This window comes from Phaseolus vulgaris, chromosome 7 (genome assembly GCF_051622355.1).
Source record: "Phaseolus vulgaris cultivar YP4 chromosome 7, ASM5162235v1, whole genome shotgun sequence".
Taxonomy (NCBI): domain Eukaryota; kingdom Viridiplantae; phylum Streptophyta; class Magnoliopsida; order Fabales; family Fabaceae; genus Phaseolus; species Phaseolus vulgaris.
In genome coordinates, this window is record NC_143504.1 from 5,945,141 (window position 1) to 6,017,229 (window position 72,089).

Genomic DNA, 72,089 nt, shown 5'->3' on the forward strand with positions numbered 1-72,089 from the left:
ACATATGGGAATTGAGATTATTCTTTTCCTTAGGTTTTACAAAATGTCAAAGACCAATTAGGTTCACCATCCTCCTTTGAATCCCTCCACAATATTTTTCCTTCTTCTCTTCTCTTTTTGGAGATTTTCCACCAATTAAAAATAAAATCGATTTTATAAGATTGAATTAGATTTAAAGTCTACTTTTTAAAAAATTTCATCCTCCATCAAAGATGTTATCAACTATCACAAATGACACCTCACTAAGAATGATAAGAATAAGGAGAAGATTGAAGATAAAAGAATGACTCGTGTTTCAATTGAACACAATCAAAGAAGAAAACAAATGAATGAGTATCTTGTTTTTAAATTTTTGATGTCACCATTTTGTTTCCAATTTGGTGTAAAAAAAAGAGTTAAATGTCAAAGTATCATGACCCTTTATCGTGACAAATTACACAAAGACAAACTAAAGAACGAAAAATGACATAGAGAATAACAAAGAATAACAAATCATATCTCAAAGTGAGTTAAAGTTATTGTATTGTCATTAAGATTTAAACACGTTAACATTAATTTAGTAAAAGAGAATACATTTATTTATTTTTTAATAAAATTGAGATCAAATTAAAACTTTTCAAGATAATAAGACTAAATTTGAAAAAAAAATTGAAAAATAAAGGAACTTAAAGAATATTAAACACTTTTGTTTTCTTCAAACTCAAATTAAGATTGGTTAAATATCATGAACTTAGATACACTTGTGATGTCAAATAGTCATTGTCATTTTGCCTAAAATTAAGAAAAAATATAAGAGACGAAGATGAATATAATGACAAAAATCAAGAAATGCAAAAAAAAAAATAAATAAAAAAAAATATATATATATATATATATATATATATATATATATCCATCACGTAAGGATCGAAAAAAATAGTCTTAAATTAAAAGTGATACAATTAAAATGATATCTGAATATTTTATTATTAAAGTTAGAAGAGTATATAATTAAACATTCAGTTATTTAGGTTTCATTTTAAAAAGAACCATCATCTCTCTAAAAACTCATTTTTCCTTTCCTCTACCTTCTCTCTAACATTCAAATCTCGTCGCTCATGAGTTTGACAATCGGAGTCTGCCATCAAACTCCTGACAGTGAATACTAAAAGACTGCCCGATTAGAATCTTTAATAGAGTAAGTTCATTTTTGTTTTTCTCTTTGAGTCAAATTTTAAACTTGTTAGGTTTGTCTTTGTATAGGCTTTGCATGTGACTCTTTCAGCTTCAAAGTTAATCATCTCTGTTACCTTAGGATCCTAGTGATATAATTAAATTTTTTATCAAAATTTTGTTGTGCAGGTTAAGTTACCCTTGAGCTTTTTGTAGGTTTGGAGTTTTTCGTGAACATCTACTCAAGTTCAGGTAAGGGAAACTAGTTTTAAAATTTCAATAGAACTTTAGGCTAGAAAATTTAAATGTGAGGTGACATGATCAACAATCTAAAATCTAAAATTTTCTTGCATGATTGCCTCCTTTAAAAATAAAATAATATATTGAATAAAAGGGTTGATTTTGAATGTTATATTATATATTTATTTTGATATTTTATATAAATTATGGTTATTAAATATGAAAAAAATATAAGAGGTTACCCATCAAATATCAAATATGCATTTATGATGACGAAGACTTCAAAAAAATTAAGCATAAAAATGGTTTTGTAAAAACTATAAGATAATAAATAAAGAAGACATTAAATTTAAAAAAGTTACAGAAAAGTAGAAGAACAAGTTAAAAGAAGATAGGAAAATTTGTTTCCAATTGATGATATAATTTGCTTTCTATGTAAAATACGTCAAGTGTAAATTTTTTTACCCAAGTTTAGAATAGTTTTAAGTAAATTAAGCTTCAATACGGGAACAATAAGCCCATATAAGAGGCTAACATCACTATTTTCCTAAGAACAGGGCTATATTGTAGATAAGCAGAACCTTAAAAAGCATGTTTTGGGCACATCAAACAACAACAAAAGTGTGTTGTTTTAGTTCAAAAGTATTTAAATTAGGATGAGTTGTCAGAAATAAAATTGACTATATTTATAGTGACACTTGAAACATTCAAACTCAATAGTTGTATATATGGTCTCCATGTGACAAATACGATAAAAGTGGAAAACATTTTTAAAAAATATTAAAGATTAGTTATTAATACCTTTTAACTTTAATTCAAATTTGACTTTTCTTAATTTGAGACCGATTATTTCTTGGGACAAATCTGAATTTTTTCTATAAATTTTGAATTGCAATTCAAGTAGTCTTTATAATATTCATCCTTTATTTGAGGTGTGTTTTTATTCTCGTTTCCCTCTTTGTATCAAGTTTTCAGTTTGAATCATGTTTTAGTTTTGGTTTGGGAGCATATTCCATTGACCACATTCGAAGTTAAAAAACGTGGACACTTTTCCCATGATTTTCTACTAAATGTTCTACTTCTAACATTCGAAAGAATATTTGGACTTTTATTATCTAGAATTTTATATAAGTATTTTTCTTCCAATTCAATTCAAGTCTATTTGATTTTGTATATGCCTTTTAAAACATGGTTTAAAGTTTATTCATTATATTTTTCTAGCTTTGTGTATGTTTCGTTTATAATTATATCAGGAATACCATCAAGCTGCCACTGTGTTTGTACGGACTAATTAATAATATATTATTCATACCATCACTCCAGTTTTATATTTTGATTTTATGGAATAGAAATATGTTTTCCGGTGGAAGAAAAATAATATATATTTATTTGAAAAAAATGAATTAAATAAAACTTTGAATTGAGTCGTGATGGATCGTTACTTTAACTCATTCAAACAAATAAGACACAGTACAAAAGAAATTTTTTAGAAAAGTGTGAAAAAAAATACTGAAACGGAAAAAGAAAAAAAAATAAACATAAAAAAAATAAGGTAAACTATCAAAATTTAGTTTGTTTTTTCATTCTCATAGTATTTATATCATCGTTTATTTTGCTATTATGATCCATTAATACAAGTTTTATAAATTCTGATTTTTTAATTGTTAATGCTCCTCATTTATATATTTTTTTACTCTATTTTTCATTTTTTGTGTATCGCAAGTGGAGCGTGCAAGAAGTTAGAGTAATAGAATATCTAAAACCGTTACTTGAATAGAGAACATTCAGATTTTTGCATAGGTAGACATTTATCTTGATGTTATGGTTGATGTGGTGTATGATAGATGCGACATTGTTGTGCAGAAAAGGAAAAAGATTAGAAAATAGTAAATATTTTCTTAAAATTTGTTATTAGAGTTTCTCATCTAATTATTTTTTTCTTTATTATATTTCTATTTTTTAGTTTTATATAATAACAAATCAAAACAACATTCTTGCATTAAGTTTGTTAATAGAGTTTGTCATTTTTTTTTTTCATTATTATATTTTTCTTTTTTAGTTTTATATTAATAATAAATCAAAATTAACGATTTACTTGAGAATAAAACAAATAAAATAATTGTGTTCATTATCTTATAAATAATTTGAATTTGTTTAATATATTTGTTTGTTATAACAATAATAATTTACATATAATAATAATAAAAAAAATGCAGACACAGGTTTAAGAGCATCTGGATTTTCACTAGTATAACATAATACTAATATATAAAGAAAGTTTTTTTTATTTGTTTCACACATTTTATATTTTTATTCTATTTTAATTGTACTTACAAAATAAATAAAAAATACAAATAATTTATTTGAATACCAGAAATAACTACACTATATTTCACTTACATATTATTAGGGATGGCAAAGTGGGGCGGGCCGTGCGGGGCGGCCCGCTAGTAAAAAATACGGGGCTAACTGACTTTTCAACTCGCTAACCCGCATTAGCCCGCAACCCGTACGGGTTAGAAGCGGGGCGGGATGGGCCGACCCGCTAACCCGCAAGAAAAAAAAATTGGCACTTAGTAGCAAGGGAACGCAATTAGGTTTTCACAAAATTTCAAAGAAAGAAACACAACATAATCGCGTCAATAATGTTTATGTTTAATGTTTTTGAATTAATGTTTATGTTTAATGTTTTGGAATTAGGTATTTTTAATGTTTTGGAAGTGGAATAATAGTGATATTTGATATTTATCTTAATGTTTAATGTTTTGATGTTTGATTATGTTTGAAAAGGAAGAAAAAGAATTTAGGTTTAATAATACAAATATATAAGTTTAATTTGACAATTTTTTAAAAACAAAATGTAAAAAAAAATAAAAATATTTAATTTAAAAAGAAAAAAGAACGCGGGTTGGCCCACAAACCCACGGGCAGCTCTTAACCCGCATTTTTGCGAACCAAGCACGGGTGGACCAATGCGGGGCGGGCTGACCCGCTTTGCCACCCCTACATATTATAAATAACGCACTGTTTTTATCACTACTATTAACCTTATTTTCTTGATATATAAATACAAAATAGTTTTTTTCCGTGATATATAACACGAAAATTAGATATAAACTTTTGAATAATTCAATAACAACTCCAGACATATATTAAATATTCTTATTAATATGGTTGTAATCCACCATTAATAAATATTTGTTCTGTCTTTGATATGTTATTTTCGAATTTTAAAATAACATTTTTTTCTCAATCGTATCTTTAATTTACTCAATATAAATAAAAGGAGAAAATGCAATAATACAGAAATATACATTAAAATAAAAAATCAAAGAAGTATAATAAATAACACAATTAAAATTGCATTAAAAATAAATAAATTAAATGTTTTATTAAATTGGAAGAAGAAATTTTAAACAAGTGTTATAAAAGAACAATTTTTTTATATATATTATAGATTTAAAATACAACTTATCTATATTAAAAACATTCATTAATTATGAATATAATTATAATATTTTTATATATTTAAACACATTTACTTTATAAATTAATAAAATTTATTCCATTTTGTGTCTTTTCCAAAAATATAATATTTGAATCACATATAGGACCTTTGCTTCTAACGACGAATTTATGCAACAAATTACGCAAGTGAAAAACACGAAGAAAACAAAAAATAAAGAATAAATAATTAATTAAAAAAAGATAACAAAATGATTTGCAGAGAAATCACTCTTTAAAACATATATAATAAATTGTTAAATATATATATATATAACAAAATATATATTCGTAATTAATTCACATAATCAATTATGTTATGGATAGATATTTATTTATATATATATATAATTATCATATTAAATATATATATATATATTATATCTTTATATTATTAATTTATTAGTATTTATAATTATATTATAATAAAATAAATATAATTAATTATATAATATAATAATTATTATTATTATTAAAATAATAAAAATATTAATTGAAATAAAAATATATTAACAATAAATTTATAAAATAATAACTATAATAAAATAACTAAAATAATTATAAATAATAATTAGAAATCCTTTTTTTAGGAAAAAGACTATTTTAATTAGAATAATAAAAAAAAAAACCCTTATTAAATGAAAGAAAGAGACATATTTTATCCAGTATTGAAGGATTTGAAATAAAAAACTAAAATTAAGTATTACATATTATTTTTAAAAAAAAATATTTATTAAATCACTTACAAAGTTGTATAAATTTATACTCTATTGCAAGCTCCTTCAAATTCATTTTTTAGTCCAAACCAAACATTGTAAAGGAAGAGAGAATATGCATTAAGATAACATAATATCAATGACCTTACAAGAAAATCCTACTTATTTAATTCTAACTAATGCTTCTGACAGCATTGCACACTATTTAAAACAGCATGCAGTCAAATTTTAACAAAAAAAATTGGATATTCAAACTTTGAATTTGTGTTAGATTTGGAAGTGTTTGTTCCACACACGAACACTTGGAGTTTAGAACGGTGCAATGCATGAATGTGGACGTGAAGGAGGGAACGTTCATTCTGTGTTGTTCTTGGAATGAGCAAAGGAATGAGGTCACTTTTTTCCTTGTCTATGCATTGCATTACACCTGCCCCACCCCAATAACTTGTGTACTTTTTGAATCTCCAATTTCAAATCAAGAAGATTCATGGTAACTGCCATACCAACACTTCCACCACCAAAATTCACCCACACTTCTCATTCAATAATATAAAACGTTTAGGTAAAACCATTTACACTAAATACCATTCCTTCATTATTTCTAAAGTTTGGGCTGCTTTCACTTTTTTTAGTCAACTACTTTGATTTGGTTTGGTGCTTTTCGTTTGTACATCCATTAAGAAGTAAGAGAGAAACATGCATTATCATTGCAACTTTACTCTTTAATTATTATAAATATAGAATTAAGTTTTTTGGTTTTTAAATGTTAAAAAAGTCTAGGCTTATTGAAATGTAGATAGTCAAATATGGTTGATATGTTGAGAATTCTCTACTAAATTATATTAAAAAGTTTTTTTTATTAAAATTGAAAATTTTAAAATTACATTATACTACATCATAATTATAAATCCAGTAGTAGTAATTGATCTGCCACTGCCACTTAGTGGTGCATGCAGTATTGGCTAAATTATTTAAATTATCAAATCAATTTAAAAAACAAAAAAAAAGTCATTTTTATTTGATTTATTCTAATTTTCATTTTTATGTTTTAACTTGGGATATAAACAGTTTATATGTTTTCTAAAAAAATTCATCATCTATTGAACATTTTATCTATGAATGTTTTCCCTTTAAAAAAAGTCACTGTTTTTATTTGAGTTAATGACTTTTTACTTACTAATTAAAAGTAAATCACTATTAATAATTAATTAATAGATATTGATTATTGATAAAGTTATCAAGTTGGCTTTGGCTAACACTTGCCGCCTCGTTCCTACCAATGATTATTAACAATCTTTCAATTTGTGTACCAACCATTTATTATCATCCTTGATAAAGGACCCACGTGTTCACTGTTCAACTTCATTTTAACCTAATTCAAATTTCTAAAGGATGATAACGTATCATAATTTTTTTAAATTAAACTAAAATGAAATCATTTTTGCTATTATTTTTTTTCAAAAATAGTATCATTTTCAGTTCATTAAAAATTAAAAGATAACAAAAATGCAAAATAGTTGGAAAATTCAATGACAACATGAAAAAAGAATGATGAAATGTACTTTTTTTGCAGACCGTTAATAAAGGATAAATTCAAAAATTAACAAAAAGAATTGATTCAATTCCTTATTTTTAGCATATATGAATGTCAAAATTACTTAAAAGTTACTAATAACAACTCTTAAATATGGAAAGAATTTGAATTCATTATTAGATAGGATAGAAATGGGAAAAAAAAGAAAAGAAGACAGACAGAAGAGATTTTGAGGTAATGTAACAGATCAGCAATGCACAGAACACAAAGATGGAAATTAATTAATATATTAATTGGTAAAAGTGAAGAAAATGGAAATGCAGAGTGAAGACAAAACTATATAGCTCTTCCATGGGTAAAAAAGAAGTGTCTAGGTTCATCCTCCGGAACAAGTCTCTGTCAACAAAACCCCTTTATATATAAAATCCCAAACTCATCGTTTCTGAGCAACCCAGGTTGTCTGTTACGATCAGCGTCAATCAGAGTAGGAAAGCAAGTTCACAATTTGGGGCCTCCTTCAATTACCCTTTTGCCCCTCCATCTCCACTAACTCCTCCTTTATTATTTTATAAAGCACATTCTCATAAGGGTCCCCGACACAACACCACTCACTTCAATGGCGTCCATGGCCACTTTTTTCACCCAAACCTCCTTCCCCTCCCACTCTCTCTCCAAAACCTTCGACACCCATTTCGCCGCTGCCCCGAAAGTCAATGCCTGTGTGAGTTTCAGGGCGAGGAGGCAAGTGGGGTTGCGTGTTTCGAGCGGGTTGATCGAACCTGACGGAGGGAAGCTGGTTGAGCTTGTGGTGAGAGATTCGGAGAGAGATTTGAAGAAGGGTGAGGCGCTGTCCTTGCCAAGGATCAAGCTTTCGAGAATCGACTTGCAGTGGGTTCATGTCCTCAGTGAAGGATGGGCCACACCCCTCAAAGGCTTCATGAAGGAAGCCGAGTTCCTCCAAACGCTTCATTTCAACTCGCTCCGACTCGGCGATGGCTCTGTCGTCAACATGTCGGTGCCTATCGTCCTCGCCATCGATGATGCGCAGAAGCATCGGATCGGGGATAACAAAAGAGTTGCTCTTTTCGATTCCAAAGGAGACCCCGTTGCCATTCTTAATGAGTAAGACACTCACACATCTCCCTCTCGTATTGCTTTTTTTTTTTATGTGTTTGTTATATTATGCGTTGATTTCATGTTCAATTAGCTTGTTTTTGTGCCTTGAGCTGTGTGGTTTCAATTTTTCTTCTTTTGCGTAGTTCATCAATAATCAAGTAGGTTTTATTTTCTTTTATGAGATTGGAGAGGCGGGGAAGATGGTGGTTTTTTTTTATATATTTTTCATTTAATTAGAATATACTTACGTGATTTGATATATTTGATACACTGCTATTCGATCAGAAATTGTCATTGTCATGTATGGTCTGGTAAGTTTGTTGACTTCTATATCACTGTTTTATAAGTCCTATTGAGTCCTCCTCAGAGTTATTTCTGATGGATTATTTGAGTTTATGGGAATCATACCCTTATTATTATTATTATTATTACAATGATATTAGAAAAATATGAGATTAGGAGTATTAACTGTGAAGAGAGTAGGTACACTAGTGGTGCAAAAAATTTGCTTGTGATACAATGGTATGTTGTTGTGCGCTTCTGATATATGTAGGTCTGATTTGTTTCTTGAGTTATGTGCAGTTTAATTGTTCAACTATTGACAACTGAAGTTTTTATGTGCAATTGAATTTGATTAATACTGGGAAAGGGGGAGATGCGAAAATTGGGAACGACTATGCTGGGGATTAGGATTTCCGTATATGTTTTTTGTTTCTTTGGTCAATTCCTGTTCTTTTTGTTTTGTGATGCTATTGGTTGAATAATCAATCACTTGTACATTGCCGTAGTGGAATTTGAGACCATTTCCACTACTGTCGTTGTCTCCATTTTGTTGATATTTTCATCATTATTTTTATTCATGTCAATCCAATCTTATTGAGGTTATTCTGCTTTCAACTTGGTGACTTCTATTGGAAAAGTTAACGTAAGGCGATCTAGTCGAGGATATGAAAATTTCAATAGTTTGCCGTAACAAAAAAATATTCAATACATATAATGCTTGTACGGACATATGAATACGGCTTTGTGGATTTTTTTCCTTTCTGTGGTCCCAGAATACACGACAGCAGATTGTATTTTGACATTCTTGATCCAAAAATATCCCCGGATTAATAGATTTATTCACGCTTCTTAGGTTTGAAGGCATGTTGGTATAGGTTCCTGGACACTGAAGTTTGTGTGCCTTATCCATTTGACCCGTATTAAGACAATGTTGTCCAAAAACATGTACATAATTCAAATATTCAAGTTAACATTGATACGAAACCTGAGATAATATGGTTTGACACAGTGCTAGAGGCCTGTATTTTGAATATCATTACACGTAGAATTTGTCAAACGTCAATAACACAATCATTGCCTGCATAATTTGGTCTGCTATTACAGTTGAAGTTGATTTTTTGAACAGCTTTATATGTGCACATGTTAGTAATATCTGTTGTGTGCTTTTTTTATTTATTCTACATTCTTTCTTTTTAACTGTTTTATTATCATCCATTCTTATGACTTACATTTTTCTTTTGGTTATTTCAGTATTGAAATTTATAAGCACCCTAAAGAAGAAAGAATAGCCCGAACTTGGGGAACCACTGCCTCTGGCCTACCTTATGTTGAACAAACAATAACCAATGCTGGAAATTGGTTGATTGGGGGTGACCTAGAGGTCATTGAACCCATCAAGTACAATGACGGACTTGATCATTTTCGACTGTCCCCTGCAGAACTTCGTTCGGAGTTCACAAGGCGCAATGCTGATGCTGTATTTGCCTTCCAGCTCCGGAATCCTGTTCACAATGGCCATGCTTTGCTAATGACCGACACCCGAAGGCGGCTTCTTGAGATGGGCTATAAGAATCCTGTTCTCTTGCTTCATCCACTTGGTGGCTATACCAAAGCTGATGATGTCCCACTTGATTGGAGAATGAAACAACATGAAAAGGTGTGTTTACGTCTCCCTCCTAACTAGTGTGGCTTTATTGTCTTCCTAATTAGCATTGTTTTTTCAACAGAAAAACTCACTTGTATCAATTTGTTCTTTCTTTAGGTTCTCGAGGATGGTGTTCTTGATCCAGAGACAACTGTGGTATCCATATTCCCTTCTCCCATGCACTATGCTGGACCCACAGAGGTGCAGTGGCATGCAAAGGCTAGGATAAATGCAGGGGCTAACTTCTACATCGTTGGTCGTGACCCTGCAGGCATGAGCCATCCAGTTGAGAAAAGAGATCTGTATGACGCTGATCATGGGAAGAAAGTCTTGAGCATGGCACCAGGACTAGAAAGACTAAACATTCTTCCTTTCAGGGTAATTGAGATTGAGAATTTGCTTTCTTTAATATTGAGTGAAGTGAAGTTCACTTAGGCCTCTTCGATATATGTGGTGATGACCATTTTCATTCTTTTGCAGGTTGCTGCATATGACAAGACTCAGGGTAAAATGGCATTCTTTGACCCTTCAAGGCCTCAGGACTTCCTGTTCATCTCAGGCACAAAGGTATGTGTAGTCTCTGAACACAAAACCTTGGAGTACATGTTCTTGCATATTGGTAAGTATCTTAACAAGCGTTACTTGCATTTTTCAGATGCGGACACTTGCAAGGAATAAAGAAAGTCCTCCAGATGGATTTATGTGCCCTGGTGGATGGAAGGTGCTGGTTGATTATTATGATAGCTTGTTACCCTCAAGCAACGGCAAAGTGCCAGAAGCTGTTCCAGCTTAATGTTGTATCATAATTAAATGTATATTTCATGATTTGGAGAAACCTTAAGCTTACGTATTCTCCTGTTAAAAGACATATTCCTCAAGGATCCTCTGGCCCAATCTCTAATAATAATAATGAAAACTTTGGAGAGGCACAGGCACAGACAAATTGCCTCTCTCTGTATGTATGGCATTTACTGTTGCCCTTTGCACTTGCAGTGCAATTGAGCATGCCAACTTTGTAATATAATCTGGTTGTGCTTTGGATTTGGTTTGATAGTTTTCGTTTTCTACACTTTATTTAATCATTCCTTTCGTCGTGTAGTCCTATAAATCAATTTAAAACTCACTTCACTCATAAAATTGATAATATTACACTCATAACATTGTTCCATGATAGTTAGTCATTATCATTACCTCTACTGCTGGGGAACAGTTCTTAGGTGTCACTTGTATAATCACATTATTACAACTACGTTCTACATGCACGCCAGTGGCGGAGTTGGGTCGAAATCTACACCCATTATTTCTTCCAAAATTGCAAAACATATATTAAATATTTTAGTTTTGTATCCCTTAAATGTATATATTTACTCTCATAGGAATCTCATAAGAATTTGTAAAATCATATACTATACAATGGTAAGATTTAGGGTTAAATATTTATTTCGTCCCTATATTTTACCAATTTTCTTTTTCAATTTTTTTTTTCATGTGTTAAAAACAGATTTTAAGGATGTAACAAGATGTTAAAATATTTCTTACTCAACCCTGATTGTTGAGGTGAATGTTATAATACTGGTAATGAGATCTAAAATGTACACTATAAAAAAATCAAAATTTCAAATTATAATATAAGGATAAAAAACATATTTAACCTTAATATTTATTAAATAAATTGTTGCCATACTTCCGGTGATGCTTGTCACTGGATGCTACGATTACTTAAACATGCAGTTGACGACTGGGATATTTTTCGAAAACAAGATGGAAAAGTTACTACAAAAAACAAGAATGGAAAAGTAAAAGTGTATTAATTCACGTAACAAAATCTCTGCATATGTTCACATGCCACTTACTAGGAGAACAAATGTAAAGCACACCAGAGCGTTATTGTGCAAATATTGTTATCCTTTATTATTTGGCAACTATATACGAAGCTCATCAAGTCACAATCCTGAACATATTGGAATTGCTTTCAAGGAAAATTTTCTGAAAACCAAAAAGAAAATGCATAGGATAGAACTAAGTAAATAATAAGCATACAGAAATCTCATTTAAAGAACGTCAAAATTCTTTTAATATTAAGAGCGTTACTAATTATGAATATAGAAGTTTACTTCAGACTGTCACCAAAAGATGGAATACTGTGGCCAAAAATAGTTACTTCAGAATAAGTTTTAATTTTCTGTCTCTCCAAATTTACTCAGCTATCAATGACAGTATACCACGGACAAGGAAATCTCCCTAACACCCCCACGTCCCAAACTAAGGTGTTTGCAGCTACAAACAATGGCTTGTAAAATTTCCAACCACACCAATTGAACTCGATTTCCATATTGTACGAAATTCTAACCATTACTGCCCCTATTGCAGCTGTCTTGGTATATGCACATGAAGATAATAGGTAGCCATCAAATATGAGAAGCAATGACAAGGCTAGGAAACTCCTTTCCCGTTCTGATGACCCCAAAATTTCCAAATTAGCTATGGAATAGTCAATGAAAATCCTCAAGAAGGGTACAAGGTATTCAGAGACTGAAGGGGAGCAGAAAAGTGTTTCAAGAAGTAGGTGGGATCTACTTCATTGAACGCTATGAGCCAAAGATTTATTATCTGTAAACACTCACCATCTGTCTTTCTACTCCTTTTGTTCACAATAACAAAAGAAATTTAAGTAGATACCATCAAAGGTAGTATGCCAATTGAAAATCATTTTTATAAAAATAATGAGTTTTGACTAACTAACTGCATATGGATTTTCAATAAGAACTTGTCGACCCAACTGAACATTACTAATTTTTAATGACAACAACAAAAATAATTTGCATAAAAACTATGCTCTATCATTGTCCCCACTTCCATCTCTCAACTAAGCAGGAAGTAACAAACTGATTGCCTTATCCAACCACATTGAATTGTTTTTATAATCAATTTACATGAGGCATTAAACACTCACTTTCTCTTCCTTCTATTGTCAACTGTAGGATTCCTCATGTCATTTTTAGCTAGACCAGAGCCAGGGGGCATACCATATGGCATAGGAGAAGGAGCTTGAGCAGGTGTTGATGTCACAGCAACACTTGTAGCAGGTACTGGTGGCAGTGCAGATACAGGTGCCTGAGTTGTAGTTGAAACGGGAGCAGGAACTGCAGATGTGGCACTAGGTTCAGGAAGTGATCTTGGTAAAATGTGTTTTAGCCGATTGTTCCTATAGTTCTTCCAGAAGTAGAATTGTTGTCTATGTGCCAACTCCTAAAATACAGAGACAAGCAAAATTGTTATTCTCTTTGGCCTCAAATATAAGCAGAAAAAGGCAACGATTGGTGGACATAAATATAAACAAATTCCAACTAACTCAACCTTATTCGATGTTATTTTCTCAAAAATACCTCTAAGATTCATCTCCAATATATATGAATGGGGGCAATTTAGAAAATATACCTGTTTATTTTATGGAATCGTGAACTTATCTACCAATCTTATTCAATGTAAATTAAATTATTTTGCTTATGTTTGAGTCCAAAAAGCAGTACCAAAGGAGGAATGTATTCTTAAAGAATGAGAGAATGGCGTAACTTCAGACAGGAGCAATCTCACATGAAGTCCAGGAGAAAGCATGAGTTTATACGAGGGAAAACAGATACTGCCATGTACCTTATTGGTAGGATGTGCCATTGCATTGCGAAAATTTGCATTCTGAAGCAGCTCAAGAAAATAAAGACAGTGAGGATACCTAGCATTCATAGAACATGACTAAATCAGGATAGCAACCCAGCTAAGGTCAGAGCAAAACATTGCTGAAGTAAGGGTGGGCACAAAATAGTAAAAGGTGACACAATTCCATGTATTCCTCGTAGACTAAAATTTACAACTGAATGGCTTAAGTAGATTTGCATTACATAATCCCTTATTTGAAGATAATTCTTACATAATAAATTTAATATATTCAGGGCGCTGCCAATATTGAAGATACTTTAAGTATCCAATGAATGCTTCATCCTCAAAATATCGATTCTGAGCCAAATCTGTTCAAAAGAGCAACAGATATAAGAATAAGGTAAAATCACACACACAAAAGACCAAACATGCCGCTTTTTAAAAAATGTGAAAAAGAAATTTGATAAGGACAGTAGAAATTACAGAGTTAGGAGAATAAGGAATTCTCCTAAAATAAAGGCAAAACACAAAACAACAAAGATAAAAGAAAACATCAGTGAAGAAAGCTCTCAAATCCTCAAACATATTTCTGTCAGATTTTGAAAAGGGATGGCAACCACAATTGTGGCCACAACATCAAGGATTTTAGGTATCACAATGTGGCTCCGTCAGCTGCATCTGTATGCAAGTTTCCACAATATCAAGAATCACAATGAAACCCAACCATGACAACAATTCAAAATCTTATCCCCCAACAAACTATTTTATGCAGAATAGAAGCCAAATTGCCTAATCTTGTCATAAATAAGCTGTGTTGTATGTATCAAAGAATTCCCAACTACTTGCAACATCCATTTTTCACAACTTGTTTCTAACTTTCCAACTAAACAATTTTTTCATCCGTAGAAATTAAACACGTGTTGATTTACACAACTCACTAACTAAGCTAGACCCATGAACTATTGTTCAATGAAGTCCAAACAATCAAAGCATACAAATGAAGTGAAGAGTAAATCATACAGTGGATGTAGGTAGGATTAGCAAGGCACTGAACAAACTCCAATTCAAGCAAAAACCGTTGCCGCCCATCATCTGGATCTTTGTATATGTTCTTTGGCCTGACAAAAAAAAAACCACCAACAGCCATTATTAGCTGAACATATGTCACTGAACCCAAAATCACACCTTTTTTCATAAAAGAAAAAAATCACCAATACCAAGATAAAAAAACAGAATTTGGAGAATAAGAGAAGCCCTTAAAATAGGGACACTTCAAATAAAACAGAAGACAAAAGCCCTTTGATTATCACCAATCCAAGCATGTTGGGGTATGATAATGTGGTGTAAAGCAAGCAAAAAGATGGAAAATTTAGCTTACGATGATGGAGAAGTATCGGTTGAATTATCGCTTTCGTTTTTAGAGGCCATGGAATCGGTACTCTCTTAGCTGCAAAACCAACAGAGAGTATGAAACACGAAATCTGGTGGGGTTAGGACTGCAATACGACCTTGCTCTCGCCTTCGAATAAAAAACAGACCCAAATCTATGAATTCGATGTACCATCGTTAGTGAATTAGAACTCCATAACTTCTGGCCGCAACACATAGTTTGATGAAAAGACAATTTTATCCTTAAAAATATACATTTCAAACTGTAAAGGTGTTTTTTTTTTAATTCTACAATTTAGATTTTTTTTTTATTTACATATTTTAGATTGTAAAATTTAGAAAGTATTTTTAAATTTAAACATATATTTGATAATTTACAACCTATTTTTTTTATAAAAAATATATATATTATTAATGATAGAATTTAGAAAATATTTTCAGATTTAAAAATATCTTGTAAATTTTATAATTTAGAGTTTTTTCATATAACTTATTTCAAAATAAAAAATATTAATAAAATAAAATTTAATTTTACTATTTTAAGTATGGGAATGACAAAAAGAAGCTATAAAATCATAGGAAGAAACAATTTACAATCACCCTCCAATTTAAGTGTTCGTTTTCGGGCACCTCTTTTTTTTCCGCAATATATTTATCGGGGTTCTGAAAGATGAAACCCTTCATTTTTTAATAATGGGCTTCACAGTGGCCCATTTTAAATGCAACAAAATGGCCTAAACTTCCTGCACCAGATGATTTCTAAGCTCCACCCAATTAACTTTCGAATTTCTAAAATTATCATTCATTCTGAAATTGAAATTTTGGAATTAAAAAATACATGTTGAAAAATAAAATCCAAACTAAATTTATGGAATAAATTTGAAAAATTAAAATCTCGAAAAAAAAGTTCTAGAATAAAAAAAATACATTTCCCAAATTTTTTTCAGAAAATAAAATCTGGAAAATTCTAGAATCCAGAAAAGTGTTTTTGAAATCCAAATCCAAAAATTTATTTCATAATATTAAATTTGGAATGTATTTTGATTCATGCCTCTATCTTATTTAAAAACTAAAATAAAAATTGTCATTTCACATAAGGCATCTGATGCAGCAGGTTCAAAAAGATAGGGTGCAGGAAGCAATTGCACAACAAAATTGTCCCATGAAATTATGTTGGAGGTGCAGTAAGAAAAACTCAGGTGCAAAAAGCAATAATCCTTAAAAACTCCTAAAATTGGACCGTGCTCCGTCCAAGTAACATATTATGGGCCTCAACTATCAGCCCATATTATCTCTTCTTTTTGTTGAAAATTGATGGAGGAGAAATAACGGCTAAGTAAATACAAATGGCAAAGGAAATTACTTCCTGCACCCAATCAATTGGTTCCTGCACCCGACAAACTTTTTAAAACCCCATTTTGCCCTTGTCTTCGTTAACATTTGCAGTTGAAGCTTCCGGACGCCCATGTCCGTAGAAGGAAAATGGCTTACAGATATCATCATCCAGAATAGCGTTCTGCATTCTGGATGTACATATCCAGAAGAGTTAAATGTGTTTCGGATATGGGGATGCGGAAGTATACCCACAACCTTCTGGATAAAGCCATTCGCGCACATAAATCACTTCTGGATAAGAAAATTTGGAAGTCAAAAATCACTTTCGCATAAAAGTATCCAGAACGCACAGGACATGTTAAAACTCAACTTGTCTTCTCCGGTGGCTTCATTCTCTGTCGCTGTCAAACTTCCTCGATGCCTCAGTGACCACAACAATGGACGTCCTTTGCTCCTATGTTTGTGTTCGTTGAAGGGCTGTTCAAGTGAAGCTTTCACTGCGTCAGAGGAGAAATGTGAACGAAAGAATGGGAAAACGACGGTGATTGTTGGATTGAGTGCGAAAACGAAAGAGGCAGTAGCGGCTGCTATATTGCCTGCAAAAACGAAAGGGGTTGGGTGTTGTGATTAGGTACAAATTTCACTTAATCTAATTTTAATTTCATTAATTAAGGACATTTTAATATTTTCGCATACAGAGTTGGGTACCAATCTAGATTGATTGGGTGCAAAATGAATAAAATCAATTCAATAAAATGGAGGCAATTGCTTCCTGCACCCGATCAATTGTGACTGGCACCCGACGAATTTTTTAAAATCCCATCATGCCCTTTTCTTCTTCACTTTGAAAAATATTGTATGCTGAGGTAGAGGAAGTTCATTGTTGTGTGAAGCTTTAGTTCGCACCATCTTCTAGAACTACCTCCACCTCTAGTCTGAACCATCTTACAACATATATAACAAAATAACATTCAATCCAACATATATAAAAAATTATAACACATATAGTATAAAAAAACAAATGAAAAATTCCATAGAAGCCAAGTGCCCTAAACTACCTAACACTAATACGGATAACCATATCCGCAGAACAACAACAACACTATGGAACAAATTATCCACAAGTCAAATGCCTCTTGCGGATAAAAATATCCGGAGGCCATTCTTCCACAACTGCGGATAAAAATATCCGGAAGCCAAGTGCCCAACTGCGGATAAAAATATCCAGAATCCAGTCCTGAATTGCAGATAAAAATATTCAGAATGCAATAGTAAACTACGGATAAAAAAGTGCGAAACTCAATAATGAATTACGAATAAAAATATCCGGTAGGCATGACAGAGTATCTTTCTCCGACGATGGTTCCTTCTTCGACTTCAGAAGCTGACGGTGGCGGCTGCTGCTCTACCTGCGATGATGAAGCTCACTGCTGGTGAAGGAAACCAAGGGAGACGATGGTTGCGACTGCTGCTTCAAACACAAATGAACAAGAAGAAGAAGAAGAAGAAAAATAGGATTGGGTGCCTATCACATTTTAAGATATTTTCATATTCATTAAGGGTAGATTTTTAAGATATTTTCATATTCATTGATTGAACTTTTCCTATTGGGTGTGTGATTGGGTGTCCGTTAAAAATGATATGATATGGTGCAAGGAGAATTTGCCTAAAATGGATTAGATTCATCCCATTTCAATATTGGACAGAACTACTTGATTCCGTGGATTCGATTGACCTACTAAAATTTAAAAATAATAAAAATAAACAAGTTTAAAAAATGGATAATTCATGAATTAATCACCAAATAAATAAGTAGAGACGTACAACATGTTAAATGAGAGGCATGGTTTCCTTCAATTCAAGGCATACTAAGTATTTCAATCCTGTTCTGTTCTATCTAACTCCAAGAATTTAGTGTTGTATATTTCGTTATATTTAAAAAAAAGAACATGATACATATATATATATATATATATATATATTAGTGATTATCAACATAAATATTTAGTTTGATATCATGTAATTAAAAAAAAAGGTTTTCAATGAAAATCAAGACATAAGATAAATATTATTTTGAATTTATCTCGAAAAAATTATTCAGCATTGTCAATATTTTCGTATTCGTAGTGGTGTGAAAGAAGATTTGATTTCAAATCGCTTAACAATAATGTTCTTAAGATTAGTTCATTCTATCTGTTAGTAAAGGTAAGGGAAGGTTGTAACACCTGAGCAGTGTTATACCATGACAGAACATTAAAACAATTTAAGCCTAATCATTCCTTAAGTAATTTAGGCTTTGTTTGGATTAAGGAGTTCAAAGTTGAGGGTGTGGAAGAGTGAGAGTGTGAGAAGAAAGTGTGAAAAAAATTAGTGTATTTGGATTAAGATAGGTTAGAGTGGATGTGGGAAGAAAGTTTATTGAGATACGTGAGTGATGTGATGGTTGTAAGAGTATTTTAAATTATTTTGAATAGTGTAAATTGTAAGATTACAAATTTACCCTTATATATAAAAAAAAATTATTAATTTTGTACATATTTTAGTTAATTAAAATAATTTAAAGTTTCATTTATAAATAAATAAATAAAATGAAAAATTCAAAGAAATAATTAAATATAATTTTAAATGTAAGTATAATTTTATTATTTTTCATTTTATTAATTTAAATTAATTTTTTTACTTAAGTTATTTTATTTAAATAATTTTAATATTATTTATGATTTTTTAAATTATATTATATTATATATATACACAAAATTATTAATAATAATAATTTCCATTATTAATATTATTGTATGAAAGGCATTATGGTCTTTTCATTCCATTTCTCTCTCATAATCCTAAATACCCTCAACTTTTCACTCACTCTCACCCTCAACTTACCCCTCTCTCTCATAGAAACAAACAAGGGTGACACACATTCACCTTCACCCTCAACTTCCATCACCCCAAAAGCAAACACACACTTAATGTAAGTTTTTTTTCTATCATTATACCTTAAAATCATTTTATTTTTTTTTAGGGTTTAGGGTTTCATAGGTAATATAAAAATTGCCCCATGACCCTGTGGATCCTAAAGTTTGGCAAGCAATATTCCAAGTCAACTTGGTACATAGTAAGAAGGTTTTGAAGAGAGAGTAGGTATGCCTAATCTCTTAGAAAACAAAATGGTACAGTTAACAAAAGTTGGTATTAAACCACTCCTATATATTCAGAGATTACCACTATAAAATGGACTTTACTGCAAAAATGCACCAAAGCAATGAAAAATGAATGCAACAGCAAAGAAAAAACATGTTAGGGAACCACCTGCAGTTCCTTTCATATGGGAAGTGAAGCCAGGAATTCCTAAGAAAGATTGGAAGGCAGAGGCAGAAGTCTCTTCACTAGGCCACTTCCCTCAAACTCCTCTCAAGCTAATTGCCTCAGTTCCATTTGTTTGGGAAGAAAAACCAGGAAAACCCCTTCCCAATTTCTCAGATGTGTCAGTTGATCCTGTGCTTCCAAAACCCGAGAAAACACTAATTCATATAGCATCATCTTCAGGTTTTTCTGTTGCATGCAACTTTGGCCATGATGACAAAGACAAAGGAAGCTGCAGTTATGACAGTGAAAGCATAACTAGCTTAGACCTTGAAGCTTTTACATTTGATGCAGACGAGTCATTTGGTTTGGTTCCCTCACTACTTGCAAATTGTCTTGTACCATCAGCAAAAGTTTCCAGTGCCATTCCACTGGCAGAAACCCCCTCCTCTCCAGCTTCCTCAGAGACAGATAGCAGCATAAGCAGCTATGCAACTGGCAGGTCAAGTCCAATTGGTGCTACTTTCCTTGAGAGCCTGTTTCCTCTGTATGCACCTCAGTCTGGCTTCCTTGAAAGGGATGAGAACTTGCAAAAAGAAACTTCAAGTACACATGAAGTAGGAGCCAAAGATTTTGATCATGTAGATATTGCCAGTGACATGATAAGGAGGCCACCAACACTCGGAGAGCTAATTATGATGAGTCGGAGAAGAAGCTGCAGAAGGAAAGCAGTTCAAATGAAAAAATGGGATCTGCCAAAGGTAATAACATAACATTTGGGACAATTTTTAACATCTATAATTAAATGATTAAATAGTATATGGCATTTGTTATAACTTTTATAATAACATAGAAACTATACTTTATAATGCATGTGTAGATTTGATTTTCTCTTTCAAATGAGGATAAATTGTCACATGCATGGTAATGATATTGAACAGAAGTTTAAGTGAAGCTGTCTTCTTTGCATGTCAATATTGTGCAGAAAATCACAAGACAGCAAGCTTTTGGATGTTTCTCGATTGTAACCAATAGCAAAATGATTGAGGGGCTGCTGAAGAGAAAGTACTTCCCCAGACATAAACTGATATAGACAGAATCAATTCTGTAGAAGGAAATATCAAGAAGAGAAGTACCAAAAACACTGCTCCATAAAAAAATGCCTATCTGCAAATTGATTTTAAATCACCCTCTTTTAATTTACTATGTCAAGTTTCTTGCAATTTATGGGTCTATTTGTTAAGAATGTGGAAAGTGGATTGTGAAAGATTATAGTTTTTCACTGTAATATATACTCACTGGTCTTTTTCAAAAAGATAGCCACTGTGATACTTACTATTATGGCTGTGTGTACATTCTTCTTCAACAAATTAGTTTTTGTGTCATCAAATTGATAATCTCTCCAAATTAAGGCTTACATTTAAAAATAACTCAGGTGTCTCAATAAAGGTAGTTAAAAAAACTGCACAAGTTAGAGAGATGAAATTCTAATTTCAATTAGAAAACGGTATAAAAACACTTAAAGAATTGTATATACTGTATCACATAATTTTGAAAATGGCCCAATAACAACGCTAGTTAATTTACATGAAAATAATTAAGTTTCAAAAGCAAAGTCCACTGTTTTCAACAATTCTCTTGGTACTTCAATAAAAACTAGAGAAATGCTATAGAAAATTTATGAGGGTACACTAATTTTTTTTTATTGGTGTAAGCAGTTGACAATAGAGAGGGAATTCTTTTTCTTAAAAAATAGAGAAAGTGTAGAATATTGATGAATAGTATAAAAGTTATAAAAAAAAAGGAAGGAAAAGTAAAATTATAGCATGTTCATCTATTTGTATACCCAACTTGGATGTAAAAATTTCAATATTTTTTCTATCTGATGATTTAGATATCTATTTCAAACACTAGTTCCATTTTTATATCATGAAATATCACTTACAACTTTAAAAATGTCTATTCATTATATGTTTAATAATAATATAATTTATGTTTTAAATATTTATTGTTATAAATTATGCTGTAATGAATATGTTTATCCTAGACCACACCCTTGTTAAAATACTTAACAATGAAAATGAAGTGATGAAAAGAAGTAGCTTTTTAACGGAGACGTTAGCTGTAAATATACAGTAAAATGTCTCATTCTTCTTCTTCGGGCATTAATTGTGTGCATGCAGAGTGAATTTATGGGAGACATTGGTACGCGTAACTATACATTGTTCATTGCTCACCACTAATTTATGAGCAGTAATAATTTTGCTGTATTAAAAGCGTTGTGTATCGCAAAGGACAAGAGTGCTGAGACAACCTTCTGCTCTAAGGCTGTAACATCGAATACAGGGTCTTCTGCCTCTAATTTATTTTATTTTAAGTACAAAATTATAATGGTTATGTGAAATTTAAAACTTCACCGTTCAATTAAGAGGAGTCATGTGCAGTGCAAGCTGTTAAACAAATGTACTGTTCTTTTCAGTTAAAGGTTTATTTTATGGTCAGAAGAACTATTTATAATATAGCCAAAACCTTTTTGGGAAATCAAAAAGCCTAACAAATAAAACGAGCAACATAATTTGATATCCATTTGACAGATAATAATATACGAAAACAAGTGCTTCTAAGAAGATATACAGTAGTAGAAACTTGCAAATGCTCTATAATAGTGAAGTGTTTTATCCCCCTATCGATATGATCCTCCATCTATTTGCTAAATGTAAACGATTATATCTAATCACAAAAAGAAACTGGTTTTACCCAGTCTGAATGCATGGAAATTGAGACGTGAATCCTGCAGCAGGTACATATGTAGAAACTAGGAATAGGGATCAAGTGCTCTTCGATATAACATCCCCAAAGCGAACAAACCATTGAGCATTGGTTGAGTTATCTTCTTGGTGAGGTTGTTGTCCTTCCACTTTTCGAGGTTGTCCCTTCTCGATCACAAAATGCGCATAGTCAAACTTCTTTGCAGGTGGAGCAAGGATCTTACTTGGAGGTGAAGGAAGTAGTGATACCAGAACCCTGGCTACTTCATGCATGGTAGGCCTCTCAGAAGGGTTCTTTTTCGTGCAAAGCAAAGCAAGCTGAAAGGTCTTCTTAACATGAGCTAGATCAATGCAGGTTATAGACACCTCTGCATCCACAGCCTCCATTACAGTGTTGTTATCTGCCTTGGCCAATATCTGAATTCATGCAAAAATCAGTCCAAAAATCGAAATAAATGAGCTAAAAACTTAAATATATTAGCATTGCTCTGGTAAATGGCCCTCCCAAAATGAAAAAACTGTTACACCTTTTGTATTTTTGTTAACCCCTACAATACACTAAACAAATGGTTTTCTATATAACAAGGACGACTAATATAAAGCAAAAACAGATTTATAGCATGCAAATAGTAATACACGTACCAATTGATGCAAATTAGACTCATTGTCCACTGCCTTTTTTCCAGTTAGTAGCTCCAAAAGAACTATGCCAAAGCTATACACATCCGATTTTTCATTCAGCCTAGATGTTCGGGCATACTCAGGGTCAATATAGCCTATAGTTCCAAGGACATAAGTCGATGCATGAGTTCTTGCGGTCGAGATGGATTTTGCAGTACCAAAATCAGAAAGATGAGCCTCGAAGTTCTCATCCAGCAAAATATTCGAAGATTTTATGTCCCTATGAACTATTCTTGGGTTGCAGTCATGATGGAGATAAGCAAGTCCTTCGGCTGCTCCAACAGCAATCCTCAGACGTGTTTCCCAATCAAGTTTTACCTTCGAGGGACCTGCACCAGATGAAACATCTTAAGTACCAAAGCCAAAACAGAATCGCAGCAATCTAAAAATACAACATGAAAGTTGACAATATGCAGAGTTGACAATCCTAGCAAGTGAATCAACATTACCATGTAGAAGATCCCACAATGAGCCATTCGCCATATAGTCATAGAAAAGAAGATTTCCATCGGGAGTAAGTGCATATCCATGCAAGGTGACAAGGTTTCTATGTCTAATGCTACCAACTGTCTCAAGTTCGGTCTCAAACTCCCTTAAATTGTGTGGTTGTTGGTTATAGAGTCGCTTAATTGCAATTGGTCGGGAATTCTTCAAAACACATTTGTATACAGTACTAGAGGCACCATAACCTATGATATACTTCTCATTGAGATTCTCAGTGCTTCTCATTATATCATCCAAGGTGTGGATAGCCATATCCATGTGAAGAATAACTAGTCTTGGAGGACCTGAAATGAGGCAAGTTCAACACAACAAAAATAAGGAACATTTAAGGCAGCAGTAAACTGATATAACGAGAAAATGCTAGATCCTTTTAACATGCCTTGCCCAGTTCTGCTAGATCCTTTCATCAATTGCTTAGATTGGCTGGATCTATAGAAGGCTACAATGACCATGGCTAACAATATCATAATTCCAAGCGTGAGACATACTACAGCAACTCTGGAGAAAATCTCTGAAAAAAATGTACAGAATTGACCTCAGTATATTATAGTAATTCATTTACAAAAATGCCTTTTAATAGGGAATAGGCATTAGACCTCTTGATTTCGGAATGTAGGGACGACATATTGATCCCAACCAATCTCCACATAATAATGAATTTCCAAAGAAGCTGCCAAAGGTTACATTACATGTTATTCATACATAAAAGATCAGCATCAATTGAAACTAATAGGCTTCTCTACAATACCTGTCAGCTGAAAACCTTGAAAAGTTCTTCATTGAAGGAATTACTCCAGAAAGATTATTATAGGACAAATTTCTAAAATAAAAAAAATAAAAAACATAAGAACAGAAAACAGTCCAAAGATGGCAAAAATGGGACGTAGGGGGAACACAATTAAGGCACAAAGCTGGCTGTCAGGGGTACTCACAATAGTGTAAGACTAAAACAATTGGTCAGCTGATCAGGAATCTTCCCACGCAGATCATTGTTGTTCATAATCCTACAATATAATTTAAGTAAAAATAAGTTGATGCTATTATCCCCCAATGGATCAACACAATACATAAAGCATAAAATACTTCAGAAGTTATGCATACAAAGACATAAGGTTCTGCAGCTGTCCAATTTCCGGAGGAATGCTACCAGAGAGATTGTTGAATGACATGTCACTAGAAGCAGAATAAATTATGTTAATAAATTAATTACTGTTAAAATCTTAACAAGAGATTGGAGTTTACACTTCCACAGAAGAATATAAAACTCACAGAATTTGAATGCTTCTGAGATTCCCAAATTCAGCTGGCAAGGAACCTCCAAGGTGGTTGTGACTCAAGTTGCTGCATTTATGACGAGAAAATATTATTCAGGAAAGCAATAATAGAAAACCAAAAAAAAAAAATGATCACATGGTTCATTACGATATCTTTCTTACAGGGTCAAGAGATGTTCCAGATAACCAACAGATGCTGGAACATGTCCTGAAAAATTATTGCTAGATAGATCCCTGAAACAAGGTATAAAATAAATAAAGGTAATATCCCCACACATCATCAGGTTAGATATGGTTTTTCTGAGGAAACTTACAATGTATCTAGATTAATAATATGCCCCAACTCGACGGGTATATTCCCCTTGAAGTTGTTCGCAGAGAGGTTTCTGGACAAGACAATTTTTACTGTTAAATTACTAAAAATAAGAAATCTGGTATGAATACAATGAAACAAGTTTCAGATAACATACAAGTATGTCAAGCTATCAAGGTTGCGGAAGCTCAATGGAATGGAACCATCTAACTGATTACCATGCACATTACTGAAACGAATCATTGAAAAATCATGCAAGGTATTGAAAACATCATGATATTCTAAACAGCTCAGCAGAACTAGCGGGTAGCAATGAGAAATCTTACAACTGGTTTAAGGCTGTGCAGGAGCTTATGTTATGTGGAATAGTTCCATCAAAATGATTATTGGCAAGATTCCTGAAAATAGTAAATGAAGCTACTTTACACAAGACACTGCAACAATTATTGACAGTGTAACTGACTGACTATAACTTACAATTCAAAAAGATGTTCCAGCTTCCCAAACTCATTTGGAATTTTACCAATTAGGTGGTTGTCATTCAATTGCCTGGAGAAAACATAATCCGTAAGTACATTCACAAAAAACCTAGAGTTTTGGTACAAATAATACAAGTCAACTCACAAGTAGCTCAGTTTGGACATATTGCCGAGTTCAGGAGGTATCGGGCCAGTAAGCATGTTTCCATGAAGGTACCTGATCAATTAAATTTCTCAAGACCAAAACTAGCATAGTAGAAGTTTAAGTCAATGGATAGTTACACTCACAGCTTTCCAGTGAAGGTCAGATTCCCAAGTATTGGGGGAATTGATCCCACTAACTCATTCTCACTCAAATCCCTACAACAATGTCACGTTACAATGCAGAAGACATGTTTAATAACAAATCTACAGATACAAAAGGAATTGCGGTACTCAAACCGCCAAATTATTAATATAATCTTCAAATTTAGAATAATGACAAAGTATACTTACAATATTGCAAGGGCTTGCATCAAACCAATCACTTCTGGAATCTTCCCAGTTAATCTATTTCCTTGAAGTGACCTGGGCCCAAATCACAGTGATACTTGATTATATACAAATCACCATTCTCGAATAAAATAACTAGTGTTTGTCGATTCACAGTACTGAATAAAACAATAACCTCAGTTAAAATACTCACAAAGTAGCAACTTGCAGAAACCCAATATTATATGGAATCTCTCCAGTAAACTGATTATATGATATGTCACTGAAATTCAATGGAAAAAATAGGGTGGTGGCAACGATGAGATAGTTATCGAAAATCAAATATAAAACATACCAAATAATAGTTACTTGGCTTACAAGATTTCAAAACTAGTACAGTTCCCTATGCTGTCAGGTATAGTACCAGTCAAATTATTGCCTCTCACGTCACTGAGAAATCGTAGAAAACAACATAAGAAAAAAGTAAAAACATATGTAAGGTTACAAAAATGATCCAATGTGAAGCTTCATCATGCTTAGGTTGGATTACTCACAAATACCACAATCCAGTTAATTGACATATATCAGGGGACAGACCACCACTCAACATGTTCCCTCGTAATCCGCTGCATTAATGAACAATCCCAATAAAAAACTCTCCTTGTTAAAGAACTATTAAGATACAGGCAGACGTAAAAGTAAAATACACAACAAAAAACATAAAACCCACAGGTACTGCAAGACTTCATTCCAATAGAGTAATCTTGGGATCTCTCCAGTGAGCCTATTTCGAGCAAGATCACTGCAAACATAACAGGACAGTAATCGCACTTACTTAGAGACAGCTAAAGCAACAGATCGTAAAACACTCAAGTAACAAAAACTTCTGTTATTTCCTCTTTTTATTACAATGGATGAGTGTCATTTTAAAAAAATACCAACACGGTATAATTTAGTATTGAGTTTGAGAAGAGGAGCAGAACTTACAGAGTCTTCAGATTTGGAATTTGGGTTAGAGTTGAAGGGATAGGACCAGTTATCTGATTACTCTTTAAATTTCTGCATTCAACAATTCAACTTAAGTCTCGTACAATTAAAGCCGAACAAAATTATAAATGTCAAGTCTGCTTTCAAACTTACAAAAACTCAAGTTGCTTTAGCTTTGACAGGGAGAAAGGTATATCACCATAAAGCTGATTATCAGACAAATCCCTTCAATTAAAAGAAAAAAAATGTAATAAGCAATTATATCTAAAAATATTTCCCAGAAAAACAGGATCAACATGGAAGTAGGTAATAAGAGAAGCAAAAAGCCTACAAATGAAAAAGTGCTGCACAGTTTCCAATTTCATCTGGGATTTGCCCCGTTAATTTATTCCCTTGCAAGTCTCTGGTTGCAAAACATGCAGATATCTCAGAAGCAAATCATATGTCAAACTAAACAAATACATGCATTTCAGATGAGAATGGTAAACATACATTGACTGCAAGTTTCTCAAGTCACCAATGGCTGGGGATATCTCCCCACCGAGGTTCAAGCTGGAAAGGTTCCTAGAAGAAGAGAACAAAGCACTTTAAATCAACACAAAGAGTTAATTAACGCAAAAGGTTGTCAATGAGAAAAGATTAATACAAACGAAACAAATAATCACAGAAGGATAATAAGCTCACAGAGAAACCACAGAAAGGCTGCCATTATCGCAGGAAACTCCACGCCAAGAGCAAAAGTCGTCATTGTGAACGTCATCCCAGTCAAGAAGCACGTCTGGCATATTGCTAAAAGTAGCCTTCATCGCCATTAATGCCTGTCCTGCGCATTTTCAAAGCCCTTCAACACTCAAGCATTTCCAGAGCTCAGTACCGTACAAATCTATCAATTATCAATGCCATAGTACATAGTGTTCCATCGTCTACGATTAGCAATTATATGGAAGACGACTAAAAATCGCATACAAAATACTTCTAAAAAATTCAATTAATTCACCTACGACAAATAATTGCAATCATCAAACCACGGCAATGTGGTAAAACATTGTTGAGAAAATAACAAAAAAAAATACATCGGACGGATAGTTCTTTTTTAAAAGTGTGTATCCAATCTCTTAGTAAAGAGCAAGCAAGTTCCGACATTGAATATACCCATTTCATATTCAAGAAATTATTTAATGGATTAACACGAGTTAGAGTGAACCAGTGAAAGAAGTCCATTTTTATCCCTGTAATCTGGCTTTCATAAATTTCAATACTATAATGTAACAGTTGTAATTGTAACAAAATAAAAAATCTACAAAAGCACTCAAATGCAGAAAGGCATCTAAATAAAAAAATAGTATGCAAATACCCTGAAACTGTAGAACAACGGTCCAAGTGCCAAACCCAAAGTAAACAAAGTTGCATACAGATTAAAATATTGCCAAAACTGTTCCAGACTAAACAATCCATTAATAACGAACTTACCCAAATAATTAAAATGATTAAAAATTAAGATTTCCTTAATCTGCATCATTACTCTTACATGGATTGCTAAACAGGTCAGCAAAAAAATCAGCATCTCATTACAGTTCCGAATCTATCCAAAAGGTCTTTTCCTTTACACTGGTATGGCTTCAAATATCCACCGGAAAAGAGAACAAAAAGGTATAAAAGGAATTGTCATACCGAATTCGGATTCTTTCATGGTTCAACATAAAAATGCAGCAACTTCAGTTATGAATGAAAATCTCAAAGCACGTGAATTCTTCCTTAGAACGGAAAAGGCACTTTATTCCAGGACCCCAACCCCCTCCCCCACTAAAATAAAACACGCCCAGGAGCCAGGAGTGTTTCACTAAATTCAGCATCGTAAATATCTAAAACCCCGACAAAGACACCTTAGAGTCGAATGTCTACAAAGAACTACACAAACGAAAGAGAAGCTTAAACTGCATTTGACTTTGCTTCAACAAGCAAAAAACAATATTCCACTGGAATGCTTTTTAAGTATATACAAAGCAACGAAGAAAATAATAAGCTTTGAGCAGCGCTCTCAAAACCAAAGCACGAAGGGGAGGAAATAGATTCACCACAACCGCAACAACTATCCACAAAACAAAAGACAAAAAAAAGACATGCAAGACAAAGATTTGACGGGTGAAGCAAACGAATAAACCAAAAAGAACTAAAGGGGTGAGTCAAAACGGCAATGCACCCACAAAACGCAAACCTTCTTCGCTGAGGGGCAAAGCAAATGGAGAAAGAAGGAAGAGCATGAGCAGAAGTGGAGACGTGAGAAGCTTCAACTTGTGGTGGCCAACATAGAACAACGGCGCCAAGCCATTACCTTCCATGGTCGCCAACCACAGCACGTAGCAGAAAAGACCAAGCAGGAGAGAATGCAGTTAATATTATAACAGTGACAAAGGTTGTTTGTTGGTGTTGTTTGGTAGAGAGAGAGTGCAGGCGTTTGGCGTGAACCGTAAAATACAGTGTTAGGAAGAGTGAGAGAGAGAATGGGAAACGGCGGTGAAGCGACGTTAGCATAGGAGACTGTCACTGTATATATGGGTGGTAGCCGCCGTCATTCGTACTCGCCGTTTCCCAGCGTATTTGACAGCTATCGCTTTCTTCTCAACTTACGCGCATTTCTTCGCGTGAGCCTTAATTTCCCTGTGTTTTCTCACTAACAAATCTGAACAATGGCCATAAGCTAAAGACAATGTAACTACGCGCTCTACGAGTCATGTGGACAGCAGCGACCGTACACATTTGGATTATGGAGTGCGTGTTCATGGAGCGTGCCAGTAAGCACTTAGAATAGAAACTAAGAATACTTTCTTTTTTTTTAGGATAAAAGTAAGAATATTTAATCCTACTTTTAGTTCTTACATGTATTTTGTACTATACCAAATTAATGTTTTTACTTATAATTATAATAATTACAATTATTATTATTATATTATATTATATTATATTATATTAGAAAAATTATTAAAGTTTTTTCTATTTAAAATGTCTAAAAACTTTTATAGAAATTGTGAAATGACACACCATTTTTGCTGGAGAAAAATATTAGGCTAAGTGGGATGATAGTGCACAGGTTTATATTGGATTTTATAAACTCCTTCTTTAAACACTTAAAAGTTAAAATTTGGTGTGGATTGGATTTGTGAATTTATTTATTTAATTCGAAACGAGCTCATTCAAGCTAATTGGTTTGGATTGAATTTATAGATATAAAAATTATAATAAATTATTTTTAAGTTTTTTAAATCATTTTTTTCTTTAACATCTTTATAAGGTATATTTTATGATTTTTCTAATAGTTGCATTATATATTAAATTGTTTTCTTTAGTTCTATCGTAAAATGTTTTCCCTACATAATAATGTCTGTTTTGATATTTGTTTATACTTTACAAGTCTATTATGTGCACTTACAAACTAGTTAAAACACACTTCTCAAAACAGACTGTGAAAATAATTTTTTAAACAATTAAGCACTACCATTAATGTTTTCATGTTTTTTAATAATTAAATGCCGAGTTATATTCAACTCATCATGAATACTGAGGTGCAGTAACTTTTTTTCTTAAAAAAAATAAGTGCAATAAAAGGCTTTGGTATAATTTATAATTATTAAATTATTAAAAAACTTATTAGATTTACAACTCCTCTAGTGATACTTTCATCCTTTATTCACCGTTACTATTTGACTTAATTATAAATTTTATTTGTGTGTAATGTCAATGCCTTACTTTTTTTTTAACCATTTATATCTAATTTTTACATTTTAAAATAATAAAGTATTATCATCTAGAATTTTTTTCAATATCCAATAGAAATGTAGCAACTTTTTACGGTAACTTTAATCTATATAGATTGATAAATAATAGTATTTTAAAACATTTAAGTTGGAGAAAAAACCAAATGTTCAAAATAAATTATTTGAAGCATTTTTCTTTTCCTTGTATTAAATGTTTACATGGTTATATTTTATTAATATTCAAATTTGTATTGAATTAAAGTTTATTGTATTCTTATTAATTGTTATTTATTATATAAAATTGGTATAAAAATTTAATAATTACAAATTACGTCAACAAAATATAAATATTTATGAAAACAAATATTGAATGTAGATTAAAAGGATAAAAAAAACTATAACAAATCATAAATAGAAACATGGTATCTTTCTTGAAAACTTATGAATGGATAAAAAAAAATGAAAGCATTGCTTTGTTTAAGTAAACAAGCATTAGGATACCCTTGGTGAATTATGATAAATATGTGTAAGATCACTTTCCAAAGGTTTTGTCCTTATTTGGTAAAAAAATTTGGGTTTTGACGTTATTGGAGGGGTTCTATTGCATGAAATGGAAATGAAGAAAAATAAAATGAAGGGTTTTGTCATTTTGCCAAAAAGCAATGCATTGGGCATGTCAAATTGATCTATTGATCTACAAATTCCAATCTATTGAGGAATATTAACATTGGTATCACACAACTTCATCACAGAAAAAGGAAAGAAAATAGCAACATTTTACCAAATGTATGATGTTGGAGATGTGTGTATTTCTACAACAGTGAATGGTTGGTTACAATTACAACTTGCATGTGAACCCAATCAGAATAGGGTGGTGAGAACTTATTTTCCACCAAACATACAACATGGCCACTTTTGTTGTTTTCAAGTAAAGATGAAAAGACATTCATAACTTCAAAAAAAAATTATTCAAAATTATAAAAAAAAACAGACAACAATGTAGAATTGTTTTGATGGTGAATGGTAAAGAAACAAGACTGAACTGTGTCTGAAAGCAGATTAGGTTTGTTTGGAGAGATGAGCAATAAAATAGGTTTGCATATAGCAATGTATAAAGCTGACTTTCTGAGTCCTTTTCCTCTTAAATTATAACTGTCTTCCCTTCATTTGGTAATTATCTGTTTGCTTTCATTTCTGTTTCTTGCTTTAATGATCTGCAAAAAGCTTTTGCCTTTTTCTTTTCTTGTGTGTAAGGTAAGTAATGACACTACTTCCTCCACTTCATTGTGCCTTCCAGGGAATTACTGGTACTAACTAGGCTGTTTATTGCTAGGTTTCCTTTTTTTCATTAAAAACATAAAAAATAAGTTTTATTTTATTTTATTTAAAATTAATATTTTATTATTCAGTTTAATTAGTTTTTTATTATAAAATTTACAACATTTTAGAACGACAAATTATCAAATAAAAATATATACTATAATTTTTTTGAAGTATTTCTTATTTTATTTATAATTATAATTATTTCTTATGTTTATAACTAAATTATAAAATCTAATAGTAAAATATATAATATATATCGTAAGTAAAATATAATTAAATCGTAATATAACTTTTTAAGAAACATTTTATATATATATTTCTTAGTTATTAATTAAGTTTAAATGTACAGCAATAAGTTATTTGACTCTATTATTCATTTTCTATCCAAATATTTCAAAATAATTATTTTATAAGAAATCAAAATACATACATATACATAAACATATAAAAAAATGTACAAAATATAATAAAAAAATTAACTCTTCAGCTTATTTATGTTGAAGTAAAAAAATTAACTCTTCAGCTTGTCTATGATGAAGTTGTTCATCATTAAACACCTTCTACTTATATATAACACATTATCATCACAATTGATCAACAAAATAGAAACCACAAAATTGTGTAAGTTAAAGTTTTAAAACAAAACCTTATACATATACAATTTCAATCATATACACACATTTGAATCACATCTCATCCATATATTTTAATGGATACAGTTTCAATTCAAACATTAACATTTATCAAAACTACATATCCAAATTTCAACCCAAGTACTAACTATCATGTCATAACTCAAAGGAATTAACATCACAAACACGTGACTTTACTTTTGTAAGACTCGTGTGTTGAATTAGAATTGACATGCTACATTACTAAGTTGACATTATTACATACCTACATAATATGAACTAGTTTATTCACATGTAACACGATAAATTCATTATGACCTACTAAATATAATTTTTTTTCACACCGCGTATTGGGTCATGAGAACCTCCTTTAGTTCTTACCATTTAATATTTCCCTATGCGTGAGTCGTATAGTAATATAGTCAAAATTGTCTTCTTCAAAATCCCAAAATCAATATACAACCTAAACATATCAACATAGTATTCTCTCCCTAAAAACAATTATCTTTACAATTCATCACATAACTACATAGAATTAGTATTCAATTTACATGCATAAATAAACATTTACATTTAAATCAACTAAAAACAATAAACAATAACTAAACAAACAAAATTAAAAGTGTTTTTCGATTGAGCGAAAATGTGGATGAAAGAAGAGTTTAGTTTCGGTACTAATTTTGTTTTCGCACGAGCGAAAACACAACGATATTTTTACTCAATCTTCACTTGAGCGAAAACGAAATCGAGAATAAGTTTTTTTCTTACATTTTCTTTTAAGTGAAAACTTTTTCGCTTAATAAAAATATTAGAAAACCAAGTAGCATAACCAATTTATTTTCAAAACACTTACCCATAATCAACATATTAATTTGTACTGTTTATATAACCTACAAAGTTTGCATGACATTACTTTTCTAAACAATATCCTAACACTTTTATATAACTCATATATCAATGTATATATACAATGCTTTCAAATATGAATTGAAACAAGTTCAAAATCATACCTGAAAATTTGACTAACAACTTTCTCTTAAATTTCAAACAATTCACAACATAGCTCAAAGTCACATCTAATCAAAATTAAGATATCAAATTATCAAAATCTCATATCTTTACACTTTTGAAAGATTATAAATTCAACAAATAACATCCCTACAAAAACTCATACAATGTGACCATCACCTTCACTTTAAGTTCATCTACCTTAAAGTACTATTGCAAAATTTAGCTACCTTCCCTTACCTATTTAGCTTGCTCAACATAAAACTAAACTCCAACTACACAAAACCCACAAGAAGGCTAAACATGTATACAAAAAAAGTTCTTATCAATGATTTGAATATACCCATATGATCTTGAACTAAAAGAGACCTCATCATGACTCTACAAACTCCACAATGCATCCGAGTTCCCCCAAAGTACTATTGTAAAACTTAACTAATTTTCCTTACCTGTTTAGTTTGTTCAACATAAAACTAAGTTCCAACTCCACATAACTCACAGGAAGGTTAAACATGTACACAAAAAGTTTTGATCAATTATCTGAATATACCCTTATGATCCTGAACTAACATAAACTCATCATGACTCTAAAATCTCACATGCATCATAGTTCCCACCTCTCTAAAGTACTATTGCAAAACTTAACTACCTTCCCTTAAATGTTTATCTTGATCATCATAAAACTAAGCTTCAACTTTACATAACCCACAATAAGGCAAAACGTGTACACAAAAGTCATGATCAATAATCTTAATATACTCCTATGATCCTGAACTAACAGAAACTCATCATAACTCTATAAACATCACATGCGTCCTAGTCTCCAAGACATGCAAAAATCTTCAAAACTGACTAAAAAATAATTGACAAAAAAGACTTTACTTTAAAGAAAATTATAATTAAATAAACTTTTTCTATTCATCATTAGGATTTTGATCTTCAAACAGGACGAAAACACTAGTCAAAATCTTTGAGAGAAGTCGAAGAAAAAAAAAAGTTTTACAAAAATAGTAATTATCTTAAAATGAAGTTTGAATCGTTAATTTTACTAATTTCACACTCTAATAATAATAATAAAATATTATACTTTATGTCACTTACACTTTTAAACAATTTCATAGATACTTACATTCCTTGAATTTTAAACATTTTAACATTCATTTATTATAAAAACACAATTTTTTTCCCTCTAAAAATACATGTTTTGTTATATTTGATGAATTTCAAAGTAATTTATACACAATTATTATAATTAAGGTTAAATTAGGTATAGTTATTTCTCTCTTATATCATCAAATTTAATTATCTAAAATGAAATAAAAGTAAAAGTATTATAAGTGAAAAAAATAACCCATCATCTCCCACAATTAGATTTTTGTATATAGTTAATAAAACTTGTAGATTTTAAAAATTAAATATGAAATCTTCTACTAACAAAAAAAAAAGTGACCAGAATAAGAGTTTATTAAACATAGTTAGTAACTTTTAGCTAGTGTAAATTATTAGTAAAATTGATAAATATTATATACTAATGAAATAATCATATATTTTTAAAAAAATATAACTCATTACATTGAAATAAATTTTTAAGATTAACACATGGTTTTATATATTTTTTTCATCTTTAATATAAGGCATAGCTTCATATATAAAGCATTAAAATTTACTCTTTATTAATAATGAAGAGAGATTTAAAATATTTATAAAATTATTTTAAAAATTTACAAAATAAACAAAATTAGTTATTTTTTTAGTATGTATGATTATATTAAGTACTAGAGGCAGTATATTAGATTCTTTTGATTTATACCCTTATTTGGTTTTATATTCTGGAGAATCTTTTGGTGGGAAATTAATAATTATCTGTAAATATATTAAATTTTATTAAAAAAATCATTTTTTTCTGATTTTGTTCATATGCACAAAATTGTTTTGATAATATTCCTAATCAAATATTTGAGGAAAAAATTATCCATTAAGTATGTCATAATATATTGATTCCTATTAAACAATTTAAAATACATTTAAAAGTTATCCTAGATCAATTGAAACTAGAAAAGAAAAGAGTAAAAAACAAAACTAAAGTTCTGAACTATGTTTCATAGAAGGGGTCCAAAACTAATTCATGTTTCATGATATGTCACCAAACGCTTTCCGTTTTCCCAAATCTTGCAGCAAATTATTAGGGTGTACTTTTTTAAGTTAACAATGTTCCTGTTAAATTTAAAATCAACATTAATGATTGGTGAGTGATGTGAGTTCTCAACCCTTATAATAAAAAAAAAGTCCTTTCCATTTCATCTTCAAATAATGTGTTTTATACCGAAATAAACTTATTTTCACTAACGTTTAAACTATAAAATTGTTTTTTTTTAGTATTCATTGAGATTAAAACATTATGAATCAATTTAATCTTTTAAAAATTATATTAAACTGTCAAATTTATCACTCAAAGAAATCAAATGGTGAAAGGGTTCTTAACATTTATAAATGATGAATTAATTTTTATTCATTGAAAAGTCATAATAATAAAACAAAAGTAGATCCCAATTTTAAATGAATATGTGATGTTCCATGAAATATGAATAACATGAGAGGATGAGGAAGAGCAGAGCAGTAGCGTCAGAGTAGACAGTGTTTCAGAAAGAGATTCTGCCGGCACAATATCCGCCGGTATTCCGCCGTCAGAAGAGTACGGTCGGCCGGCGTGACACCATGGTGTGGGTCCCACTGACAGTGAAGACAAAGTTACATGTAATTTTTCTGGGGACAGAGAAACAACAAATTACTTGAAAATGATGATAGATGGTTACTTATCGGTTTTTCTCTCTCTGACATTACCAACATACCATTAATTCTTTATGCATTTAACAAAAAATTGAAAACCCCATTTCTGAACATTGTAGTTAATTAATCTTAAGCCCTCTGCTTTTCCCACCATCTTGCTGCAACATGCTTTAGCAAGGGTTCAAGTTCCTATGCAAGTTCGTTACTCTTATCACTCTTCAACCCCAACAAAATAACGTTTCAAAGGATGTGTTTTTCTTTTCTAAATACATCTTACAACTTACTTTTTTAATCTTAACTAATGTTTACATTCTCTTCCTTTCATTTTTTATAATAAGAATTATTTGAATAGATTTAAAATTCACTTACCTCCATAAATATATAGTTTTACATGTAAATTAACAATTTTTATAAAAAATATGTTAAAAATATCACAACAACAAAAAAAATAAAAATATTTAAATAAACAAATTATTACAACTTCACATCTCTAAACAGATTTTATAAAGTTTAACAATATTCAAATCAATGTAAAAAATACACATAACAGACAATTATAATTATTATCGGAGTCATAGTACTTACAAAGTAATTTTCAACTAATTTTAGTATGATTGATAAAATATTATTATTTTAGTTTAAATTATTTTTTATCGACATTACTTAAAATACAGAATGATTTGCTCTGAAAGAAATTAGCGAGACATTTAAGATTATGTCTTACTGAAATAGGATTGTTTATTCATATTAGAGTTATTAATAAAAAATTATAAGATTTTTTCCACATTACTCATCTTTATTTTAAATATATATTTTTATATATAAATAAGATAAAATTATTATTATAAAATATAACACTGAAATATATTTGATGTTTTATTCTATTATTTTTTATTTTTTTTTAGTTGGCTAAAACTGATAATGTAGTCAAGTTTAGTTAATCAGTCATTTTCACTATAAGTTGATAACACTAAAATCTATTTTGATTTTTCTTTTATTATATTTTTTTCATTTTAGTTTACTAAAGCTGATAATATAGTCGAGTTTAGTTAATCGGTCATTTTCACTATAAAGTTGATGATAAGGATGAAGCTTATTACAGCATCTTTCATATTGTTTTTAATTTATTTAATAATTTTTTTTTCTAACACTAATAAAAATTAATATTTAAGTGAAATTTAGATTACATTATTTTACATGTTTTATTGAAATTGATCTATTTAAATTAATTTTATACAAAAATTAATATTTTTTTTGTGAGTAAATTCATTTTATCCATCTTTAGCAGCAAGTCTAAATGGGCGAATTTAATCCGTTTTCTTTGTCATCTTATAATGTTTTAAGTTTGATTTTTTTAGTTTTAGTATTATATACATATATAATATAATAAAATAATTATTTTTATCAAACTAACTTTGATAAATTGTTATATATATATATATATATATAAAAAATTTATTTTTTATGACTTTTTTTATCTACATAATTTTTTTATTATATCTCATTTTATTGTTATAATGAATATTTTATCATTATGAATTACTTTTAAAAAAAAAATTTAAGCTAATGTTAAAAAACCCTTTTTATATGCAAACTAACTATCCAATTTTTTTCCTAATTTTTTGTTTTAAGGTAACAAAATAAAGAAAGAAAGAAAGAGGAAGCATACATACTCTTTCCCACACCAAATCTCACATATCAACAAATAAAACAATATCTACTTTTTTTATAAAAGTTTTCATGTTAGGCATCACTATGCAACTTGACATTTCAGTTAGACTAACACCTCAAGTACCAACAATCATTTGTCATTACATGAAAAAAGTATTATTAAAAAAGAAAAAAAATACAAAATATATGGAAGACTGGACCAAAACTCATATGTTAACAAAGCGATACATATGTAGACTATACCTATTAATAAATAATTATAAGAAGAGACTAGATAGAAGTCTATTATACCAATGAAATGATTTTCTATGAATAAATTCTAAATTAACCAATTTATTAGCGTGTGCATTTCCTTCACGAAAAATATGAGTAACCCTAAACCTAATTTTCTCATTGTAATTAAGATAAGTATTCGATCGATTATAAAACATCCACTGAACTAGTCTTAATAGTAAACACAACACAAACAAAGACAAAATCACATTCAAGTCAGACATTAGTAAGCTCCATCTTTTGAGCTTCCTCCATAACATGTATAACTCCATAAAACTCAACAACCATAGCATTGTAAACTTCAAGAAAGACAGAGAAAGTACCAACAAACTCCCTCAATTTTCAATCACTCTCTCCACACCATTTCAAGCAACTCTATATTTTTTGTAAAGTCATAATTCTTTTGTATCTACCATCAAGTGAATCTTAACTTACGTGAACATGATCATATTCTCTATTTCCAAAACCACCAATGGAAGAAGATAAAAAGTTTGAAGAAGAGAAACTCAAACAAGAGAAGAAAAAAAATGTTGATTAATCAATCCATCATTTTTCTTTTACATGTTATTTGTTTTTTAATTTCAACTCATCCAAAATTATCTATGTATGTATTGTTAAATTTATAACATCGTGAAAGTTGGACAAAAGAAAATACAAACACGAGTTATAATGAATTTTAAAAAACACCACTCTTTTGTTTTAAAATGAATTAATTAAATAAGATTTAAGAATGTGTACTTCTAGTATGATGAGATAATATTGTTAAATTAAAAAATTAAGAAATGAATGTATATTTAATTTTTTTAAACAATATGATACTATTATGTGGCGTATGTATGATAACAGAAAGATATAAAAAAATTGTGAATAAAATAACTTTTAAAATATTTTAGTTGAATAACAAGGTTTCAAATCGTTGAGGAATTAAACAGGGCTACTATTATAGTCTTAGTCGATTGCATTTGTTATTAGTTATAAACAGGAGGATGAAGAAGCAAACAAGAAAAAAGTGAGAGTAAAAAGAAAGCAAATGGACCACACTTGTTGAAGATGCTCCGAAATTAGACTTTGTTTTCATATATGCACCAAAAAAACAAACACATTTTTTGTTGCATTGGTCGTTATACTGAGACTGACCCATAGATGGAGATGGAACGGTAACGGCTACTTCACATAACTCATACCATCACATTTAAATATTTTTGTTACAAAAGGTAAACTTAAAATATATTTTTAATTAATACTAATTTGAAAATAGTGATAAACATAAAGCATATGATGCAGATTTGAATAAAAATTGAAGTACATGGCAACAATCAATAGTCAATAAATAATTATTAAAGCGTGAATTAATTATTTTGGTTAAATAAATGTTTAGTTTATTTGTATGAAGCAGAAAAGGCGTGCATTTATAGCGAATAATAGAAAATAATAATTTGAGAGGTAGTAGCCCAATAACTAGTTAAATAGGGCTTTCAAAAAGTGAAGAGGGAATTAAAGAAGTTGAATAAAAAGAGGGAATTGTAAATAGGTTTTGTAGATGAGAGTTAATGTTACATAGAATAATGTATGAATGATTTTGAATTGCAGACATGAATTCCCAAAATGAGTAGTTTTAACAGACTATTTCTTTACTTTTTGTTGGTTTAATTTTAGTTTATAATAACAATGGAGAGAGAGAGAGGTCTTGTTGAGATATAAATGATTCCACGCACCCCTAGTAAATCTATTACTATTCTAAAATCAACATTATTCAAAATATCATTTATCAACCATCAAAATTATTTTGATCTAATAAAAAATTAGTCAGATTAATTATTGTTTTTATTTGAATATCTCTTATTACTTACTTCTCTCGTCTTTTTTATTTGATTTTTTCGTCCTCTTTCCTTAGATATAGGATTTAGGGTTTAAAATAAATAGAATCTTTATTAAGTCTACATAAATCTTTATTATCTTTATCGTATTTATAGTTTTTGTTATAGGTCTCTTCCTTCCTTTGTTTATAAAAATTATTTCATATTCATACGTATACTATTAAACTTTACTAATCATGCTTTACATGTAAATTAATCTTTTCAAGATTAATTTACTATGTCCAGAGATCGGTTAATATTCTAATACTCGATAAATGAATTTATTTGTTTTGTAAAAAATTCGAATAATATTCCATTTGGATCGAGTATCCAAAAAATATCAAAAAAATTATTATTGAACCACGTGTCCGATATTCATTGTCCGACCTACGATTGTAAATAGAAAAATAAAATTTATTTTATCAGTAGATATAAGTTTTATTAAAAAAAATCATAATTTTTTTTTAAAAAAATAAGTGTATTTTAACAGTTTTTTTTTATGGTGAAATAAATCTTGAAATTGATATAATTAAAAAAAATACCATGATCGAATAGTTGAAAGTGAAGTTATGTCCATTTTAACGTCACAAAATTAACTTTTGAAGGTGAGATTAATAAAACCTTCAACCAATTTCGTTAAAATAAGTATTTGAACTATTCTTGTATAATATTATTAAATAAGCTTATTATGTAGTCCATTTTTTAGGTTTGAATCTTTTCTTTTTCAAAATTCAGACTGAATTTAAAGGCTATTTAAGAGTCTAATACCCTACCTAATCACATTATTATCATGCTTTATAATATTTACGTAAATGAGCCAATCTACCAAACTTTAAAAAGCTTTTTAAAAGACTCGAAAATAGACCCTCTTTTTTGACTAAATAGTCTTCTTTTGAATCTTTAATCAATCTGTTAGTAAACGGTCTTAGTTTGACCTAATACTACTGTATGTAATAGATTTTCAATAACTACTCTGAATTTTTTGCATTTTTCTAACGCAGAAAATACACCTATTTTTTTTTTAATATTATAGTTAAAATAAACACAACGAAGTCACAGCTAATATATTTGTTGAAATTAAAAAGATAATTTTTAGTTGAAATAAGAAACTTGTTAACTGAGTTTATTGAATTATAAGTATTTAATGGATTTAACTGTTAAACTAAATGATAAATATAAATTAATTAAAAAACTACTGCTTATGTAATATTGTAGAAATGTAATTTTATGAAATTATAATTGTATTTTTCTATTAATTTTAAACTTATATTTTTTTTTTAATACAAATTATTGACATGAAAATAAAGTTTTGATTAAAATCAGAATATTTTGTATTAAATTAAAGCGTAACTTTTTTTATCAGCAAAATGTAACGTTAAAGGAGGGGATACAAAATACTACTTTTAATACAATATGATAAAACCTCTTAAATTAGTGAGACAAACTCATTTATTAAATATCTTGAATATAATTTCAGTCGCATAAAATATATAAATTAATCATTTTTTTATAATCTTAGAATTGATAGAAAGTATTCATCTATTAACATTGTGGGAGTGTCAACGCATACAAACTAATTAGATACTAAATTTGTAAAACAAATAATGAATTGATTAAAATGAAAATATAGTAAAATGGTTGTTTTGGAAAGAAAGGGCTAAGATGTTATGGTTCAAGGATGGAGATCGAAATACATCTTTTTTCCATGCTGTGGTCAAAAGGAGAAATAATTCTAGTGGGATTCATCGTCTACGGATTGATAATGAGGTTACGGAGGATCCTAAAATCATTGAGGATCATATTTTGGACTTTTATAAAAATCTTTATGCTGAGTCTATTTCTAATGTTCTGAATGCTGATAATATGGAAGATTTATTGGTACTTATATTCCTCCTATGGTTTCCTCTGAGGAGAATATGATGTTGATTAAATGTCCTGATTTTTCTGAAATCAAGAATGCGGTTTTTCATCTTAACGGTAATAGTGCTCCTGGTCCTGATGGTTTTGGTGGTGTTTTCTATCATTCTTGCTGGGAAATTATTGGGACAGATGTTTGTAATGCTGTTCAACAATTTTTTAAACAAAATTGGGTTCTCCCTGGAATGAACAGTAATGTGGTATCTCTTATTCCTAAGATTCAGGGTGCTGATTCCATTAAAGATTACAGGTCAATTGCTGTTGCTAATTTCAAATTTAAAATTATTTCCAAGATACTGGCGGATAGGCTTGCTCTTGTGGCTGCTAGAATCATTTCTCTTAATCAATATGGGTTTGTGCAGGGTAGACAGATTCAGGATTGCATTGGTATTGCTTCTGAGGCTATTAATATGCTTTCTAAAAAGGTTAGAGGAGGTAATGTGGCTTACAAAGTTGATATTCATAAAGCTTTTGACACTCTGAGTTGGAAGTTCTTATTATTAGTTTTGAAACGCTTTGGTTTTCACCCCTCGTTTGTCAGTTGGATTAGTACAATTCTCCGTTCAGCTATGCTTTCTATCAGAATAAGTGGTAGTTTGGTGGGTTTTTTTCCCTGCAGTCGAGGTGTAAGACAAGGTGATCCATTGTCTCCTTTACTTTTTTGTCTTGCAGAGGAAGTTCTTAGTAGAGGTATTTCTAAGCTTGTGAATGATAAGAAGATTTTAAATATGGCTAGTCCGAAAGGTTATCTCACTCCCTCTCATATTTTGTATGCTGATGACATTTTTATTTTCTGTAGGGGGGATATTAAGTCTCTTCGAAATTTGAGTACTTTTCTTAAAACATATGGTGATTTTTCTGGTCAATATATTAATAACTCTAAAAGTAGTTTCTTCACCATGGATAATTCTCCAAGATTTGTCACCAAAATTCAAAATATTCTTTCTTGTAGTCATGGTTGTTTGCCTTTCAATTATTTAGGAGTGCCTATCTTTGTTGGTGCTCCAAAGTGTCGATTTCTTCAACCTTTGGCTGATAAAGTCAAATTGAAGCTAGCATCTTGGAAAGGTAAATCTCTTAGCATGATGGGTCGGATCCAGCTGGTCAATACAGTGATTACTGGATTTCTAGCTTATAGTTTTAATATGTATAAATGGCCAGTTTCTCTTATTAAGCAAGTTGAGCAGTGGTGCCGGAATTTTATTTGGACTGGTGATATTATGAAAAAAGGTATCGCTACTGTTAATTGGGCGAAAATTTGTTCACCTCTTGAGGATGGAGGCTTGAATATTATTAATCTTCATCATGAAAATAATTCATATCTTCTTAAGCTTGCTTGGAACTTCGCTTATAGCAACAAACCTTGGTCTTTACTCTTGAAAGCCAGAGTTCTTAAATCAAAATACGAGTTTAGAATGGTTTATAGATCCTCCTCTCTTTGGCTTGGAATTAAACAATTTTATTCTATCATACTTGATTATACTTCTTAGACTGTTGGTACAGGTTCTTTTATTAATTTCTGGAATGATAAATGGTGTTCTACTACTTCTTTAGCAAATATTGCAGGGTTATCTGATGGGGCTAACATTCCGGATACAGTCTCTCAATTTTGGTCAGGTTATGATTGGAATATTCCCTTATCTTTACAGCAGATGCCGCATTTTTTTAATCATATCATGGTTGGAGAGGAACAAGATATTCCTAATTGGATTCTAGATGAGTCTGGTCGTTTCACTCTTAAATCGGCTAGGACTTTTTTCTTGGAACCAGGAGTTCCAGGTTGTTGGGGTAAGTTCATTTGGTCTTCATCTATTCCGCCTTCCAAAACTTTAGTACTCTGGAAAATTTTTCATGGGAGACTTCCTACAGATCTGCATATTCAGAATAAGGGTTTGCATATATGTTCTATGTGTACGCTTTGTGAAAAGCATGAAGAATCTATTCAACATCTATTTTTTGAATGTTCTAATGCATTACATATTTGGAGTTGGGTTCGACAGATTTTTCTTACTTCTCATTTCTCTAATAAGGATGATCTTCTTTCTTTTATTAAGAGTGATGGTAGTCCTTTGGTTAAATTGATTAAACTTGCTGTGACAACCTTTTTCTATATGGATGATATGGCGTATGAGGAATTATGCTAGATTTCAGGATAAGATTGAGGTTTCTAAGGCTATTTCGGTAATTAAAGATTTAACTCGTCTAGTGGGAAATTCGTCTAAAGCTTCAATGAAGAATGATATGTTGGATTTCAACGTGATTAAGTTTTTTGGTATTAAGACTCGTAGTGGGAAAGTTCTTCATCCTCTTCCAGTTAGATGGGAATTTCCTTCACCAGGCTGGGTTAAAATTAACACTGATGGGGCTGCTAGGGGTATCCTGGACTTGCTACTTGTGGAGGTATTTTTCGTGGGAGTATGGGAGAATTTATTGGTGCTTTTTCAGGGTTTCTTGAAGTTCAAACTGCTTTGGTTGCTGAGTTTTATGGAGTTATACATGCTATGGAGGAAGCTCAAAAGATGGGACTTACTAATGTTTGGCTTGAATGTGATTCTGTCTTGGTTTGTGTTGCGTTTACTGCTAGGACTACTGTTCCGTGGATGCTTCGTAATCGATGGAATACTTGTCTTAATTTCTGTAGGACAATCAGGTTTAGGGTTACTCATATTTTTCGTGAGAGAAATGCATGTGCTGATAAGTTGGCTAATTTAGGGTTCATTCATAGACAATCATTTCATTGGTATAATAGACTTCCATCTAGTCTGTTCTTAGAATTCTTTATGAATAGGTATAGTCTACCTATGTATCGTTTTTGTTAACATGTGGGTTTTGGTCTAGTCCCCCCATATTTTTGTATTTTCTTTCTTTTTCCTTTTTTTAATAATACTTTTTTCATGTGATGGCAGATGATTGTTGTTACTTGAGATGTCAGCCTAGCTGAGATGTCAAGTTGCATAGTGATGCCTAACATGAAAATTTTCATTAAAAAATATAGTAAAATGGTTTAAAGTTCTTTCTTATTTATTAACTAAAAAAAAGGCCCTTCCTTCCTATTATTTTTAATATTATCATTTATTTATTATTGTTAATATTATTAATGATATTAACAATGTGTCGGGTGTTGAAAATGCGCTTCCTTTCTTGCCTTTTTCTTTATGCAAAGCTTTCTTAAGTTTTTTTCTCTCTTTTTTTTCTAAGATTCTCATCCCAATTTTTATAATTTTTACAATCAAAACTTATTCTGCAATAGCCTACTAACCTAAGGTCAATTGTATTTAGTTATATGTAATGTCTCATTAATCTAAAAGTCATTTAAATTATTTCTTTATCAATGTTTGAACTCAATTTTAATTTGATAGTTGAAAAAAAGTTATATAACTGTATTTGACTGTTTTTAAGTATCTTATTCTAGATTTTTAGAATTTATAGGAGTTCTCCCACCCGTTTTTGAATTAATTTCTACATGAATGGACATTAAATGCTCTAAACTTACTTCGATTCCATGAAATTGAGATTTTGCACACAAAGTGATTAAGCAATAATGTTAATATTTGATAAAATTTACTTAATATACAATTCAAAATGTGTAATTTCATTTTATTCTCTTAATAAATATTTTTTGTTTATATAGATTTATGTCTTGTCTAATAATATGTGTATATATTTGATAAATGAATGATCTAATAAAAAAAATATAATTTTGTTATTATAATAAAAGAGTTGTTTTATTATAATAATATCTTTATTTGTGACAACTTAATATTTTTGTTCGTTATTGATCTAAACAAATATTTTATGAAAATTGTACTTATATATATAATATGAGATTTATTTAAAATTATTAATAGTTTTACATGAACTCCTACATAAAGTTAAAAATAATAATATTTTGAAGGCGTTAGACGCTCCAAATTCTAGCATTAAATTAACATCTTAACATGATTTGTTGTTTTTTCATACTGCCTCATCTGTGATAAATTCTTATAAAGGATTTTATATTTCATGATTCATAAAGTTCATAATATGCCTTTTTATTAACATTTTACTTATATATATAATTAACTTAATTCTACACATTTCAAATTTTATATTTCTAGCCAATGGACTTTAAATCTTTCATAATATTACGAACCAGAAACTGAATTTGCTAAATATAATGTTTATGTTATACTGTTTCTTATATGGTTATAAATGTTGTGATCTCTTAATGTCTTAATGTACAAATTATTTAAAACAATTATATTGTATTCTTAGCGACTGAATTGTGTGCCTGTTTTGGATAGGTTGTTTCAGAAAAAGTAATCACTTTAATTTTTATATTTTTAAACATACAAAAATAAGCTCAATCAAATATAAACATTATTCTAATGAAATATATTATAATGAGTTTATTCTAATTTATAATACAGTTTTAGAAATACAAAACAGAAATTAGGTGTGTTATAAGAGATAAAAGCCCATAGCTATTGGGCTTTTACTTATTCATAAGTCGAGAGAGTTCTCTGGAATTTATCTCCGCTTTTGCTTTCTTAATCCCCAAATTTCAACCTGCACCCCATCATGTGTGAAATGTTGGAATTATCCTTATGACACCTACTTTTCCCGCGCCTAGTTCATCTCCATTATCCCTTCTACCTGCGGTCTTCATCCACGACTCTTTCCGTTTCACCATTCTTCATATGTTCCTTTTCCTTATCCTGTCTATTGCATAAGAAATAAACACATAGTGTATATATATGAAAATAATTTATTTCATAGATAGAACTTTCATTCTTACCGAACTCTTCACTCAACTTTGTCTTTTGAAAGAACTTCTTTGTATAGACATACTACAATGCTTACAACAAATAGATTTACATTATTATTCAGATTATAAATTATGGTTATCTTGAAAAATCTTTTGTCACTTGTCTCGTCCACTATTGTCAGATGCTCCAATTACTGTTATTTGATTCTTTTTACTTTGTCTTTATGGTAGACAATGTCTTGACATATTACGGTTAATGGACTTTTCAATAATACATGTCTTCACTGTAGAGATAAAGATTGAACTGTAATGACTCATCATCAGTAGTGGTTTTGTCTGAACCTTTTGAAGAAGTAGCTTTTTGAAAAGCTCTTTCAAACTCTTCTTTTGAGGTCATTGATGTTAAGACTGTCATTAATAGTTGTTTCTAAGAATAATGCATCTTTTTTTAGTGGAAGACTATCTTTGCTTCATGAATTATGTTTTAACCATTCTTGAATCATGTTTTTGCACACTAAATTATTATTGAACTTCTTTCACCATTTTATCTTTATCTTTCTTAACAACATTTTGATTTCGATTCTTTCATATGGCTGTATCAAAGTATAACCTCAGGCTAATGTCTAAGTAATAGCTTTAGAAGTTATGAAAGATATTAACCTATATTCTAATTTTGTCGAAAATACAAATACACTTTGAAAATATTGAAGGTAATGATCCAAAATCAACAAATCATTTTATAAATCACTTTGGAAATTTCAAAGATATTCTTTTTTTTAACTAGATAAATCAAGAATGTTTATCTGATTTAACAAATAATACGTTTACCTTTCAATTCACTTATTGATTAATCAGTACAGTTTTTCTTGTTTGCAGAAACAAAACCAATGAACCTACAATTTCATGGACAAAACTAGAATTCCGAAAATTGTGAGTATCTAAATAAAAAATTGATGGGGTGAAGAAAGCAATACCCATTTATCGGTCATGTTTAACGGCAAAAATCTATTACTGTAGTATAAATCTTAGTACGAAAACGAGACTATCACCTTTTACACTATTATTAAGTTCACTGATATAGTCTTCTCTCTCTCCCTCACATACAATTTATGAAAATTTGATTGATATTTCAAGATCTTTCAATTTTAAAAATTAAAATAATGATTATTTTTATATTATGTTATGATACTCAAATACGATGTATTTTATTTTAATTTTATAACAAACACTCTTTTTTAAAAATCTACGTATAAGATAGTGACTGTTATTATTGTAAATATGCTATTACCTTGTACGTACAAATAATTTATAATTGTTATTCTTTTCTAAATTATTTTAAATAAAAACTTTCAAGTATTATTATGCAACGGTAAAATCTCAATGCTAATACCTCAGTTAACAATATTTTTTTTTCAAATTTAAATTGTCATATAGATAGTTTTAATACAAATATTATTAAATAAAAACTAAATTATTATTTATGCAAATATTATATGGGACATGTACAAATCTTTGAACCTATATCGCATTAAAATTTTTTACCTTTTTAACATTAAGTTAATCCACTAAATTTGCCACATTCCTGTACGCTAACAAGATGATGAGATTTCCTATAAATTTCAATCCACCACAGAAAAAGTGCTTTAAGTGTCAAAACTAGTTATTTATTATTATTAAAGTTCATTTTATTTACTTTTAATCTCTCAAAAGGTCTAAACTAGTTATTTTTTATTATTAAAGTTGATTTTAAAAGTAGATGAATAACATTTATATCAAGAATCTATATTTTTCCCCACTAAACACAAGTGTCACATTGCTGTTGTTATAAAACAATATCACGTAATAATAGGAACCAAAAATGAAATATTGATTTTTAAAAAACTAAAATCAAAATGTACTAATTTAAGAATTACTACAAAATATATTTAAGTCGTCTCTTTCTTATTGGCTAACTCCCAATGAATTATACCATTTGTACAACCATTACACACACATCCTTTAGCTTTCGTCTCCTTAATTAATTCTATTATATGAACAATTCTCTTCTCGCTTCTCATTGTAAAAAAGTAACTAAATTTGTACCATAAGAGTAAGCTCTCTTTTGCCTTAAAATGTGATAGCTAAGTAATGACATCATCAAGATAGCCCAATGCCGTGTTTTAAGCCGGAAAACATATATTTTGGCTCCAAAGAAACAAGGCCATTGTGAACAAAACCATAGTTTAACATCTTTCAAGATTAGCCGAATCCAAACCAGTCAAACAAAAGCAAATTACGACATTCGAATAACTCAGGAAAACAGATTCACATAGTACACTATCACAGTAACCATCCTGATGGATTCACTAAGAAAATTAACAATAGAGGTTGGCCAATTGAAAGGAGGTGAGGTATGCAACAAGAGTACTGTTGTTTTGTTCCAGTAATTAATCAATGACACCAAAACATCAATCAACAATACCTTTTCCATCTCAATGTAAGTATCAGCTACTGTAAGGACAAAAAAAATGCTCTTTGGTGCCTTCAGTGTGACTCTGGATCCGCATTATGCCATCCCTTTGTGCAAGGAGGAATACTCATAAACTCATCAAATTCTTTTACATGAATATCACAGCACTTCCACTACAAAAAAAGAGGAAAAATACAGTTCTCAGAGGCCACGTCTCAACTACATTACAAGCATTGATTTAGAAAGAAATGAGATAAAACTAAGAACATTCAGTGGAATACTCAATACTCACCCCTCTCATCCGGTCATGAAAAACGGCAGGACCAGGATGGTAGCTGCAAGCAGTGTCATTATTATCCTTTTCCTTGAAAGTCTGACCGCATCCTTTATTTTTGCATATTTGGGGCTCATTTAAATTCACTATCTTCTCAGGTTTCGGAGCCTGAACACTTGAATTGATGACAGCAGAGGCATTTCCAACAAGATTTGGGGACTTGTTTACAACATTAACAGGTTTGCTTTGTGAACCTAAAGAAGAGAGGGGTAGGAGAAAGAAAATTAGCTTTGGAAGCATGACATGGGGGATTACTAAAAAATAACTAATCAAAGGACTTGAGACAATGCCATGAGCAGAAGCATGTGGATACCATGATCTGAGCAAAAGAAACCCTGCCTACATCTGGAACAAGAGTCCTTTGATGAAGCATTGGTTGAAGAAACAGCAGTTGGCGAGGGCATGGTGTTCTTCTTCACTGGAGCAATTACTTGCTTAACTGTTGTATGTTTTCCAGTCTTACATCTTCATCACAGAGAGAAACTTTGATCAACATATGCAGCGAATATTAAAATAAACTAAAAAGTAATGGACCAAACCGACTTAATTTTTTATACTACGGGAATATTGCCGCAAGTAAAAGTAAAATAAGCTGTTTCATTGCTAGCATCATTTAAGCCAATCAACCATGTTTTCCAAACTCAGCATACATATGATCATTACATTATGTAATATCTAATACTATAAAGAATCCAACACAGATATAAAGAATCAATTGAAAATGTTTTATAAGAAAATTTATACAAGAATAACTGCTAGGTGGAAACCACTTCTAGTTTCCATTTCATTAATGTTACATTTAGAAACCATATTTTACTCAGTGAGCATTTACTGCCACCAAAAGCATGTTTGAAGTACGAATTGGTGACGAAGAATGGACTCATGCCAGTGAGAAACAAAGATTGGAGATTTTAAAATACAGATCATTGCACATGAAACATGAGTATTCAGAACGTGATGTTACTTCCCCGTATATGAAGATGAAATCAACCCATGCAGATCTGGTAAATGAAATTTAGAGTAAAACATCCATCATCAACCTAGCATATTTTGACAACCCATCTCTAGGATTCTTTTCCTTTCTACATAACAGAAAGTCATCTCTACGACCTATTAATAGATTCTACCCAAAAAAGGTGAACTCTTTCAAATTAACAGTTGACTGCAGACCAAACATCATATTCTAAAACAGGAAAATATAGAAAAGGAAAAAGAAAGTATATCTCTCACCCCGGAATTTCCAAAAACAAGCTAAAATCATGACTTCTTTTCTTGCAACAACTCCATTCTTTAGTTCCATCATGAAATATAGGCTGGAAAATAAAGGAGAAACGTAATCAATTACAATAAACTGATAACTAATCTTCATAGAAAGAATACATTGTGAAGAAACAGATTTATAGACATTGGACTTACTCCCTGAACATTGGAAGATGCCCCAGCAGCATTAAATCCAAATCCCAAACATGCCAGATGGAAAGTGAATCGGTAAGATCTCAAACAGATGCCGCATCATAAATCAACAAAAATGATATAACAAGGCATATAAATTTGAACTAAGTTCACAATCATGAGTATGCATTAATGATGACATTAACTAAAAGGAAATTACCAAAGCTCGGGAAACAATAGATGAACTGAACAGTATGGAAGAAAATACCAGTTTTAGTAACTTTTAATATAGAGTGCTAGCCGCTCTGCTGCTATCATGCCACTATTGACAAACTAGGTGTAGCTACCAAAGATGAAGAGATATGTTGAAAACTAGAACCAAATGACAAATCAAGACAGACCAGGCGTAGCTACCACAGATGAAGAGTTATGTTGAAAACTAGAACCAAATGACAAATCAAGACCCCTAGAAATTAAGGATTAAGCATCATTGGTACAAATTATATTAGATCAAAGAAAATGGAAAACATCCCACATAAAGAGAAGGGTCATGCTTACTAGTGTCGAGCACTAGTTAGGGAATTAAAAGGAGAAAGTTCTACTACAAATCATTTGCAGGCACATTAAAAAGTCATAGGAAGCGCATATTGACACATCCTAAAGAAAATCATTTCTCTTCTAATTCCTTGATTAATGCCATAAGAGCTCTGGTTAACATTTGTCAAAAGAAAAATAGAATCAATTGTATCATTAATTAAGAAAAAAAAATAGAACCAAATGATAAATGATTGGCTATTATCTCACATCTCAAAAATTCATAATTGTGGTGTTCTCCCCTAGAGCTTTAATGTGAATTCCCTTTCAAAAATCTCGAAATTATATCTGCGCATATGTATACTTTCAATTGAGAGTTGAGTGAAAAGCATTATACTTTGAAACATTAATTTCCAAGTGGATGCACAAAGGGTTGACCATGGTGGTTAAATTCACAGTCTTACAAGTAAGATCATATAGTCTTACTATTTTCCCATGCCTCAGCAATCCCAATCACATTCGGACTCATTTCTTACAAGTGTAGGACTGAATTGCATTCTTACTGTATGATGGTGGGATTGATGATTTATCTGATCCTACTCAGACTCATTTCTTTTGAAAAAAACCTAACATATCTAACCCATTTTTGGCTGACCCATTACATTAAAACCCCAACACTTTACCTTTGGTACTCCTCATTTTTTTTTGCTTCTCTCATTGAACATAAAAGTTCCAAATCCCTAGTCGGTTCTTTTGCTTCTGTGTTCAGCACTCTACACTCAATTGCACCTCAGCATGGATTTCTTCTGCTTCTGCAATCAACATTTGGTTAGTTTGACTTGCTTTGGTGTGGTTACTCCACTGTTTAGGACCCTGGGTTCAAGTTTCAGATCTCTGCTGGTTCCACTCCCCTAATCTGTTCTGCTATTCATAATGTTTTTAAGTGGAAAAGGAACTAGGAACTGCTAGGGAGGGTAATGAGGGAGGAAGGGGTACAGTACAGGTACTGTTAAAGTTGGAAACATATCTGTTGGTGCCATTCGTGGGGTTCAAAATTTGGAATTGGCGTGACTTGTAAGTTTATAGCTGTTAGAAATTTAAAATGATTTTGCTTATTTGCTACTTTTAATGCATTCATGCGTCTTCAAATATAGTTTTGCATTTTAGATATCCAAATTACAATTACATGACTTACTTGTGTTCACACTAGAGAACACACATTGGGGAATCCTAAAGCCAGGTAGGAACTCAAAAAACCACGACATGTTCAACACAGTCTGCCCTGACGTGACCTAAATGGATAACACAATTTAACATGACTTTTAAAGGTCCTATAATGGTTCCTGCCTTTTTTCGAGAAGTAGCATACATAATGTAATGCCTCACACCTTAGTCATGCGTGTAAAACTCTGATGCAGTTATACTACAATTTGTTTCACATATCCATATCTGGTACCGATATTCTATGATACTCCACCGGTACATATAACCTATGAAGTAAGGATACTTCTATGGTGACTAATTTATAATTTTTTATTTTGACAATGTCTAACAAATGTGATTTTAATTTGAATCTGCACAATTGCAATTATATATTTATTATGTTTTAAGAATTTTTGTACATTTTTAAATATGCATATATCACTTATTGTATCCGTTTATTCTTAAAATAAGCATATGATCATATTAGCTAGACATCGTATCTGCTATCTTATCCATGCTTCATAAGTGGGAAGAATCTATAAGCTTTTTGAACTAGGGCCAAGGGCTCGAGGCCCGTTGGTATTAAGACAGGGATGTGAGAGTAAGCAGGTTACAGTGATCAGTCTATGGACGTCAACCGGTCAACAAGTTGGTTCTACATTTGTCAGACACCAGGCTCGCTGGAAACTATCTAACCAATCCATCAATGAATGGGCTGATTCTCAGCTGCATGGTCCAACTTGTTTCCCTAACCTTGTCAATCCTAGGTAAGATCTCGATTTTGACTACCTTAATCATTAATTAACCTAAATCACCCCTACCTTTCAGATAAATAAAACCAAGCAGCTCTAACTTTGTTTTGGTATCATACGGATCCTTGGCCAAAGTGCTAAAGTACTACCATAGATGTGCCAGCTTCCACAGAATGAATTTAGCTCTTCTAATATGAGTAAACCACTTAGAAAAGAAAAGTGAAAGTGGAATGTCTCAAGTTCCCAACTTTCAACAATTAAAGAGAAAATCAAACGAGTATACACATTAAGCAATTCATAGTTTATCGCACTCCTGCTCGTGCATGCAATATCAGGCGACACCATCACGAGTTAATTTCCTCATCAATGATGGAAATTTCTTACTATTTGCTCTAACGCGATTTTTCACACATCCAAATCCCACAATAAAAGGCACAAGCTTAAACAAACCAAGATCTTTAATATGCTGCAATGACGAATTACATAAGCGAAGGCGGAAGAACAGAGTTGACCGCAAACCAATTTGCAGAGAGATAAAGTAATTATAGAATAATTGTGGGAAGACTTAGGCAATAGAATAAAGTGCTATTGAAAGAAGAGCATAAGTTAGGGCAGGGTATTGAGTGAAAAATGAAGAATGGGGAGTTATAGAACAGAATTATCCGAAGTGCATATGGGTTGTGATAAAGGTGGAAACTTGGATATGAGGGTTATGAGTGAGAGAGAGTACCGAATCATGGTACCGACAGGAACCGTCGGGATTGTCGTCCTCGGAGAAAGTGGCGTCGCAGCCAATCCTCTGGCATCGAACTTTAAGTGATGTCTTCTCCATCCTCTGGCTTTGTCTCCACAGCTTTGAGGGGCAAGAGAATAACAGAAGAGGACTTTACCTTGTGAGAACTCAAACGGGTTGGGCTTTGATTCTGTTCAATACTTGAAAATTGAAATAGAATAAAGGGGGAAAAGAAATAAAGAGGTGATTCCCCTCAGTTTCCACTCAAGTTCCAGGAGGTACCAGATTTTGAGTTATGTTACATACCTGTAACTCAACCTCAATTTCAATGATTTTTTTTTTAAAAAAAAAGTTCATAAACGTTACGGAATATTCTCACCATTTTTTTACCATGTAATTTGTTTGAAATTACTTATCTATTTTATATACTTTTAAATTTTATCCATTTAGATAACTTCAAACAAAATTGTAAAAAGATGCCCACTCACTCTCTTTCCCAAGATTATGACTGATGATTGTCTCTCAACAGAATTCTGAATGAGATATTTTACATTAACTGTTTTTAGATTAAAATAATCTAATTAATAAAAATATAAGCTATATTGATAAATATATTAAAAAAATATGACAAAAGTAGTTTCAAAGAAAAAATATATATAAATTTATGATAGATCGATTGCTTCCTATTAAATTAATAACTTATTTTAATATTGATAGATTATATAATTGTTTTCTAAACTACTATAATTTTTTATCTTGTTTGTAAAAAAAACAAGAGTACACTTAGAAATACATTTTTTTCTTCTTATATATTCATTTTATAGATTACAAATTATTAAAACCCGAAAGTAAAAACAAAAGTTCATTGAAAAAACTGGAACTAGGATGAAAACAAATAAGTTTTATCTTAGATTGTAAAAGGTTATAAAAAAATATTAATTAGTTTATATCATTAAAAATTTAATTATATCCTATTTATTTAATAATTTGTCTTCATATATAGCTTGCCTTCAAATATTTTTGTTGGGCATTACTCTAATATCTTCAAATACTTATGTTAATCATTACAACACCTCAAGTCAATGTCTCTTTTCCCCCTTAACAATAAACATCATATTTTAATAACATAGGTTGACGTAGATTATGATATTTTTTAAATACTATGATATTAATCACTCACTTTCATGTTTTTCTTAGCGATTCTCTTATTTGGTGGAAAAATTGTTGAACAATATACTATTTATAAATATACAATTGAATTTGCTTTAATAATATTATTAGTGGATAGTAAAGTGTTTTGGCTAAAATAATTACTTAAATATTTTTAAGTTTTAATTGATGAGTTAGGTTCTTTTATGAAAAAAATTGGTCATATATATTGTTTAACCCTTCTTGTCACGAGAGATCCAAATATAGATATTAATTGTAATTTTATTTGTGAGTTTGTTTAAAGATAACATTTAACTCTCATTCATCTTAACATCCAGCATCAAATATGTGACATATTAACAAAGAGTCTTCCTACTATTAAATATCATCAATATTTATTCTCAAGAGGAGAATATTTAATAAAATATAAATAGATATTATAAATATTATACAATCAATTGTTTTTGTTTAGATTGATAGTATTTTTGTTATTATATATAGTTTTTTCTTTTACTTAAATATACATATTTGGATTCAATGAATTATTTTATTTATTTCTCTCTTATAATTCAGTTCACGTGGGTTGACTCCACGGGTTGAACTAAAAACGAGTCAATTTAATCCCATTTACGGTTTGGTGAAGCAAAAACTAGGGGTTGATAAGTTAAGTGGAATGACTCATTCAAACATAATTCTTCTCTCCTAATTAATTTTATTTATCTATTGTGATAAAATAAAGAAGATGGACTTAACCTACCTATTTATATTGCAAATTACCTATCTCACTAAATATTAACCATAATTAACCATAATTAGAAAGCGATATAGTAAGTAAAAATTAAAATGTTGACATATAATTGGACAAAGAGATAAATTAAGTATCTAAACCATTAAAATACTATTGAACACCAATTTAGTTTTTAAAAAAATGTCAACCTATATAACTAAAAATAATAAATAACCATAATAAGAAATAAAAGGATTATAAAAGGTTGTTGATGAATTACCTGTTAACCTCCATCAACTTTTTTCTAATCTAACTTTCTCGAAATAATAATGAAATGAGGCGAGTCACGAATTTAAAGTATTTTTTACGCTTAAATCTGAGTTTGTAATGTTGGTTATCTAGTATTTCTAGTATTTATGATCTAAATTACACTATTAATTTTCTTTTCCTTATTGTAACTTGTCATGATGCAAAAGGGTTCACACTTTTATGCCTTATCTATTTCATTTGTTTCTTAATAATAACACACCAAAATGGATTAATCTCCATTAATTTTTTTCCCTTAAATAATTTATGATCTATGAACCCAAGTGATGTTCACGAATATAACCTCCCAATGTGATAGTTAATTGGGCTAGTGTTGGAAAGGTTGACTTTAATGGTTTATGATGTCCCATGTAGATTATAAGTTTAATATGAAATTTTGACTAAAATAGCTCCGACTATTTATTTTCTCCCATAGCATATTGTAAAAATAATATATTATATCAAATAATTAGCTAAATAGCACGGTTTACTGCAACACTTCATAATTTGATTTCATTTTTTACTATTTTCTAAAATTTAAAAAATAAATTATAGTTATTTTACTTTATATATTGTACTGGTAGGCTAAAACCGAGAGGTTTAGGCCGAGAACAACATGTTGAGTAACCAAGGGGTGATAAGGCTAAAACCGAGAGGTTTAGACCGAAAGCGGAAAAGATATACGTTAAAGAATAAAATAAAATATAAATATTATTATAAAAATGAAACCCAATTAAGTTAAAAACCTGCATGAGGGGTGTGTAAATAATAAAAAGGTGTAAAAAGAAAGTCCAAAAGAAAAGGGGAAAAACCCATTAAGGAAACCCTATAAATAGAAGTTCAGAGTAAGAAAAAGGTAAGAGTGAATATTGTCTGATGATACTTTGAAATCATATATGACTTTGGCATCGGAGCGCCTTGCAGGTACCCCCCCAACCTGTGTGAAGGAGAAGCCGAGAGTACCTTGCTGAGGGAGAAGCCGAGAGCACCTTGCTGAGGGAGAAGCCGAGAGCACCTTACAGAGGGAGAAGCCGAGAGCACCTTGCCGAAGGGAGAAGCCGAGAGCACCTTGCCGAGGGAGAAGCCTAACACACTTGCCCAAGAGGGGTCCAGAACATGAACCCAAGAAGAAACTAAGAGAATCCGGCCCAAGAGTAGAGTATTTGTGTAAAGCCTAGTCTTGTCAACCTAGTTTCAGTATTCTCGGTCTTTGTTGTAAGAACATTTTGGCGCCCACCGTGGGGCCGAGAGGTAACTGAAAAAAGGTTGAAGACAAGATGAGTTTAAGAGAAGAACAAGGTGGAGAGCATACAGATAATGTTAATATGCCAATGGCAATGTTGGTACAACTACAAAAAGAATTTGAGACACTAAAAAAGAATAATGAAGAAGAGTTGAGTATGTTGAGAGCCGAAAACGCACACATGAGGAGAAAGTTACAAGAGGAAACAATTTTGAATTCATCTTTCGAAACTGTTCAGCCTGGGATACAAGTGAATGAAAGGCTATATCACAACGAAAGTTCCCAAACCAAAAGAAGATGGCTTGAAAACTCTGGGGTTTGTGCAGGGACATCTTCTAGGAAACATCCGTTTTATGATGTTATAGTTGATACTCCGTTGCCCGACAATTGGAAGAACTTGACCATTGACAAATATGATGGAAGTACGGACCCTGATGAACATATTGCAATATATACTACTCAAATCAGCTTGTATACATGGAATGGTGCTGTTATGTGCAGAGTATTTCCTACAACCCTGAAAGGGGCAGCATTGAGCTGGTTCACACGCCTCCCACCTTTGAGTATAGATTGTTTTGATACGTTGGTGGAAAAGTTCGGCGCTCAGTTTGCAACTAGTCGCCCTCATCATTTAACGTCGATCGCCTTAGTAAACATAAGACAAGAGAAAGGAGAGTCTTTAAGAATGTTCATGGAACGTTTTGGAAAGGTTGCCTTGGGAATTCGAAATCTTAGCCCAGAGATTACCATGCATCACATGATAACGGCACTGAAACCGGGACCATTTGCCGATAGTCTTTGTAAAAAACCCGCGATCAATTTGGATGAACTAAGGCAACGAGCATCAAAATTTATGCAGATGGAAGAACTAAGGGAGTTTCGAAACCAAGTGAGGGTTGATGGAGGTGAGAAGAAGGTGATAGAAAGAGAAAACATACCTGTCGCAAGAAGAGCCCGAGAAGAGTTTAGAAGTCGAAAATTCCAGCAATACACACCTCTAAATACAAACAGAGCAAGAATTCTACAGGAAGCCATGACAGCCGAAATAATACCATCACCAAGAAAAGCAAGAACACCGGAAAGAGCAGACCGCACCAAACATTGTGAATATCATAAAAATCATGGTCATCATATAGAAGAATGCATTGGGTTGAAAGACATAATAAAAGAGTTGATTCATGCGGGACAGTTAAAACGTTTTGTTCGAGGGGGAAATGCAATTGTATGGTTGAGCCCTGAGAGAGATGTGAGAGGGAGAGAGCTGGGTGAAAGAAGGGTGGAAAGGTTTGAAAGGAGAGAAAATAAACGAGTGGAAAAAAGAGATGATAGAAGGATTGGAAGACCAGAAGAAAGAGGAGATAGAGTTTATCAAAACACCCAGTCCGTAAGACGAAGCAGGGAGCGAAGTTTGGGAAGGCCGGTCAGGGGGTTTATAAATACGATCTCGGGAGGTTTCTCTGGGAAGGAATCTTTGTCAGCAAGAAAGCAATATTGAAGAAGTATCTGAGCTGTTAATCATGTTTTTAAAAGAAGAACTTTGCCACCAATGCTTTTCACAGACGAAGACTTTCAAGAAATTGATCCAGATCATGATGATCCTATGGTGATAACAGTGGAAATAGCCGAATATGCTGTCATGAAGACCTTGGTTGATCAAGGGAGTTCGGTTGATATCTTGTTCTAGGATACGTTAACACAAAAGGGTATGTTGATTTGATAACAACATTTGGAAGAGGTAGCAAAATTAAAAAAATTAAAATCCGATATCTAGTGGTGGATGCATCCACTTCATACAATGTGTTGTTAGGACGGTCTTCCTTAAACAAGTTAGGAGCAATCGTATCAACACCACACCTAGCCATGAAATTCCCAACAGAAAAAGGAGAGATAGCAACAATCTTTGTCAATCAAAAAGATGCTCGGGAGTGTTACGCGGCAGGTTTAAAGATGAATTTGAAGATGGATAGAGATACTGAAAAGATAGTAGCCATGGTGGATTTGGATCCCAGATTAAATGAGGAAAGGTTGGAGCCGAAAGAAGAAACAACAGCAGTAGTGTTAGGCCAAGACAACAGACAATGCACTTACATAAGTGGAAGTATGCCTGATGAATTACTTAGCAAACTCATCACAGTGTTGCATAACAATAAGGATTTATTTGCCTGGCAGCCGTCTGATATTCCTGGAATTAATCCAGAGGTAATGTGTCACAAGTTACCTGTTTGCCGAGAAGCAAGGCCGGTATCTCAAAAACGAAGAAAGTTAGGAGAAGAAAGACGAAAGGCAGCAATTGAAGAAACTGAAAAATTAATACAAGCTGGTTTTATCCGAGAAGCTAAGTATACTACGTGGCTGTCTAATGTGGCACTTGTCAAAAAACCGAATGGAAAATGGAGAATGTGTACAGATTACACCGATTTGAACAAAGCCTGCCCAAAAGACACATATCCATTGCCTAATATAGATCGATTAGTTGATGGGGCATCTGGCCAAGAGATGATGAGTTTTCTAGATGCTTATTCGGGGTATAATCAAATACAGATGTATGCACCTGATATCCCGAAAACAGCTTTCACCACTGATGTTGCAAATTATTGTTATAAAGTCATGCCTTTCGGCTTGAAGAATGCTGGAGCAACATACCAAAGATTGATGGACAAAGTGTTTAAAGAACAGATTGGAAAAAACCTGGAAGTTTACGTTGTTAACGTGGTTGTTAAATCAAGTGAGATACAGAAACATCTGGAAGATCTTGAAGAAGTGTTTGCTCAAATAAGAAAGTACAATATTCGTCTTAATCCAGAAAAATGCGTTTTCGGCGTAAGAGGAGGAAAATTCTTGGGATTCATGTTGACAAACAGAGGAATCGAGGCCAATTCTGATAAATGTGAGGCAATAATGCAGATGGGAAGACTGAAAAACCTAAAAGAAGTACAAAGGCTGGTAGGAAAGCTGAATTCATTATCAAGATTTCTGTCAGTATTGGCCGAAAAAACCAAACCGATTATAAACTTGTTGAAAAAATCTGAAAACTTTGTTGGAGTGAACAATGTGAGCAAGCTTTATCTCAAATCAAAAGCATGGTGGCTGAACCCCCAATCTTAGTAAAACCTGTGTGATGAGCATATATTTATTACACTCATTAGCCTTGTTCATAGATTATTGGACTATAATAATAAATAAATCCATTGTTTTAATTAATATTATTATAATTGGGTTTATTTGGGCCTTAACTATTATTATTGTTAATTTTGTGTTTTTAGAGTAAATTATCCAGAGGAAGCATCTACCTTTGTGAATGGGCCAAATATGCAAAAGTCCAAGTTGCTTCTTGAACCAAAACAGGAAACAAATTCTGAGGAGAAGAAAGAGAAAATAAAATCTACAATATCTCAGAAACAGAATTGGAAGCAAATCTTCTGCAAAATAAAAAGAATTATGGAAAGTGGAAACTGTTTACAAAATATAAACTACAATATTCTCTCAAGATCCTTGGAGCAGAAAAGCCTATAAAAGGACACAAGCATCAAGGAGAAAAGAGAGAGCTTCATAGGGTTTTCTTAGTTTATTTTCTTCTTAGTAATTCTTTTGTTTTGCCTCCGCATGGAAGGCTAAACCTTTTTGGTTGATTCTTTTGTAATTCCCCATTGAGGTCTGAGGTTTTGTTCAATAAAAGTTTCGATTTTTAATTCTCTATAGCAGTTGTTTTTATTGTCTAATCTCTTGGAAAACTGGTTTTTGTGAGAGGTTGTACTTGAACGCATGATTGAGAGTCTTCCTTATCTTAAACTTTGGTTTCTTAGTTAGTTCGCATTGTTCTAATTAATTTCTTGGGCGCATGATTCAAGGGAGAGGAGGTAAGCATTCCCATGGAGTATACGCATGGAACAAAATGGGTATTGATTAAACTAGTAGACACATGCTTTACTGGTGAGTTTCAGTTGAATCAGATCGGCGCATGTTCAATCTGGTTTAGCTCTGTTGGAGGATTGAAAAAAGATTAATCTATAGAGAACCTATGAAGAATTCAATGGTAGAAAAACTTGGGATCAACCGCTTTTTATTTGCTATTTTAATCTCTTTTATATTTTATGCACAACTATCTCAAACCCCCTTTTTCTCTTTATTGTTATTGCTAACTTTTTATTGCTTGCAGATAGATTTTAAACCCTGGTCAATTGATTTTACTATTGGATTCGTTGGGAGACGACTTGGGGACATTTGTCCGCAATTATACTATCATCTCTCTAGTGTTAGACAAGTCTACGCTAGAATCATATTAATTTGACAGCAAAACGACAGCTATCACTGTGCCAACTCAACCCATCATAGTTTACTTAGCCACTTCAAATGAAGCAATAGGAGCTGCTTTGATTCAAGAAAACCCAGAGCAAAAACCGATATATTTTGTGAGTAGAACCCTCCAAAATGCCGAAACCAGATATCCCAAGGTTGAGAGAATTGCCCTAACACTAGTGTATGTCGCGAGGCGTCTTCGACCATACTTTCAGAATCATCAGATAATTGTGAGGACAGATTTTCCAATATCTAAAATTTTAAAAAAACCAGAACTTTCAGGTCGAATGGTGACATGGTCAATGGAGCTTTCAGAGTATGGAATCAAGTACGAACCAAGATGACTAATTAAAGCCCAATCTCTTGCAGATTTTATCATTCAGATGCCAACATCAGCACAATAGGACCAGTGGACTTTGTATGTAGATGGCGCGTCAAGCAAAAGAGGAAGTGGAGCAGGAATAGTATTTGAAGGACCAGATAATTTCCAAGTGGAGATGGCGTTAAGATTTGAGTTCAAAACATCCAACAACCAGGCCGAATATGAAGCTCTTGTTGCAAGGTTATTATTGGCCAGAGACATGGGAGTTGAAAATGTTATTTGCAAAACTGACTCACAGCTGTCGGTAGGACAAGTGCACGGGGAGTATCAGGTAAAAGACCCTTTATTAATGAAATATTATCATAAAGTCTTAAATATTATGCAATGTTTTAACAAAGCCGAGATGAAGTATATTCCAAGAGAATTAAATATGAAAGCAGATTCACTATCTAAGTTAGCAAGCCAACAACGGCAAGTGCAACACAATTCAATCATACAACAAACCCTCAGTCATCCGACAGTTAGTCTGGACGAATGCTTCAATATTGTAACATCCAAAGACGACTGGATAAAAACATACATGGAAGTCATAAAGCACCAGGAGCAAGGTGTTGAGCCAGATGCAAAAACAACGAAGAAAGTAGCTAGTTTCATTCTAATTGGTGACGAGTTATATAAAAGAGGATATTTTATGCCCCTATTAAAATGTTTGACCAAAGAACAAGCAGAATATGTAGTCAAAGAACTTCATGAAGGAATTTGTGGACTGCATTGCGGAGCTCGAACAATGACAACAAAAGTTTGCAGAGCTGGTTATTATTGGCCAACAATTCGAGAGGATTGTGAAATTTATGTTAAAACTTGTAAAAAATGTCAAGAGTTTGGGAGTTTAAATCATATACCAGCACAAGAGTTGCAAGAAATTATATCTCCATGGCCATTTGCAAAATGGGGAATTGATATACTTGGTCCATTCCCGCTTGGACGGGGCCAAACCAAATTCATGATAGTAGCTGTAGACTACTTTACAAAATGGATAGAAGCAGAAGCATTGACAAAGATAACGGCGCAGCAAGTTCAAACGTTTGTATGGAAAAATATAATATGTCGATTCAGAATCCCACACACTATTGTAAGTGACAATGGCCGACAATTCATTGACAAAAAACTTATGGAATTTTATGCAGATTTGGGAATCAAGTCCACAACCACTTCAATTGAACATCCGCAAATGAATGGACAGGCCGAAGCTGCTGATAGCTGTCGTTTTGCTGTCAAATTAATATGACTCTAGCGTAGACTTGTCTAACACTAGAGAGATGATAGTATAATTGTGGACAAATGTCCCCAAGTCGTCTCCCAATGAATCCAATAGTAAAATCAGTTGATCAGGGTTTAAAATCTATCTGCAGGCAATAAAAGTTAGCAATAACAATAAAGATAAAAAGGGGGTTTGAGATAGTTGTGCAAAAAATATAAAAGAGATTAAAATAGCAAATAAAAAGCGGTTGATCCCTAGTTCTTCCACCATTGAATTCTTCACAGGTTCTCTAAAGATTAATCTTTTCTCAATCCTCCAACAGAGCTAAACCAGATTGAACATGCGCCGATCTAATTCAACTGAAACTCACCAGTAAAGCATGCGTCTACTAGTTTAATCAATACCCACTTTGTTCCATGCGTATACTCCATGGGAATGCTTACCTCCTCTCCCTTGAATCATGCGCCCAAGAAATTAATTAGAACAATGCGAACTAACTAAGAAACCGAAGTTTAAGATAAGGAAGACTCTCAATCATGCGTTCAAGTACAACCTCTCACAAAAACTAGTTTTCCAGGAGATTAGACAATTAAAACAACTGCTATAGAGAATTAAAAATCGAAACTTTTATTGAACAAAACCTCAGAACTCAATGGGGAATTACAAAAGAATCAACCAAAAAGGTTTAGCCTTCCATGCGGAGGCAAAACAAAAGAATTACTAAGAAGAAAATAAACTAAGAAAACCCTATGAAGCTCTCTCTTTTCTCCTTGATGCTTGTGTCCTTTTATAGGCTTTTCTGCTCCAAGGATCTTGAGAGAATATTGTAGTTTATATTTTGTTAACCGTTTCCAAGTTTCTATCTTTCTAGAATTCTTGTATTTTGCAGTAGATTTGCTTCCAATTCTGTTTCTGAGATATTGTAGATTTTATTTTCTCTTTCTTCTCCTCAGAATTTGTTTTCTGTTTTGGTTCAAGAAGCAACTTGGACTTTTGCATATTTGGCCCATTAACAAAGGTAGATGCTTCAAATAATTTACCCTAAAAACACAAAATTACCAAAGATAATAGTTAAGGCCCGAATAAACCCAATTATATGAATATTAATTAAAACAATGGATTTATTTATTATTATAGTCCAATAATCTATGATTAAGGCTATTGTGTGTGAATAAATATATGCTCATCAAATAAACAAAGTTATTCTTGGACAATTAAAAAAGAGGTTGGGGAGTGCTAAAGGATTATGGGCTGAGAAACTACCAGAGATCTTATGGGCATATCGTTGCACACCACAAACATCAACTGGAGAAACACCGTTCAATCTCACTTACGGAACAGATGCAATGTTACCAGTAGAAGTCAATGAACCAACATTAAGAAGACAAATGGAAGATTGGAATATCAACAATGAGTGCTTGAGGACCGATCTTGATCTTATTGAAGAACTTAGAGAAAGAGCAAAAATAAAGGAGACTGCAGTACAACGAAGAGCGATGAAGAGATTTAATGCAAAAGTAAAATTTAGGACTTTTAAAGAAGTTGATCTGGTATGGAGAATGCGAACTGATGCTCGAAAGGATCCACGACATGGAAAGTTGGCATCCAATTGGGAAGGTCCTTTTAGGATACTAGAAAACTTACAAAATGGAGTTTATAGATTAGAAACTTTGGAAGAGAAAGTGATACCGAGAACGTGGAATGCAAGTCATCTAAAATTCTATTTTAGTTAAAATAGATGTAAAATGAAGACTTTTTGTGTAAATACTTATCATATAATGAAGAAGCATTCCCAAGTAACAATTCATCTTGTTATCTTCTTTTGTGTACATATTCATTTTCTTTGTTTTTCGGCCTTGGATGCTTTCACTTCAGGTGAAATCCCTCCCGAAAACATATTTATATAATTCTTTTGGGCTTGGATGCTTTCACTTCAAGTGAAATCCCTCCCGAATAAACATTACACGATTCTTTCGGTCTTGGATGCTTTCACTTCAGGTGAAATCCCTCCCGAAAAAATATTCACAACTCTTTTGGGCTTGGATGCTTTCACTTCAGGTGAAATCCCTCCCAAATAAACATAAATATACTTCTTTCGGTCTTGAAAGCTTTCAAACCAGATGAAATCTCTCCCGTCAGAATGTTCCTTTATCACTTTCGATCTTAGACGTTTTCATCTCAAATGAAAACCGAAAGGTCAAAATCAACAGATGCACGATTTTTATACCTTAAAAACCGCCAGGTCCAAAGCCATAAGTTTACAATTCAAAAAACCGAAAGCTAGTTATACATCCAAAACACTCTGCTAAACCGACAATTGCATATTTCGATCAGTCACGTATCAATTGCATAAAACTATTTACAAGTCAACCTCAGCAAGTGAAAGGTTTCGGATTAGTAACTTTATACTTGACAACATAAATCAATATCATTTTTCCATAACAGTATTGATCTCATCATTATCAAAGAAGAAAAACATAACTTGAATTTATACTAGATAGCAAAAAAATAAAAAATTCAAAGATAAAAACTGCTTTTGTGAGATAAAACCGAAAACAAATAACCCAATGCGCTAGTCACATGATGTTATACTTTTTAAATCCCAATCGAAAGAACCCGGTACCAAGTTTATTAATAAAAGAATGTTTTAAATTCCAAATAAGTAACCAAAAGGTCAACATTCGGTTAACACCGAGAGGTCTTTAATAATATTCAATTATAATAAAAAATATCACGCTTGAAAAACCGAAAGGTCTAGGTTACAACATAGTCAATATTTTCATGCTCTAGAAACCGAATGTTATGCTTAATCTAGTTTTTATGATCATTAAAACCGAGAGGTGAGTTCAAACATTTCTTATATGAAATAATAAGGAACTCTTTTAATCGAATATTAAAACCAAACTATGAATACAAGGCCAACAATTATAATAACTATTAAAAAATCCATGATTGTAATAAAAAATAATTATAACTGACAACTTTTGAAACCTAAAAAAATTCTTAAAGTTTTCAAGATGAAGAAAACCGAAAGCTAACAATTCTCACTGATTATAATCGAAAGAAAATTTTGATCGGACAAGATAATTTGAAGGATAAAATCACGATGTTAACCACAAAAGCTCAATATTTATATTAAGAAGTTCCAAAAAAAGGAATTACATCACGAATGCAAACATTAAACATCCCAGCATTCCAAAACAATTGTTCTTCTCAGCAAGTAACCGAGAGTTAACCGAGAAGCTATAAACAGATAAAAACCCATATCCACCTAATTCTCGATGTTAATATCTTCAGCATCATTATCCGAAATCTCATTAGCAGAAATTAGTTCACCATTATAAAAATCCTTCTTAACATCAAAGTTACCTTCATCAGTAGGAATCTTATAAAAATATTTTGCTTGTTGAAGAGCCTTCTCAAAGCCAAGTTTGTGTTGTTCAAATATAAAACTTTCGGCTTCAAAAACATTAGTCCTCAGCTGATTAATCTCCTCATCCATAAGTTTGATGGTGTTTTTGTCAGATTCATTCGCAGAAGATAATGCCGATACTTTTTCGTTCAAAAGTTGATTTTCTTTAAACAGCTGAGCATTCTCTGTACTAGATTTCAGGTTTTCACTCTTCAAATCAGAAATTTCTTTTCCAAGACCTTCGTTTTCAACTTCTTGTTCCTTTTTTTGCTTTTTCATCTCTTCTAACTGCGAAGATAAAGAGCTCATTCTTTCCTTATACTCAGCAAGATCATTCTTCAATTTTTCAAACTCAGATAAAGACACACAGTTCCCATTCTTCTCTTTCATCATTTTTCCAATCAAAAGATTTCTACTCGACAATTCAATAACAGAATCCGCCAATGAAGCAGCATCCATATTTTTCAGCATGTTGTAAGATGATTCGCTAAAAGACATTTGAACAAACTTTGCATATTTAGTTGTAGCACTAAATATCGTTTCAGAAAGAGGTTCAGATGAAACATTTTCACCATGGCGATGGCACCGAGAAGACGAATGCGACCTCTTGCTACTCCTATCTCGTTTCTTTGATTTCTTCGAAGGACCGGCAACATCAACATTACTTGTCGGTTCCACCACGTCAACATTGGCAACAGGTTCCACGATTTCTACTTCCACCACATGATTCACCACATTCTCACGTCGGGGAGTTACATCACCCACTTTGTTCAGCAATTTCGAAAAATAAGATCGAGCTTTCGGATTAGTGCTTGCCATCAGAGCTGAAAATCAGTAAAAAATTTAGCAAAGTTAAAAAACTCATCCTAAAAAGCAAGAAAATGTGGAACAACCACGTACCAATAAGATCTTCTCGAGGACTTGATGAAGTATACAACTGTAGCAACGCGCAAGTGGGAACTTGGTACGAGAGGCGACTAAAAACTTCAATAACATGACGATCGGCCACACCCATCGAATGAAAAGATATCGAGTTAAACTTCACGGGATCTCTCGTCCAATACAGAGGAAATTTTGGAGAATCTCCATTAAAGAAGTACTCTCTTCCTACTGGCTCTATTAGAATTTTGAAAAAACTTCCCTTAAAATCCTTGTATGACGACGTAAAGGGCTTAAGAAAACACACGTTGGATTTGCTAATAAGGGATAGCCACCCCGGCCGTTTACCAGGCCGAGAACTATAATAGTATAGAAAAGCATAGGGACTAGGAGAAAGTGACAATAATTTACACAAAATACTAAACGCTTGCATCGCAGCCCAACCATTAGGATGAAGCTGAGTAGGAGCAACATTAAGGAAATTAAGAACGCCCATTTGAAAATTGTTCAAAGGCAATCGAATATGAAGATCTCTGAAAAAACAAGCATAAAAATAAAAAAATTCATAGCTATCACCTTCTCGGCCATGACACACATTATCAACATCTCCAACACGCCGAAATGAAATGATATCATTTTCAATATCAGAATAATAAATTTGAGAATGGGAAAGAAAACTCCGAAGTTCGTTAGCAGAACGATACTTCGAGAAAAACTCTCGGACTTTAGAATTAACCCACTGATAACCTGGACGAAAATTTTTCTGGGGCTTAATAAATTCAAATTCTTGAGGAACATCAACAGTAGGAGCTCCATTTGAATCATTCATACAAGATGGAGTAGCAGATGAAGACTTCGAATCAGGATGAACTTCTTCTCGAACCACTCGGCCAGTTGATTCACCACCCGCGCTTGAACATTCATCAGTAGCAGAAGAACTTGAAAGAGACATTACCTTCGCAAGAACTGAATGAAGATCGACAATAAACTTTCTTCTCAACAGCAACAAAGCTCACACGAAATCATAAAAGATTCAATGACAAACCTATTTATAGCCCAGAGTAAACCCTAGAATTCCAAACGTTGCAAACAATATGAAACCATTAAAAAATATATCATCTAACGGTCAAAATAGCAAGTTCACGTCAAGTCATTTAAACTCAGCAAAATAAAGCACGGAAACCAAAGCGTTTCATACCAAATCAAATCAAATGTCAAAATTATTATATTATATTAAGACACAAATATTTGTTTAAACTTAAATAAAATATTTCTGTCTCGGGGGCTAGTGTACTGGTAGGCTAAAACCGAGAGGTTTAGGCCGAGAACAACATGTTGAGTAACCAAGGGGTGATAAGGCTAAAACCGAGAGGTTTAGACCGAGAGCGGAAAAGATATAGTTAAAGAATAAAATAAAATATAAATATTATTATAAAAATGAAACCCAATTAAGTTAAAAACCTGCATAAGGGGTGTGTAAATAATAAAAAGGTGTAAAAAGAAAGTCCAAAAGAAAAGGGGAAAAGCCCATTAAGGAAACCCTATAAATAGAAGTTCAGAGTAAGAAAAAGGTAAGAGTGAATATTGTCTGATGATACTTTGAAATCATATCTGACTTTGGCATCGGAGCGCCTTGCAGGTACCCCCCAACCTGTGTGAAGGAGAAGCCGAGAGTACCTTGCTGAGGGAGAAGCCGAGAGCACCTTGCTGAGGGAGAAGCCGAGAGCACCTTGCCGAAGGGAGAAGCCAAGAGCACCTTGCCGAGGGAGAAGCCTAACACACTTGCCCAAGAGGGGTCCAGAACATGAACCCAAGAAGAAACTAAGAGAATCCGGTCCAAGAATAGAGTATTTGTGTAAAGCCTAGTCTTGTCAACCTAGTTTCAGTATTCTCGGTCTTTGTTGTAAGAACATATATTATAAAAGATACCCAGGATTTAAAAATTGTAATTAATATATTAAAATTAATTAAATTTTGATTATATATAAGATAATATGTTAAGTGATATAGGATTATAAAATTTAATATTAAAAAAAATATTTTTTAATTATAAATAATAAATAGGTTTTAATAATTAGTATTATTATTCAAATATAAAAAATTAACTTTTAATATTTTAATTATTATTATTATAACTTAATTTTATATAATGTTATATAAAAGGGGGAGACAGGTGAAAAATGAGATGAGATAGTTGATTTCATTTGTTGAAATTATTACACCTTCTTTCTCAAAATAAATAATAAATAATACATTACAAATGAAGAGTGATATGATAAATTACCATTAATTTAGAGTCTCTGAGGAAGTTCGATTATTGAATATATCACAACATTAATAATAAAAAGGAGAGGATTTAAATATAGTTAAGCAAATTGTAATAGGTTAATTAGATTACTTGATGGTAATTATTATCAATCTAATTCAGTTTTATGTAAAGTAAAGTTTTGCATCACTTATTATATTATATTTTAATCTTATTTTTATTAGTAGACGTGATGTCTAACATTGATTAAAACCGTGTAAAACATGTGCTTGGGTTGGGTTGCCTTTGAAAACTTTGTAAGAAAATGATGGGCTGAATAATCCAAAGTTTCCGAAAATAAGCACATAAATGACGATACTTTGGTACCAAGATAGAATACATTCATTTTCATATGACACCACTATAACAAATAAAAGATTTATTTATTTATTAATATAAAATCATAATAATATTATTAAAAGTGGTTGTTAGGTGGAATTTTTTTAGGAGTGTAAAAGTTAGTTTTTGTAAACACAATGGTGCATCAAACTTCAAAAGCTATTAATTCATTATTGAAAGAAAAAAAAGCGCGTTTTGACTGCTAAAGCTGTAATTAGCTATTTGCTTAGATCCTTAACCTACCAATCTACCAAAACCTTCAACTTGGATTTGGAATTTTCATATAACTTTTTTCTTTTAACAACAAACCATGTATTGGAATATCGCTGTCTTCAATTTTAGTCAATTTTCTGTGTTGGAAAAAGTTGCATATTCAATTTTCTTTTTATCCAAGGAAAATAAATTCTGTTGTATTGTGACAGATACGTTCTTTCTTGTATAGCTTCCGAAAACACCGACATTTTTTTCTTAGCATTAAAGGATAAATTAAGGTTTTACACTTTTTTTAATGTTTTGAAGTCAAGTTCAATAACATAATATTATTATATTTGTTCCAACCAGAGATATATATATGGATTGAGATACCTTGAAGTATCCTCTTTAATTTATTTATTCATTGATAAAAAAAAAATATTATTAGATTTAATTATTATATTTGGAATATTGTTTGTGTATTTTAATAAATTGTTACTGACTGGAACAATTCTCTCTAATATTTTGATTGTTTAATTTTTTTTATTCTTCTTGTATTTATTTTTTAATGTTCGATTGTTCTTCTTTTATTTTTTTTCGTATGAACTGTTTAGTGGTTGTTAGAAGTTAACCTGAAAAAGTATTCCAATAATCAAGTAAATGTTAGGTATTAAAGTGTATGCTGTATTGATAAAAGTGTATCTTACTCTTTTAACAATGGTTATTTATAGTGTTTAGTAGTGAGTTATTTCGCTCATGTATAATATCTGACACGTTTATTTTTAATAAAAGAACATTAACTCATTAACTGATTTATTTTATAGTTATTGAATTTATAGGGTGTTATCCGAATTTATAGGACTATTGCTATTCAAGATAACTAGTTTACCGGTTGGTCATTAATATTGAATAATTTGATTTATTTGACTTTGATTGATTTTTTTCATC

The 72,089-nt window shown here is 31.5% G+C and overlaps 6 protein-coding genes across 8 annotated transcripts; 3 read left to right on the top strand and 3 right to left on the bottom strand.

Moving 5' to 3' along the window:
• The first annotated feature begins 7,646 nt into the window (after positions 1-7,646).
• Positions 7,647-11,242, top strand: APS1 (ATP sulfurylase 1). The gene is made up of 5 exons (XM_068638268.2): positions 7,647-8,268; positions 9,796-10,201; positions 10,307-10,567; positions 10,670-10,756; positions 10,845-11,242. The coding sequence occupies exons 1-5, from the start codon at positions 7,763-7,765 to the stop codon at positions 10,980-10,982; spliced, it is 1,398 nt and encodes a 465-aa protein (XP_068494369.1). The 5' UTR covers positions 7,647-7,762; the 3' UTR covers positions 10,983-11,242.
• A 1,635-nt stretch (positions 11,243-12,877) lies between these two features.
• Positions 12,878-15,457, bottom strand: MED31 (SOH1 family protein). Its single transcript, XM_068638269.2, has 5 exons — positions 15,222-15,457; positions 14,864-14,961; positions 14,115-14,211; positions 13,841-13,919; positions 12,878-13,438 (listed from the first exon to the last, which is right to left on the bottom strand). The coding sequence occupies exons 1-5, from the start codon at positions 15,269-15,271 to the stop codon at positions 13,139-13,141; spliced, it is 624 nt and encodes a 207-aa protein (XP_068494370.1). The 5' UTR covers positions 15,272-15,457; the 3' UTR covers positions 12,878-13,138.
• A 4,344-nt stretch (positions 15,458-19,801) lies between these two features.
• Positions 19,802-21,208, top strand: LOC137829604 (hydroxyproline-rich glycoprotein family protein). The gene is made up of 2 exons (XM_068636450.2): positions 19,802-20,631; positions 20,856-21,208. Exons 1-2 carry the CDS (start codon positions 19,837-19,839, stop codon positions 20,961-20,963), a joined length of 903 nt encoding a protein of 300 aa, XP_068492551.1. The 5' UTR covers positions 19,802-19,836; the 3' UTR covers positions 20,964-21,208.
• A 1,220-nt stretch (positions 21,209-22,428) lies between these two features.
• Positions 22,429-30,135, bottom strand: ERL1 (ERECTA-like 1). 2 transcript variants are annotated; one of them, XM_068635218.1, is made up of 27 exons: positions 29,563-30,135; positions 28,032-28,170; positions 27,840-27,911; positions 27,679-27,750; positions 27,501-27,572; positions 27,348-27,419; positions 27,091-27,162; positions 26,915-26,986; positions 26,739-26,810; positions 26,575-26,643; positions 26,385-26,456; positions 26,178-26,249; positions 26,035-26,106; positions 25,888-25,959; positions 25,737-25,808; positions 25,568-25,639; positions 25,412-25,483; positions 25,260-25,331; positions 25,093-25,164; positions 24,925-24,996; positions 24,756-24,827; positions 24,572-24,643; positions 24,420-24,493; positions 24,203-24,334; positions 23,769-24,107; positions 23,281-23,648; positions 22,429-23,055 (listed from the first exon to the last, which is right to left on the bottom strand). In XM_068635218.1, the coding sequence occupies exons 1-27, from the start codon at positions 29,684-29,686 to the stop codon at positions 22,699-22,701; spliced, it is 2,970 nt and encodes a 989-aa protein (XP_068491319.1). In that variant the 5' UTR covers positions 29,687-30,135; the 3' UTR covers positions 22,429-22,698. The 2 variants fall into 2 exon arrangements, with proteins under 2 accessions (XP_068491319.1, XP_068491320.1); XM_068635219.2 differs by having other exon boundaries at positions 28,032-28,165; positions 29,563-30,029.
• A 19,435-nt stretch (positions 30,136-49,570) lies between these two features.
• On the bottom strand, positions 49,571-55,040 carry PBS2 (cysteine and histidine-rich domain-containing protein RAR1). Of its 2 annotated transcripts, none has more exons than XM_068634731.2 (5): positions 54,708-55,040; positions 51,327-51,409; positions 50,410-50,561; positions 50,055-50,290; positions 49,571-49,935 (listed from the first exon to the last, which is right to left on the bottom strand). In XM_068634731.2, the coding sequence occupies exons 1-5, from the start codon at positions 54,807-54,809 to the stop codon at positions 49,837-49,839; spliced, it is 672 nt and encodes a 223-aa protein (XP_068490832.1). In that variant the 5' UTR covers positions 54,810-55,040; the 3' UTR covers positions 49,571-49,836. The 2 variants fall into 2 exon arrangements, with proteins under 2 accessions (XP_068490832.1, XP_090161155.1); XM_090305029.1 differs by having other exon boundaries at positions 51,513-54,913.
• Positions 55,041-58,169: 3,129 nt separating this feature from the next.
• Positions 58,170-59,819, top strand: LOC137828015 (uncharacterized). Its single transcript, XM_068634410.2, has 2 exons — positions 58,170-59,419; positions 59,666-59,819. Exons 1-2 carry the CDS (start codon positions 58,170-58,172, stop codon positions 59,817-59,819), a joined length of 1,404 nt encoding a protein of 467 aa, XP_068490511.2.
• The last annotated feature ends 12,270 nt before the right edge of the window (positions 59,820-72,089 follow it).

Excerpts from the sequence above, each read along its gene's own strand:
- APS1 (XM_068638268.2), top strand. The coding sequence starts at position 7,763 with ATGGCGTCCATGGCCACTTTTTTCACCCAAACCTCCTTCCCCTCCCAC. Across the intron at positions 8,269-9,795 it reads CCCGTTGCCATTCTTAATGA|TATTGAAATTTATAAGCACC; the intron begins GTAAGACACTCA and ends TGGTTATTTCAG. Across the intron at positions 10,757-10,844 it reads TGTTCATCTCAGGCACAAAG|ATGCGGACACTTGCAAGGAA; the intron begins GTATGTGTAGTC and ends TGCATTTTTCAG.
- MED31 (XM_068638269.2), bottom strand. The coding sequence starts at position 15,271 with ATGGCCTCTAAAAACGAAAGCGATAATTCAACCGATACTTCTCCATCA. Across the intron at positions 14,212-14,863 it reads TAATCCTACCTACATCCACT|ATTTGGCTCAGAATCGATAT; the intron begins GTATGATTTACT and ends TCTTTTGAACAG. Across the intron at positions 13,439-13,840 it reads TGGCACATCCTACCAATAAG|GAGTTGGCACATAGACAACA; the intron begins GTACATGGCAGT and ends TCTGTATTTTAG.
- LOC137829604 (XM_068636450.2), top strand. The coding sequence starts at position 19,837 with ATGAATGCAACAGCAAAGAAAAAACATGTTAGGGAACCACCTGCAGTT. Across the intron at positions 20,632-20,855 it reads AAAAATGGGATCTGCCAAAG|AAAATCACAAGACAGCAAGC; the intron begins GTAATAACATAA and ends AATATTGTGCAG.
- ERL1 (XM_068635218.1), bottom strand. The coding sequence starts at position 29,686 with ATGGAAGGTAATGGCTTGGCGCCGTTGTTCTATGTTGGCCACCACAAG. Across the intron at positions 27,420-27,500 it reads CTAAAGCAACTTGAGTTTTT|AAATTTAAAGAGTAATCAGA; the intron begins GTAAGTTTGAAA and ends TGTTGAATGCAG. Across the intron at positions 26,250-26,384 it reads ATGCAAGCCCTTGCAATATT|GGATTTGAGTGAGAATGAGT; the intron begins GTAAGTATACTT and ends ACATTGTTGTAG.
- PBS2 (XM_068634731.2), bottom strand. The coding sequence starts at position 54,809 with ATGGAGAAGACATCACTTAAAGTTCGATGCCAGAGGATTGGCTGCGAC. Across the intron at positions 51,410-54,707 it reads CCTGTCGGTACCATGATTCG|CCTATATTTCATGATGGAAC; the intron begins GTACTCTCTCTC and ends TTTATTTTCCAG. Across the intron at positions 50,291-50,409 it reads TTTCTTTTGCTCAGATCATG|GTTCACAAAGCAAACCTGTT; the intron begins GTATCCACATGC and ends TCTCTTCTTTAG.
- LOC137828015 (XM_068634410.2), top strand. The coding sequence starts at position 58,170 with ATGAGTTTAAGAGAAGAACAAGGTGGAGAGCATACAGATAATGTTAAT. Across the intron at positions 59,420-59,665 it reads GGTGAAAGAAGGGTGGAAAG|AAGAACTTTGCCACCAATGC; the intron begins GTTTGAAAGGAG and ends TGTTTTTAAAAG.